Raw genomic sequence first — 70,720 nt, 5'->3', positions numbered from 1 at the left:
ATCATGCGTGGAGGTCGAATCCTATACCTACATGACGTGTTATATGCACCCGATATTCGTCGAAATTTGATTTCCGTGTTAGAACTTATTAAACTAGGTTTTAATTTAAACTTTTCCAATACTGGTGTCCATTTATTTTTGGACACAACATACTATGGTTGTGGTTATATTTCTGATGGTTTTATTGTACTTGACATTGCTCATAATTATAGTAATGTTTGTTTTTCCTTCATTACATCTTCCAATAATGATAATGTGAATGTATGGCATGCACGGCTTGGTCATATTGACCAACAACGAATGAATATACTAGCAATAGAAGGCTTGTTAGGATCCTTAACAAAAGTAGACTTGACTACTTGTGAACATTGCCTAGCTGGAAAAACAGCAAGAAAACCATTTGGAAAAGTGATAAGAGCTGAAGTTCTATTGCAACTAATTCATTCTGACATTTGTGGTCCAATGAATGTAAGGGCTAGACATGGGGCTGTTTATTTCATCACATTTATAGATGATTTCACTCGATATGGTTATGTTTTTTTTATTTCTAAAAAATCAGAAGCTTTAGAATGCTTTCAGAAGTTTAAAAACTTAGTTGAGAATCAATTAGATAAAAAGATAAAAGTTCTACGAACCGATCAAGGTCGTGAATATTTATCTGATCAGTTCAGAAATGTTTGTGATGAAATGGGAATAGAATGTCAATTAACTATTCCAAGAACTCCGCAACGAAATGGTGTTGCAGAACGAAGAAACAGAACCCTACTTGAGATGGTGAGGTCTATGATGGCACAAGCAAACTTGTCCATCACATTTTGGGGTGATGCCTTATTGACTACCACATACATCCTCAATCGAGTACCCTCCAAATCTATTACTATTACACCATATGAGTTATGGACAAATCGGAAACCCGATTTGAGTCTCCTAAAGCCATAGAGATGTGCTGCCTATGTTCATGATCCTTCCCATAAATATGGAAAATTAGGTCTTAGGGGTTAGAAATGTATCTTTATAAGATATTTAGAACATTCAAATGGATACGTCTTCATAGGAGAACAAGAAAGTGGTAGCATCACTGAGTTTGAATCACAAGATGTCACATTCTTAGAAACTAATTTTCCTAAGAAGGGCGAGATAGGTCAAGACTTGTTTCTATATGAAACGCATGACCAAGACAATTCTGTTGCCGAAAACCAGTTGGTTATACTAATCCCCAGTGGGAGCGATATGGAAGTTGATGAATCAGTTTCAGATCCTCCATCATTCCTCACTAACGATCCAATTATGATAGTTGGTCCAAGTGGGAGTAACACCAATCAATCTCCATCACGTCGATCAAACAGGAAACAAGTTCCACGTCGACGATTTGAGATTGAGGGGAAAATTTTTCTAGTTACTCCACAAGATGAAGAAGAGTCAAGGAATGTAAATGAAGCTCTCAATTGCCCTTCTAAGAAAAAATGGATGAAAGCAATGGAAGAAGAATTGGAGTCTATGAAATCAAATCAAGTATGGGAATTGGTTAATTTACCAAAAGGATGCAAAGCCATTGAGAACAAGTGGGTTCTCAAAATCAAGCGTAAAGCTGATGGCAATATTAAAAGATACAAAGCTCACTTAGTCGCGAAGGGGTATACACAACAAGAAGGAATACACTATGAAGAAACTTTTTCGCCTATTGTGCGGTTTACCTCAATCCGACTTATTCTAGCTATAGTAGCTAGCATGGATGTTGAATTGCATCAAATGGATGTAAAGACTGTTTTTCTCAATGGAGAATTACAAGAAGAAATCTATATGGAACAACCAATAGGTTTTATTAGAGAAGGTCAAGAACACAAAGTGTGTAGACTTTTAAAGTCAATTTATGGCCTCAAGTAGTCCTCAAGACAGTGGTATGTTTGATTTCATAATGCGATAATGTCGTATGATTTCGAAATGATAGATGAAGATCACTGTGTATATACAAAGAGATCTAATAACAAATTTGTTATATTATCATTATATGTTGATGATATATTTATAGCTGGAAATGATAAGGGATTTGTCAATGAAATCAAAGGATGGTTATCATCTTATTTTGAGATGAAAGATATGGGTGAAGCTGCATATATTCTTGGAGTCAAAATTTCAAGAGATCGCTCAAGAAAATTAGTATCTCTTTCACAAGAACCATACATTAAGAAAATTCTTGAACGATTTCATATGCATGATTGTAAACCCATAGACAACCCTATCGCGAAAGGTGAGACTTTGAGTCGTAAAATGTGTTCGAAGACTCCATAAGAAAAGGAACAAATGAAGAATGTTCCTTATACAAGTGCTGTTGGAAGTCTCATGTACGCCATGATGTGCACTAGAGCCAACATCTGTTATGCCGTTGGGTTGGTAAGCAGATATTAGTCCGACCCAGGATAGCACATTGGAAAGCAGTGAAGAGAATCTTAAGATATCTAAAAAGAACAGCTGATTACTCATTATGTTATCAAGGAAATGATTTACACTTGAGAGGCTATACCGATGCTGATTGGGGAGAAGATTTAGATGAAAGAAAATCTACTTCCGGATATGTTTTCTTACTAAATGGTGGGGCCATATCTTGGAGCAGTAAGAAATAATCATGCATAGCCTTATCTACAATGGAGGCCGAGTTTGTAGCATTTTCAATTGCAGTGCAAGAAGCTGTTTGGTTGAGACGGTTTATGAATCATCTGGGAATAATTAATATTGCTATTGAACCAGTAAGAGTAAACTGTGATAGTCAAGCAGCAATAACATACACTAAGGATCCTAAATATTATGGTCAAATGAAACACATAGATATCAAATATAATTTTTTGCGAGACTTGGTGGCACAAAAGGAGGTGAACATGAAGTACATATCTACGCATGACATGGTTGCGGATCCATTTACAAAGCCTATACCAAGAGATACTTTCAATAGACATGTTAGATCTCTAGGCTTACGTAGTTGTTTAATGTACTCATACTTTGAGATTTCCCAAAATTGTTCACATTTGTCTTATCAATATTAAATAACAATATTGTCAATGCTCAATTTCAATTATTATGGAACATACATGAAGGAGTATATATATGGCCTTCTCACATAGGCAATTGCCTCCATTACTTCGTAGGAATGGAGATGAGACGATTTTAAGCTTATTATCTAGGTGATAATAGAGAGCCAAGCTTAAAATGTTTAACGTCGCCTAAAAATAAAATTAAAATAATGTCATAATGAAATGTGACCATAAGTGATAAATGATCACTTTATCTGTCTAATTGCCAGATTAGAGTTCTGATGAATTAAAAGTATGTAAAGTGAACTCAAGTTAGACATTAGGTATGTCTGAACTAAAATCTGTACGACATTTACAAGAAAAGAGACATGCACTCCATGGGAAAGGAGGAAATGCTGTAGCATGTGATTCATATCACATGAGCAAAACATTGACCAACGGGATAATGAAAGTCAAAATCTCAACTTTAACATTGTGTGAGACCCTGAGATTTTAAGAATAAAATCTCATAGAATACCCTTATTACTCTATTCTGTTTCTTGAAAACCTCATTTAATGATTGCTATCTTAGAGTGTTACCAAAAGATTAAGATAAATTCAACCTGCTGGAACATTTCTAGAAAAGCAGGTTAAATAAAAGTTACAAGAATTGAGAGAAGAGGAAGATTACGATTTTGAATTATCACACTATAATCATGTGTACTCATTGGTCAATCAATTATGTTTTACTTTTATGTAAAGACATAACATAATTATGAATACAACTTATATTTATTACAAATGAGATTGTTAGAAAAAAATGTGATAAGTAATCTAGGGTATTGCATACAACATACAATCTAAGATTCACAATTCGAGAAGTTATATATTCCTAACAGATATATGACTAATGTGCTCTCGAAGTATGCATGGTCACACGACATATTTACTAAAGTATGAACCTTAAAGAAGCACAGAGAGAGATAGTCCCATTGTAACACCCACACGGAGGTATGTAGTTTAATTTATGTTTTTATAACCCTTGGTTGATTTTTGTTAAAGTTATTTTAAGAGAATATAAAGAAAATGCCTAAAACTTGCATTAAGGGTAAAATGGTCTTTTCACTCAAAATTAGTTGAAAAAGTGGGGAGTGAAAAGAGAGAGAATTTCATGTAAAATGCAATAAAAATGAGGGCATTATGGTAATTGACTAAGGGATATAGATGAAATTTTCAGGAAAGTGTAAGGGCAAAATGGGAAAATATGTTTATAAAATAAGATATTAAGGGTTTGAAACCCTTATTTCTCTCCTTCCACCGCTACTTTCCTTCTCCATTTTCTCTCAAATTTTCACTCAATTTTCCAAGGATTTTTTAGGGCTTTTGAGTAGATTTTAATAAGGTTTTGATCCTAGGCAACAAGAGGTAAAAATTCTTGCTCTATATATAAGATTTATTTGTGTAAAAGTTGAATTCTTGTTAAGTTTATGCTTAGGGTTAAGAGAAGGTTTGAATCCAACAAGAGTAGAGAGCTTTAGTGGAGACTACTCAAGTATAAGGTAAGTAAATTCCACTCAAACTCCAACTCAAGTTAAGGTTTAAGAAATCAATTGAGTAGAGATTTCTTTAAGTATGCATATGTTATGATTGTTGAGAAATTGAGACGAGATTGATGATTATTTATGCTTGTTGTTGGATATATTTGAGTATGAGAAGTGTTTTTGATTGTATGATGATGGGTTGAAATTGGAAGAGTTTAAGAAAATTTTTGGGAGTGTTTTGCCGTGTAGGGATTGTGATGATACATGAGAGTTTTCTCTCATTTTGGATGGTTTAAGAAACAAATAGAATTATAGTTAAAGTAGAGTTTGTATATGCATATTTATTGTTTGATGAAATGCCTAAGAAAAGCATGATTAGGAGTAGAAACCTTAATTTTATGCAACATTGCATAAATGCATGTCATGAGTGCATTTAAGTAAGAATTCTAAGTATAAGCCATCCATATGCATACATTTATATATGTGTAGTAACTTAAGAAAGATTTTAAGACTAAAACACTCTAAGAATAAAGAGAAAGAAAGAAAAAAAGCGCTAAAGAATTAAAGAAAGAAAAAGTGTTCAAGAAGAGAAAATAATAGGTCGTTGCGATGGGGAACCGTGAGTGCTAAGAAGAAGTTCTCACATACACGCCACCTTAATTGAGTGGCATAAGAAGAAGAAGAATTGTACAACCCGTAAGAGTGTATGTGGATGAGGGTTGTACCAAGAAGAATTCCTACATGCACACCACATTAATTGAGTCGCCTAAGAAGAAAGAAAGAATTTGTACGGTCCGCAAGAGTGCATGTAGATGGGGACTGTATTCACTCACACGGCCAAGGTTCCAAATCCATGCATCAACCGAGTCCGATCGGCAAAGAATAAGAAAAGAAAGAATAAGAACAAGAAAAGAAAGAATAAGAATAAGAAAGAATGAGAAAGCTTGAACAAGCAAAGAAAAGAAAAGAAAAACAAGAAAGAAAAGAGAAGCTTGAGCAAGCAAGACAAGAAAGAAAAGAAAATAATAGAAAGAATAGAATGAAAAGAAAAGAAAAGAAATAGAATAAGAAATAGAAAGAAGAAAGAAGAAAGAAAATGCCTTTTTATGCATTATTGCACATGCATTTCATTCATGCATATTACCATGTATTCCATCATGGTTAGAAAGAGTAGGAAGAAAGAAAGAACAGTAAGAATTAGAAACAGAGAAAGAACTCAGAACAAAAGAAAGAAGAAGAGAATTAAGTAAGGAAAGAACCAAAGAAGGAGGAGAGATAAGGAATTTACTTACTGAGCATTTTTGTGCTCACCCCGTTGTTTTTCCATGTTTTGTAGGAAACAGGTGAGCAGCGGTCGGAAGGAAGTCGACAAGCAGAGAGAATTGGCATTACTGTCCACTGTTGCTAAGTTTTTGTACTTGTTATTTTTGTATATGTGAAGAATTATATTTTATAAGTAAAGAAAAAAAAAAAAAAATTGGGCCCAACTATTTTTTATATGCTAAGTATGTATGTTTTTATTGTATATGTTCTAAAGTATATTAGTAGAAAGAAGTCATTACACCCATCATGTGTGAGTGGGAGATATTGGATAAGGGTGAGCACCCATGATAGATTAACCCAAACGGCGTTTGAAGTGGAAACTGCTAAAGGCAGTTTTCGCCTAAAAACGCCCATATATAAGTGAAGTTTTTCTTTTAGAAAATAATAATTCACTATCTCTCTCTGAAAATTGTTAAAGAAAAATACTCTACGGTGGTTTTCTCTCTAGATTCAATTTTTGCTTCAGAGTTAAGGAAAAGAAACATTTATGCTGTGAAATACATTGTAATTCGTTTATGTAAAATGTGATTGCAATGGGTGACTATTAACATGATCTTGGGATTAGTTTAGAATATTTTTTATTCTGAATTTTTTCCAACAACTAAGATGTAGGATTTTTAGGTTTTCATGTTTGTGTTTTTTTTTATTTTCAGTTTCAAGTTTTTGCAGGGAAATGAGTTGGGGATAAATTGAAATTTTAATATTCCAATTAGTTACAAATAGATTTGGAGTAGTTGATTTGAAGAGGGGTTTTGGTTTTGGTTTTGGGAGAATCCCTCATCAGATAACATGAAGAAATTAGAGATTAATTACTTGTCACAAGTCGACTTGGGCTATAATAAAATTTACCATTATTGTTATAGCTGAACTGTGTGTTCATGATCAATCAATCAATGATTTGTCTGTATTTTCAATCATCCTTGTCTTCTTCAACTCTCTCTTTAATTTCTTAAATAATTATCTCAAGTTTTCTTTGTCTTGATTAATTATTATTGTACTCTCTTTATTTTATGTGTAAATGATTTGTTTTCATTAAATTTTTCTACTATTGCTTATAATTACCAGGAAGAACGCTTGCTCTTTATCTTTTGGCTAGAGTGGCTCAGGTACATTTGACAGTTTATATCATATATCACCTGTTTCAAGTTTCGGGAATTCAGGTTTTAATGACTGTGTATTTGTTGTTATCAGTGTGCATATAATTCTGCTAAGTCGAAGAACAGGTTTCACTTGTGGGGTAGTCATTGGAGACATGGAGACTCCTTTTGCTCAATAACTAGGGAGAGGTACTGGAGCCGCTGTTAGGGAGAGGTATTGCTATGAATACTTAAGCGAAACTTGTTCTGGAGCTGTTGTAAGGGCGAGGTACTGTTGTAAATACTTTAAGTTTGAGTTTTTATTGTTTTTTATCCACGGGTTAAATGGGATAAATAGCAAATTTAATTGATTTTTCTTTGTTTTTGGAAACATTTGATAGGGTAATTCGAGCCTCCTTGGTGGAAGAGCAAAAGATTGTGAAAAAAGGTTTGGAAGATCCATAAAGCAAAGGAAAAGCAAAGGAAAAGCAAGTTTCAAAGAGCTAGAAAGTGGGATGGGGGAAAGCAGAACTTTTTGGATTTTAAGAAATGAATGAGAAACTGTCTTACAAGAACATCACCTGAAATGCTTCTACATTTTTTGTATTGAATTCCCTATTTTTATTGGGGTTGAATTGACAAAATTTCTTAAATATACAGTAAAACTTCTCTATAGTCATAATGGTGAGACTAACTAATTTTATTACTATAAGGAGGTTATAATTTAATAGAGATGTAGTTACAAAAATTATAGTTTTGATTTCTTATTTTTTAATTTATGTTTTAGTAATACAGTATTAGGATTTCGATTCATATTTTATTAGTATTAGGATTTCAATTCAACGTTTCAATTGCCTACTTTTGAAATGGATAGAAGACTGTGTCTTGGAACCAGCAAAGATAAGTGTTATTGATGGAACTATAAATGCAGTTGATGCATATGAAGTCATAGACAATTGCCAATGGTTTTAAGCATTGCAAAATTAGGACCTCCGATTTCGATGAATTGCAAGTTACAAAAGAAGTGGACGAGGAAAATAAAAGAGTCATTGCAAAATTGAGTGATCAGATTTGACAAGAAAATAAAAGTCATTACAAAATTGAGTGATCAGATTCGACAATTTCACTATACTAATAGAATAGATATTAATGTCTTTCTTAATAATCAAAATGAGCAACAAATAGTGTATGCTTTAATCAAAGAAGAAATCATTGCTACAATTAGNTCAAAAGTTGGCATACCAACTGTTCAAAGAAAGATCCCAATGAACTACCCCTACTTGTGCTTGCACACACGCCCAACCTGCTCGCCCAACACCAATGCGCAAGCACCCGAGCGTCGACCGTGTGCCTGGCTACAATTTGTTGGTCGTTGCTAGTTAGGGTTTCGTTGTTTAAGGGTGGTGGTCGACGATAGGTGAGTGTTTGGGGTGGGGGGGTGGAGTTGAACTGGAGGTTAATAGGAAGATGATAGTGGCATTAAAGCGGTTCAATGGTGCTGGAATTAGGCTAGATTCGTCGGAAAAGGGCTGGTGACGGCGCTGGCAATGGTGGTGAGTTGAGAGAGGGTGAATGAGATCTAGGATTTACAATTTACCTTTTAATCGTTATATTGAACAATTAAATGTTAATTTAAAGGTGAAAATCTAGAATTTATGAAACCAAGGGTGGGAACTTGCTATTTTGCTAATCCAATAAAGCTATGGACATCGAGGTTTTTGCATCGAAAATGTGTATCGGCCTACATGTCCCCCTGACTCACACCAGCAATTCAGACGCGAAATATTTTTCTAGTGAACGGTCGTCCATGAAATATGGACGGCCGTTCACTTACATAGACTCCCGTCCATATTATATGGACGGGGGTCCATTTACTACGGACGGGCATCCCCATTTAAAGGACGCCTGTCCATCAGTAAAATAGAATAAAATTTTTTTATAAAAATTAAGGACGGTCGTTCATAAGTTGTGGACTGCCGTCCCTTCATTTTGGACGGGTACCCGCAAATACGAGACGCTCATCCATTAAGTTCGGACGAGCGTCCGTAATGAATGGACGCCAGTCCAAACTTAATTTGGTTTAAAAAATAAAATAAAAAATTTGGACGCCCGTCCATAATTGTGGACGGGAGTTCCTTAAGTTTGGATGGGCGTCCGTAACCAAATGGACGCCGGTCCCTTATTGTGGTTTTAAAAAAACAAAATAAAAGAACTTGGAAGTGTAGAAGGACGTCTGTAACTAATGGACGCCCGTCCATTATGTATGGATGGCAGTCCACACTTAAGGGACGACCGTCCCTTATGTAAACAGCAAATGGACAAATCTTGACTACTTGATCCGACATCATTCTCTCAGGCAGAAAGGTGAGTAATTTATCTGTTTCTAAACTACAAATTTAAACAGATAATTTGCCATCCTGATTGCATGCATTTGGGATCATATTATTTCTTATGTTTCTAGTCGTGGATATCTAGATTCATTTGCTCTGTAGTTTCCATTTTTTCTGTTCATCTTAGATTCTCAAGTCGTCATCTAATGATGCTGTGGAACCTATTTTGCTGAATCTTTCTATGCGGCTTCGGAATCTGCAAGTGCGTTTATTTACATTCTATGGTCTTTTCTCAAAAACTTTTACATGATTTTCTGCATTCACATTGTTGTCATTGTATTATAATCTATATATTAATATGATCCCAGATGCATGCAATCAGGATGGCAAATTATCTATTTAAATTTGTAGTTTAGAAACAGAGAAATTACTCACCTTTCTGCCTGAGAGAATGATGTCGGATCAAGCAGTCAAGATTTGTCCATTTGCTATTTACATAAGGGACGGCCGTCCCTTAAGTGTGGACTGCCGTCCATACATAATGGACGGGCGTCCATTAGTTACATACGCACGTCCACACTTCCAAGTTCTTTTATTTTGTTTTTTTAAAACCATAATAAGGGACGGGCGTCCATTTGGTTACGGACGCCCGTCCACAATTTATGGACGAGCGTCCAAATTTTTTACTTTATTTTTTAAACCAAATTAAGTTTAGACGGGCGTCCATTCCTTACGAACGTCCGTCCAAACTTAATGGACTGGCGTCTCGTATTTGCGGGCGCCGGTCCAAAATGAAGAGACGGTCGTCCACAACCTATGAACGACTGTCCTTAATTTTTATAAGAAAATTTTATTCTATTTTATTGATGGACGGGCGTCCTTTAAATAGAGACACCCGTCCGTAGTAAATGGAACACCGTCCATATAATATAGATGGGAGTCCATGTAAGTGAACGGCCATCCATATTTGATGGACGGGTGTTCACTAGAAAAATATTTATTGTTTAATCACGCGTCTGAATTGTTGGTGTGAGTCAGGGGGACACGTAAGCCGATACACATTTTCGGTGCAAAAACCCCGATGTCCGTAGCTTTATTGTTTGCTAATCTTGGGTGGGAACATATCGTTTGCTCAATTTCCAAATTATATATATGCAAGACACAAAAGGTTTCATACATAATTTTAGCCCAAAGGCCGAGAAATATAGCTGCATCTAAATGCATATACTATAATAATTTATTACACAAAAACCTTTTCTTTTTTTTTCAGTTTTAGGGTCTTCCGTCAGCCCCATCAAACTTCTTCTCAAGAAATCTCTTTTTACAGTCATAGTAATAAATCACAAAAACCACCCACTTCATCACATTCCAAATACAATCCAAACAAACATGTGCAGCTATGACTTCAATCACATTCTTGCTTCCTCTATTTCGCCACCCAACAGAGATACATAATAATCTTAACCCAAAACTCCAACCCGAGAACATCAACTCCAATAGAGATCCACGCTTTCTACTGCTTCTACTTAGATATGCCGAGACCCCAAGCGCTACATCGCCGTGTTTATTCTCCTCCAGAATCGAAATCACCAGCCCCATATTCCATATCGCAGTCCACTCCATGTATTTTGTTATAAAAGCAATGAAGAGCAACCCGTATAAAATTTTGAAGAAAACAAATATTGATACGTAGAAGTTTATTGACAAAGTCAACAAGCCGATCAATGTAAGTGAAGTTAATAGAAGAGCGCAGATGGATGTAATCAATGGACCTTTGAAACTCACCTTCTTCATAGAATTGGTTATCAAATCCTTCAAATTCATTGGATCTTGATCTTCTAAGTAAATCACCGAGGCTGTAGAAACTGTGATGATGGTGTTGAGGAGGTCGACAAGATGAACGAATCCAACGAGTGAGAGAAATGAAATAAGATTTTTTGGTGAAATTTTTCCTATCAATTCTTGGATGTAAAAGGTTGAAGTGCCATAGCAGCTGAAAATATTGTAGCATCTAGAAGAATGGGACATGAATGTTAGAGCTTGAATCAAGTTGTGCTGGAAAATTATTTCGTGTAAAAGGAAGAAGCAGAAAAAAGGGAGGAGGGCATTGAAAACGATGATGAAGTTGAGATTTTTGAAAGGTAATTTGATGGCTTCTTTGATTATTCCAAAGTAAGTCTAGCTTTTCTCTCATCATAATTTGATTGTTGTTGTTGTTCTCCATTTTCATTCTGCTTTCTTTANTTTTATTTTTTGATAAATGAATAAATTTAATTTTTCTTATATTACAATTTTAATGTATTAAAATTGAATTAATATTTGAAATGTTAACAAAAAAAATTTAATTTAATTTAATTATTGATATTTGAAAAGAAGTTAACTAAAAACAATTACATTTATTCATTTATACATTGTTAATTATTAATTTGAAAAGTTAAATAAACATTTAAACTTAAACAAAAAAAAAAAAAAATCAAAAAGGGGTTTAACCCGGCCCGACCCGCAGCCTAACCGGACGGGTTAGGGTTGGCGGGCCGGGTTGGGCCAGCCAATCTCCCAAAATTGTCGGGCCTAACCCGGCCTGCCAATGTTGGTGGGCGGGTCAGGACCGACCCGCCAATTTGCGTAACCCGCCGCGGGCTGGGTCGAGCGGGTTACTTTTCCACCTTAAAGCACTGTAATTTTGCAATCTAGATTGTTATTTTAATAAATCAGTTGCTAACACTTATTTTTATTGGGTTTAAATTTACAAAATTTCTTAAATATAAATGCTAGTTTAGTTGCAGCAAATACAAGGACAAAATGAAAATTTTATAGCTTTCAAATTTTAAAAGTAAAATATTATTTTAATAAAAAAAATGGAAGGGTTGATAATTTAAGATAATTTAAATCCTTATACATAATTGAGGGTATATTGGTAATTTTAAATTTAAAAGGTGGGTATATAGGTAGTTTAATTTCTTGATAGGACATAAAATAATCGAAAAAATTTAAGTCAAATAGTAAATGGTATTTTTGTCTTTACAATGTATATATGTATACTTAATGAAGTTGGCCTGTGGGTGAAAAAGTGATATTTTAAAACTTTTCAGATGGAAAAGTGTCATTAAGACAAACCTTGGTGCAAAAAAGTCGTTCTCTCTTTAGAAAAATGATATCTTTTTGTTTATTTAACTTTATCATTGACATCATAGGGTTTGTTTGTTTTAGTATTTTGGATATAATTTTTGATATTTTTAGAGTTGGGTGAGAATGACGAGGTAAGATTTAAAAATTAACAAAAACACCCCTCTAGGTTTGCTAATTTCGAAACACCCTAATATATAAAAATTTTGTAAAATGACAAAAACACTGCCACCCACACTTGCCAGATTCCCATCACCACCCCCGGAATCTGGCATTACGACGCACGACCGGTCAGATCCAGCCGTTCGTATGCCAATATGACCTTTTCCGGCCAGATTTATATGGCCGTCGTTGACGACCAACTATAGTCAAATCTTTGGCCGTGGATCTGGTCTTTTCCGACCAAATTCACGATGGATCTGATCGAAAAATGATAGATTTGCACATTACCGACCATATCTAGCCAATAGTATACCATTATACCAGATTCCGACCACCTTTCGACGGTGGTGACTGGAATCTGATAAATGTGGATAAATGAAGATGTTATTGTTAATTTTTAAACTTTTTTTCTAAAGATGTTTAGTTAAATTAATAAACTTAAGGGATTTAAAATATAGTTGAAAAAAATATAATAGTATTTTGAGATGAAACAAATAGTTATTTTGAGAATAGGATATGAAATATTAAAACAAATGGACAGCTATTATGTTAAAAATTTAGTAAAAGATAATATTATCTCTTCATATGAAAACNGGTGCCCCACAAAAATTGATGGTTTGTCTCTTTCTTTTCTTGCTCTTCTTCTTGGCACTTTCTTTCCCCTGCTTTTGGTTGGAAAAATCTGTTCTTGCTCGGTCCAAGAAAACATAACTTCTTGACCCATCTTATCACTTCACCATTGCTGCAGTTTTGTTTCTTTGGTTTCTCTGAGTTGATAACAGTTTATTTTTATTTAAATGTGAGTGTTACAGTCCAACCAATCCAACTGTGTTGGGTTGCATTGCTAGGTCTGCTCTACTGAGGAAGGCAGCGTCTCCGACTAGATGGAAGTTTCCTGCTTTTGTGGTTTCCTTTGGCTCCATTGAAGTGCTTTTGGGGGAAAATGTTGTGCTGCAAATCACTGACAGGCTGCTTTCTATGTTAACCATGAAAAAGTGAATCTCTTAGGTTTATTATTCTGATAATTTTTAGAATAATCTTTTGAAAAAAATTAAATTGGGCGAGTATTACGATATAGGATTTGAAAATTAACAAAAATATCTCCTATATTTGTTTATTTACTAAACACCCCTATAATAAAATATTAAAAGTTAACAAAAACACCTCTAACTCACCCATTAAATACGGACAGCCGGCCACCACTGCCAAAGGGTGGCCGGAGTGTTTTTGCAATTTCTAAAAAAAATATTTTGGGGTGTTTAGTTAAATTAACAAATTTAAGAAGTTTAAAAGAAATTGAAAAATATAGAATAATATTTTGAAAATAATGACATTTTACTGTTTAACTTTTTTAGGAATTCCCAAAAACGAAACAAACGAATTTTTAAAAGTTATTTTTATTTGGATTTTTAAACGCAGACTTCTTGAATTTGTAGATCCTTTAATTAGCCTTTTTCTTTTGGTTGTAGAAATCTCATATTAGAAGCATATATCCACATGCTTCATTCAAATTTTGTTTTCATTTTATGTGAAATCATCTTTGGGAAGATAGGACACCAATATCAGATATGGAAAATGCACTCTTCCACTAATGTAATGCCAGGGTCTTTCAACTCATGGTAGGCTCGTCTCTCTGGCTATAAGGGAATGTTTGGAATGTTATATTAGTCCCTTGCTGCCAAGCGTCTCGCCTTGCTCAAGCAATAAAGAGATGAACTCGCCTGGGCTGATGAGACCGGTTGTAGAGAGATTTTTGAAGCCCTCAATCGTAGAAAGGAAAGGTAGGCAACCAAAGTTAGTCTGTCAGAGTCTTCAAAGTAGAGCGACAGTGGGCGTGGCTCAGGTTCTATGTTTAGGCAATGTACATCTTTGCAATGTACAATTGTAGTCGTTCACGTTTTCAAATGAAATGATTAAAAGAAGCTAGCTCATTCATCTCCGTATTAAGACGAACTATCCGGTGGTGGAGAACTCTTCGACCCGGTCAGTACCAAATGAGAGGCATTTAAGAGCATTCATTGTCAGTTTCAAGATGTTTAAGTTACCATCATACGTGGCTTTTTATTTTAAATTTTTTTTAATTTAAATTATGGAAGACCTTCTTTAGTAAATAGAATCCTGTTTATATTATATGAATGACAGTCTATTGTTATTTTCCCATAGACATCTATTTAAAATGAACGGTCATTTAATAATCATGGACGTTCGTCTATATTTGACGGACGGTTGTTCATTCACGAAATATTTGTTAATATGTTACGTGGTTGCAACTACTCAGGTGACACGTTGTTCAATGCAAAAAATTGGCGTAAAACTTCGGTGTTCACAACATTATTGTTATTATTTAACAAGACTTTTAATTGGTGCCGAGAGATCCTGATCTATAGGAGATTTTTTATTTATTATTATTTATCGGATCCTTTGTTTATGGACCCAAGGCTCAATTGGGCCGGATTTTTTATAAGCTAAAGCCCAATTTGAATTAGTTCATGAGTGATGTTATTTAAAGTACAATCTTTTTCTACATTCCAATAATATTTTCTAAAAAATCTGTATATATTTAAACTTTTAGTTACGGAAATGACCATTGAATCATTTAGTATACCCCAAATACTAAAAAAAAAAACTCTTTTTTTTTTCTTCTTAAAACTCTATTTCCTTAATTTTATTATAAACCATGTTTAGAATTTTAAATTATATTTTTAAGATTATGAATATTTTGAAGTGACGGAAGATGAATTTAATCAATGGAAAAAAATAATCATAAAAAAGGTGAGTGACATTAGTAAACAAAATAGATGATAGGGTTAACAAAAAGTTTGAAAGAGAAATATTAGTTGATGGTAATTTTGAGAAATAAATATTTTAAATATATATAATTATTGTTCTTATTGGGGTGTAGAGTGAAATTGAGTGAGGATTAAATAACACATCTCTAAAGTACATCGGTTTTTATCGATGAAGAAACTGGAAATGGGCCAAAAGAAGGCTGNGAATGTTAGACTTTTTACAATATGGTCCTACACTTCTCATATAATTACATTTTGGTCCTTGTTGATGTGGACTGATGTGGTCATACGGTTGTGTCTCTTGAGCAGTTGTCTTTGATGGAAAGACAACTGCATATAAGAAAGAGACTTTATATGTCCCCATTGATGCAGTTTTTATTTTTAGTTTCAAAACCATCACTCCAAAATTGCAGTCAGTGGAAGATCTCGTAATTTATAAAGGAGCAAGAAGAACAAACAACAATTGCTATGGCCGGAGGTTTGTCATTTACTTCCGAATATATTCCATGGAGATTTTATATTGAAATTGATTGTATTATCAATGAATATTAGAATATGAATGTGTTTTACACTGTTTACATAAGGGACCAACGTCCCTTAAGTGTGGACTACCGTCCATACATAATAGACGGGCGTTCATTAGTTACGGACGTCCATCCACACTTTCAAGTTCTTTTATTTTGGTTTTTTAAAACCACAATAAAGGACGGGCGTCTATTTAGTTACGGATGTCCATCCAAACTTAAGGGACGCCTGTCCACAATTCATGAATGGACGTCCAAATTTTTTATTTTATTTTTTAAACCAAATTAAGTTTAGACGGATATCCATTCCTTACGAACGCCCGTCCAAACTTAATAGACAGACATCCCGTATTTGCAGGCGCCCGTCCAAAATGAAAAGACAACCATCCACAACCTATGAACAACCGTCCTTAATTTTTATAAAAAAAATTTATTTTATTTTACTGATAGACGGACATCCTTTAAATGGGGATGTCCGTCCTTAGTAAATAGACCCCTGTCCATATAATATGGACATGAGTCCATGTAAATGAACGGTTGTCCATATTCGATAGACGGCCGTTCACTAGAAAAATATTTATTGTTTAATCACGCGTCTGAATTGTTGGTGTGAGTCAGGAAAACACGTAAACCGGTACACATTTTCGGTGCAAAAACCCCGATGTCTGTAGCTTTATTGAAAACGAAAAGCATCAAATTCTTTCAACCGACAAAAAAAAACACCGCTCTTACTAGCACATTTCAATAGCTAGACATAAACAAAAGCACCGAACTTCATAAAGTTCTTATTCACTCTAGGACACAAATTTAAGACCAAAGCCTGAAAGGCTACTAACATTTGTTTATAATGTGAATAAGTATCTGAATTATTCAAGAATTATTATAACATCACCCATATCAGAAGTGAAACTAAACATTGACACAGATACAACAGAATTTCCTAGACACAGGACAAGACTGTAACGCATGAAGTTGCAAATACCAAACCAAACCAAGATGCAACAAGCTCATGTGAATGCATGAGTGAGCAAGAGCATTCAGCTCTCGGAGCTATAAGAGGTCTCGCCTGCAGATAGATTTTCTTTTTGAAACCGCTCCCTCTCTTCATATGCCCATTCAAGACCAGGGCAGTAATGAAGTGGCGGATTGAATCTGCTATCATCAATGTTATCCGGCAAAAATGCTCCGTTCTCAATCAGGAATTTAACAGCTTCCCTCTTTCTTTCTTTGGCAGCAGTGTGAAGTGGGGTCCCTGGTTTTACATGTTCATAAAGCAATGGTTACCATTAGCAGTTGGGTAAGTAGCACATAATGAATAATTCTTTTTAAAGTGAGTTGCCAAAAAATTGTACTTATCAGTGACAAAAATACTTACAGCCACAAGCACCCTTGGTTCTAGCATCAATGTCAGCACCTCGCTCAAGCAATTCATCCATGACTTCAAGGTGGCCACCCTGGGCGGCAAGGTGAAGCGGAGTCACCCCTTTTGATTTGGGACCCCATGCTGACACATTCACATCCATTCCTTCATTGAGAAGTTGCTTCACCTGTTCCAGAGAATTTTTAAATCAACAACTGTTACCCAAGGTAAATTCCTGGCACAGAATGGATCAGCAGGAATAATATAATAGAAATCAAATAATATATTTCCTGAACCATATACCAACCTTATTTCAGTATAATAATAATATAAAAGTAAAAATAAAACACTAAAATACAAATGTTAAAGGAGACGACCAAAGACATATTTCAAAACAAAAGTAAAGAATTAAATTTTCAGAAGCATCTCAGGAGAAACTATACAATTAAAGAGCACCCAACTATGAGAGTTTGCAAAACCTGCATAATCCATAGTTTTGCGGCTATAATCAAACATCATATTGAAGGAAAGAAAGGCGAAACGAAAAAACATGGTAAAGATATTTAAATATTCGTAAGTTAGGTCCTTCAGGTTTTGTTGACAAGTCAAATTAATTCAAGCCGGGTCATCAGTTCATAATCTAGCAGTTCAACCCCATAAAGTTAGAAGGCAGCACAAACTTAAACTCTGTTTCATTTTACAGAGTACGTTCTCTCAATTGAGTTTCAAAAAAATCAATTAGTGTCTCTTCATGTAAGAATATAAAGGCAGCAAAAGAAAAGGCTTAAAAAGAGAGAGTAATAAATACGACCTAATTACGATTAAAAAAAAACATTCATCTATAATTAAAAGATTTTGCATTCAATACAAAGAAAATATTCCGAAGTTCTCTTAATCATTCTTCTTGTTTCCCTTCTCGTCTAACAGTTAATTCCAAGAAAATATGAAAGCCCAAAAAAGAAAAAGTTTGTCATTCAAACAAAATTTAAGGCTATAAAGAAAGAGAAGCAATAATAAAGCGTATATAAATCCTAAAAGAAAGAAACCTACCGCTTTGAGATCACCTTTACGAGCACTGATATGAAGGGGAGTCCAACCCCTATCATCCCTGTCCACCACAGACCTAAAGAAGCGCTTTTTAGACAACTTACGCTGAAAACAAAAAGGACCCAGTTGCTCTTGGGGCATGCTTTCAATCATCCTTTCCAAATTTCTTAATTAAACCAGAAACCAAACCCTGATAATCAATTATCGTTTTTGTTCGCAACAGCAAATTGATTGAAAAACAATAAACAAAGAAGCTGATTTACATGATAGGAAAAAACAAAAATTAGCGAGAAGAAGAGGAGTGATTGGCAATGCAATAAGGAGAGAACGGATTGAGACCAGGGCCCAAAACGCGAAGATTTTGACGCAGCACGACGGAGTTAATAACAGGTGAAGATGAAATAAACATAGTAATCGATTAAAAACCCTAAAAACACAGATTTATAAGAATATTTGGAGATTAAAGAAAAGAGCAATTAGACGAATCCGGGCTTGATTAGGAGAGATTTTGGAGGAAACATTAAAAGTTGAAAGCTTTTGCCCTAATCGCAACGAGAAAAAGGAATTTTAGTAGGAAAGAATTGAGAGAGAGAGAGGCCACGGAATGTTTTCAGTTTTCACACAAGATATTTTTGTTTGGGTGATGCCTGCTTTTAGGGGATTTGCTCTAACTCCGCTCAATAATATTGGGCTTTGTTGGGCCGGTCTAATTTTTTTGAGTTAATCATATTAATTTCCCTAAGATATGATAAAATAACAAAAATTCTTTTAAGGTTTCAGAAATAACGAAAATTCCCCTAACATTAAGTTCAACTGTTGGAGCCTTGGAGGTATTATAAAATAAACGATACAAAGACAATTTGGTAAATTTGATAATATTTACAAGTTTGTAATAGTATAAACTTGAGTAAACGACATATTCGCACTCGAGGTTAAGTAAAACCCCAAGTTAGTATCTCTGGTTGTATTTATTCCAAATTCTCAACCTTAAAGTGATGGAAAATTGTTTAATATAACAGTAAAAGGGTAAATTGGTCATTTTACAGGAGGCCTTGCACGTTAGCAGATCATTGCCTCTAACAGTGCTTCGACACACATTAGCATACGTCACCCCTAGCGTTTTTCGCCCTTTTTTGGTCATTCTTTTACTCAAAATCACCATTGTCACCACCATTTGAACCCTCATCCTCCCCTTTACAAAACCTTACCCTTCACAACCCCTCATCACTTGCTCATTGTCGGCCACAGTAGCTGCATCATGCGATTGTTTTTTGCCTCTTTTTTTACCATTTTGAGTGGCGACAATCCTACCTACCACCACCGTTGGACTCCTTAAATCCCCCCTACAAAATCCCTAACCTTCTCGACCATGACAAATCACTATTTATCGGTCACGATAGCTCAAAAAAAAAATGTGTTAAACACAAACCTCTCGCCCGACGAACGACGACTAAATGGTTGCTGGGGACATTGGGGTTTTGTAGAGTTGCAACTGTGGTGTCCAATCGGATTATTGTTGCCATAATCGACCAGAATCCAGCGAAGAACAACCAAACCCTAAACCTAACAGCACCCGCAATCGAAGGGGCCAGTAAGTCAAGAACCATAGGGGTTTTGGACCACCGGTTATAAGGAAGGTGATGGAGGTGACTAGGAGATTCAACGCCATCGAAAACAACCCATATCTAGCAAAAATTGAGAGAGTGCGCTTTTTTTTAGGGTGTTATTAAAGTAATTTAAAAATAAGATGGTTAATTTTTAATTCTACTAATTTGTGGGGTTAATAAGTAATTTATTAATTTATTTGTTAAGGGTATTATGGTAATAGCACCCTCTGTAACCTACAAATTTTTAACAGTGTTATTTTAAGAGTGAGAATCTAGAATAAATGCAATCAAATGTATCAACTTGAGATTTTGCCAAACTTCAGGTGGGAATATGTCGTTGACTCAATAAGCTTTAACGGTTTATTAACGGTTTTTCAAAGGGGAATTTTTGCTATTTTGGAAACCTTAGGAAGAGTTTTGTTACTTTATCTTTCCTCAGGGTTTAGAATTTAGTTTTTCTTCGAAAAATTGAGAAATAAAACCAAAATCAAATGAAAGTTTGCGTTCTTCCGCTCGTCTCCGGACTCCCGCTATTGCCGACGACAACAATGGACAATGAAGAAATATTACAGGAGTTAGATAGCGTTAATGTTGAGCTTCAACTTGTGCAAGGTGAGGTGTAAACGTATTTGAATTATGAAATTCAACATTTAATTTGAATTTTCTACCGGTACTAATTAACCTTACAGACCAGATAAAGCAGTTGCTTGATCGGCAAGAGAAGTTGCAAGACAGGCAATCGGAACTGAAGGCTGTATTGGAAGCATGCGAAGCGTCAGTGAGCCCTACGCAGTGTGGTGGTTCGGTTAGTGTGGAAGACTGGTCGGGGCCGTTTGAGTGGGACTCTCGAGCCGATGATGTTAGGCTCAATGTGTTTGGCATTTCCTCGTATCGTGCTAATCAGCGAGAGGTTATTTAGCTTTGGTTTGTTAATTACTTCATTTATTGTTATTGTTGTTTTATGCTTTCTTAATTGTCAGTAGAATGGAGTTCAACATTTTGATGGCTCTAAGTATGGATTGAGTATGCAAAAATAGATTCTTACTGGACTAGTTTTTCTGGCTCATCCGGAAATTAGTTTAACTAACATAGGCTGAAATAGGATCTAAATTGCTTCTGGATGTTGGTTTTTTCTGATTTGGAAAATTGCCAATAATTCATTTTTACTTTTGGTAACAGTTTTAATACTCTGTTCCTTACTAATGAGAATAAATTTAGTAATTAATTTTCAATCTTTACCAGATTGTAAATGCTGTCATGAGTGGGAGAGATGTTCTGGTGATTATGGCTGCGGGTGGTGGCAAGAGCCTTTGCTACCAACTTCCAGCTATCCTTCGTGACGGAATTGCACTTGTTGTCAGTCCATTGCTTTCTTTGATTCAGGATCAGGTGCTATTTGCTTATTTATTAACAAACAGTGTGTTCTGTGCAGACATTTCGCTTTATATGGCTTTTCTTACAATCATCAATGCTTTAGGTGATGTGCTTGGCTGCTTTAGGCATTCCAGCATACATGTTGACATCAACAACTACTAAAGAAAATGAGAAATTCATATACAAGGCCCTTGAAAAAGGTGAAGGAGAGCTAAAAATATTGTATGTCACTCCAGAAAAGATATCAAAAAGCAAGAGATTTATGTCGAAACTCGAAAAGTGCCATCGTGTTGGTTGTTTTTCTTTAATTGCTATCGATGTGAGTATATGATTCAATGTTTTAGACTTGATTTTGAATGCGTGCATATATATATACTTTTTTTCAATTTTTTTTTTTTTTTTTTTTTTTTTATATTTTGACCATAGGATTCTTGACAGACAATTATTAATAGTTTATTCTAGAAATTCTATAGAATCATTTCGATGCTTGCATACAGTATATATCATTGTGCTTGTTGTATGATAAATTTATTATGTGACACATATTGGTGCCAGATGTCAGCAATTTATAATATAATTCACTAGGCATGATACGATGCCAACAAACCTGATTTTGATTATTAGCCACACTAGGTATTCTTGATATCGACCTGTTGAAAGGTGATCTCATTTACTGAATTTCATCAATGGGAAGTGTTTGATTAGTTGGGCTACTTTGCAGGAAGCTCATTGTTGTAGTCAGTGGGGTCATGATTTTCGTCCTGACTACAAGAATCTTGGCATTCTTAAGACTCAATTCCCCAATGTTCCTATGGTGGCTTTGACTGTATGTTAATTTCTCCCTCTGTATATACCTATCTAAATTGATCATCTATTATTTGTGTACTAGCTGTAATGTTTTGGTTAATTTAATGAAGTTTAATTTCTAACCTATATTGCAGGCAACTGCTACCCAGAAAGTCCAATATGATCTAATGGAGATGTTGCACATTCCAAAATGTGTTAAATTTGTCAGCACGGTCAACAGACCGAATCTCTTTTATATGGTATAGTTATTGGTGATCTTTGTTCAACATGTGTAGTTTCCAACTTAACAATCTAGTTGCTAATGTGGTGATTCCATTTGGGATGGTATATTGCCAGGGGTGTAGATTTCTTTGTATAGGATCAATATAGCGTGTATTTGTTATTAGAGGGGCTGTTTTTGATGTTCCTGTCATCCTGTGGACCCTTGGTTTACTTTTATATCATCTTGTCTCTTTCAATGAATTTACTTCTGTTTCTTATCAAAAAAAAGAAAAAATTATGGTCTCTCATTGCAGGTACGAGAAAAATCATCAGTAGGAAAGGTGGTTATTGATGAAATTGCCGAATTCATACAAGAATCTTATCCAAAGAATGAGTCAGGAATAGTTTATTGCTTTTCTAGAAAAGAATGTGAACAGGTTCATATCTTTCAATTTCGTCTGTTTTTTGGTCCTTTTATTTCATTTCATTTGTTTCATCTTGATAGAGAGTTTTTTTATTGAATTAGTGATATTTCTTTAGTCATTTATTTGTTGGATTAGGAGGTGGCAGTTTCATGAAATTAGAATGATGTTAGAGTGTCTAACACTGTATTTGACTATACAAGTTGGACATGCAAATTAAATTCACCTTTTGAAATAGTTAAATGATAATAAGACAATTGTCAAAATCAAAGGATGATTGTGTATATAACTCTTTTAACCTGCCCTGACTTATTCTTGGTATTCAAGCACTCAAATAACAAGATGCTACATGCTAGGTCCTTTCAATCTATTTCACTACGGAACACTTAAAATGTTATAGTACAATGGATCATAACTCCTGAGTTGATTCCTGCTAAATTTGAGTCTCTCCCTTGGAATTGCCACCCTGTAAACACAATGAAATCATTTCCAAGACATCATCTGAAAACAACCTTAATACACATGACCTCCTATTTCCCAGGTGTTTTAGGTGCTCATTTTCTTTGAAGGTTGCTTTTTGATTGATGGGTTGAACTTTAATTTTCATTCTGAAACTTGAGATATCATTATTTGTTTTATTCTTAATATATATGTGTTTTAGTCTGTATTGGATGTATTAGGAAGTAGTATCTAGCATCTAGGCGGAGCAAATTTTTATTTCTAGCTCATTGTCAAGAGTTGTAGGTTGCTCAGGAGTTACGTGAGAGAGGAATTTCAGCTGATTATTATCATGCAGACATGGATGTGAATGTTCGTGAAAAAGTTCATATGAGGTACAAATATGTATTAAATTAATTTTTGGCTAAGAATGTGATGGAACCCAGCACTTTTCCAGTCCCCTTTTCACAACTCACACGCAACACACAGCTCAAATACAAGAATAGGAACTACCTAGATGTAACATTCAACAATATATCAGCATCCATTCAACACAACAGTTCAAAATAATGGAAAATGGTATATTAATCGTAAAAGAGGTTTTAAGAATAACAATGAGTCTGTTTGAGCATGAATAAAACAATAAAATAGTAACACCAGCTGGTCTTCGAGGGCCAGCACCTCCCACACCCAATTCATGCACAAAACAATTGATATCCTCTCTCTCTGGTACCACTGCCCTTTTATTCTGACATTCTGATTCTAACAACTCTAACAGCTAATCCAGACACCCGTCCTTGGGTAATTTACCCCTTTTGCCCCTGTTTCCTGTTGCCTGACTTGCGTGAGTACCAGTGGCTATTTTGGGTCCATCATTACCCTCCACAAGGAGTGCCACCTTGTCCTCAAGGTGGAAGGAAGGAAATTGGTGGCAGATGGTTGTATAAGGCTCCCAGGTGTTATCACAAGTCGGGAGACCCTTCCACTTGATCAGAACCTCATAGTCCCTATTTAACAACCTTTGTTTTCGCAAAACTTGCTCGGGCTCGACTTGGAGTACCATATCTCCATCAAGAATGGGAGGGAGTGGAAGTGAGGTGGTTTGGTGACAGGTAACCTTTTTCAGTTGGGAAACATAGAACACGTTGTGGATGCGGGCGGTGGGGGGAAGTTGCAAACAGTATGCCACAGGACCAACCTTTTCGGTCACTTCATAAGGTCCATAGAATCGGGGGCTGAGTTTTTCATTGGACCTTCGAGCCAGGGATTTAAGACGATAAGGTTGAAGTCATAAGTAAACGAAATCACCTGGTCGGAATTGAACATCTCTTCTCTTACCATCCGCATAGGCCTTCATCGCGCCTTGAGCTTGGGATAAATTGAGTTTTAATTTATCCAAAATGTGATTCCATTCAATCATTTGCTCATCAACTTCCGCCACCACAGATGCATGTTCGGAATATCTAAGGAGGACTGGTGGATCTCTGCCGCACAGTGCTAAAAAAGGAGACATACCTGAGGACCGATTGAAGGTTGTATTGAACTAGTATTCTGCCCAATTTAACCACTTAGGCCACTGTTTTGGTTGTTGTCTCGCAAAGCAATGGAGGTAGGTCTCAACACAATGGTTAACCACTTTCGTTTGGCCATCTGACTGAGGGTGATACGCTGTGCTCATGTGTAGCTTCGTACCTGATTGTTTAAACATTTCTCCCCAAAAAATGCTCATGAAGAGTCTATCTCGATCTGAGACGATTGTTCGTGGGAACCCATGTAGTTTAACAATGTTCTGGATGAAGAGGTCAGCTACCTATTGTGCAGTGTAAGAATGTTGGAGAGGTATGAAGTGGCTATACTTGGTTAACCAATCAACCACCGCTAGTATGGTATCTACCCGTTGTGCTTTTGTAGACCTACTATAAAATCCATAGAAAGGTCCTCCCAAACTTGGGTTGGTATCGGTAATGGTTGCAACAGTCTGGCGGGTTGGAGGTTGTCATATTTATTTTGTTGGCATGTAACACAGTTGCGAACAAATGTCATAATGTCACTCTTCATACCTTCCCAATAAACAACCTGAGACTACCGCTTGTAGGTTCTGAAAATCCCCGAATGTCCGCCCATGGGGGATGAGTGAAATTCCTGAAGGAGGAGTTGAACTTGCGAACTGGCGCGAGGCAATACTAGTTGGTCATCATAGAAAAGCTGTTGTCCCACTAAATGAAAATGTGGATGGCTTTTGGGATCCGTAATCAAGTCTCTGCAGATTTTGTTGAGCTTAGGATCTTGCTGAATAGCCCCTTCCCATTCCTTACAGTTGCCAAAGTAACAAGTGGAGAGAGAATTGCATTCCACTCCATTAGTTCGTCTGGATAAGGCATCTGCGGCTCGATTTTCTGACCTCGGTTTATATTGTATCTCATAGTCCAGCCCCAATAGTTTGATTATCCATTTTTGTTGCTCTTCCTCGTGTAGTCTTTGGTCATTTAAGTAACAGAGGCTGCGCTGGTCCATTTGGATGATGAAATGTCTACCCGAAAGGTAGTGCTTCCACTTCTGGACTGCGAAAACAATTGCCATAAGTTCCCGCTCATAAACGGACTTGGCTTGGGACCTTAGTGATAGGCCTTGGCTGATGAAGGCTAGTGGTCGGCCGTTTTGCATCAGAACTGCTCCTAAACCTAACCCTGAAGCATCTGTTTCAACAACAAAAGTTTTAGTAAAATCAGGCATAGCAAGAATCGGTACCGTAGTCATTACCCTTTTTAAATCATTGAATGCAGTCTGTGAGGATTCAGTCCAATAGAAAGAATTTTTGCAAAGTAGCGCGGTGAGAGGTTTTGCTAGTGTGCCGTATCCTTTAACAAACTTCCAGTAATACCCAGTCAATCCGAGAAATCCCCTTAAGGCTTTAATGTCCTTAGGTGTTGGCCATGCCAAAATACATTCAACCTTCGTTGGGTCAACCGCCACCCCCTCTGAGGAAATTATGTGGCCCAAATATTCCAACCGTGATTGGGCGAATGTGCACTTTTTCCGGTTTACTACCAACTGATGCTGTTTTAAGGTTTGAAAAGTGAGACTTAAGTGACCTTCGTGGGCTGTGATAATAGGACTATAGACCAAGATGTCGTCGAAGAAAACCAGTAGGAATTGCCGCAGGTACGGCTTGAAAATATCATTCATGAGAGCTTGAAAGGTAGAAGGGGCGTTGGATAATCCGAAGGGCATTACCAGAAACTCGTAGTGGCCCTCATGGGTGCGGAAAGCGGTCTTGTAGGTGTCTTCTTCTTTGACCCGAATTTGATGGTAACCCGATTTAAGATCCAACTTAGTGAACACCGAAGCTCCTCCCAACTCATCGAATAACTCGTCAATCGTCGGTATTGGAAATTTGTCGGGCATTGTAATCTTGTTCAAGGCCCTGTAATCCACACAAAATCGCCAGCCACCATCCTTTTTCTTCACCAGTAACACAGGACTCGAGAACAGACTTTTGCTTGCCTTGATAATCCTGGAAACCAACATGTCTCGGACAATACTCTCAATCTCATTCTTTAAATAGTAGGGGTACCTGTAGGGCTTGATATTAGGAGGTTGGCTCCCCTTTGTCAGTCTGATGGCATGGTCATGTATCCTGATCGGTGGTAGCCCAGGTGGAGGTTCAAACAATTCTTGATGCTGCTGTAATAAACTCTTAATCAACTCCGAAGGGCTTGGTTCTTGTGTTAACTATATCTGCATATGCCCGAACTCAATGTAGTATCCTGATCCTTCGGTCTGTAATGTTTTCAGCATCCCCTTAAGTGACACCATAGTTCTGCACAAAGCTGGGTCTCCCCTAAGTGTGACCGTGTTGCCCGAACAATGAAACTTCATTACCAACTTCTTCCAATCTGTGGTTGTTTCTCCCAATGTTTCTAGCCAAGCTATACCCAAAATGACATCGGTACTGCTTATCTCAAATGGGAAAAAATTATGTATTATGTCAACACCCTGCAAGCTCAGACACACCCCTTTACACTCTCCTTGGCACCTGACGTTATAGCCATCACCAACCCTCACTCCGAATGTTTTAGTTGCTGTTACCGGAATCTGAAGCTCTTCCACCAAGCCCTTGTTTATGAAGTTATGCGATGCCTCGCTGTCAATTAAAATTATAACCTTCTTACGTCTAATTTCTCCACTCAACTTCATCGTTTTAGGCCTATTAATTCCAACCATTGAACTGATTGATAACTCAGCTTCTTTGAGAACTTCCTCTTCTACCATTTCTTCTTCATTAGCTATCTCCTCCTCATTTTCCTCCTCATCCACTAGTAAAACATGGAACTGCTTCTCTCCACATTTATGCCCTGGGGAATACCTTGCATCACACTGGTAGCACAAGCCACGTTCTCTCTTCCTCTGTATCTCGGCTTCAGTCAACTTTTTGAACAGAAAATCTCGCCGGAATGGGTTGGTCCTGCTGTTGTTTGAAGTTGTTGACCCTGAATTGCTGTAAGTCTCAGATGGAAATCTTCTGTTGAGGGTTGTAGTTGGGGAGTAGGCGTGGGTTTGGTTGACAGCTTTGGGTAAAGGTTGAACGGTATTTGAATTTGAACTGGAGGCTTTTTCATCCATTTTAAGTGAATTGGGATTGGGCTTGGGTATGGTAGAGTTGGGTTTGGGCCCATAAGTGAAGTGGTTATACCTTCCATTTCGGGCCAGGCCTGCTTGGGCTTCTTCTAAGGCCCAGTTGCTTTCTTCCACACGTTGGGCCAACCAAGTGGCCTGGGTCAGGGAATCGGGTGGGGTCAGGAGACCCGGTTGTTGTAGCTTGATCTCGGCCAGAATCTCTGGTTTCAACCCGTTGAGGAACGCCGCCGTCAGGACCTCCTCCTTCTCGCCCTAAGTCAGTGCCGCCACCTCTTCGAATCTTCGGCAAAAGTCCATCACGGTACCCTCCTAACGCAACGACATCAACATCTCCAGTGGGCTGACCTTCTGCGTTCCGCTAAACCGCTACAGCAACGCCACCTTGAAAGCTGGCCAGGTCATCGCCGCCATCCGAGATTCCGTCCACTGGTACCAGTGGAGTGCTTCCCCTTCCATGCAAAGTGCCGTCGACGAAACCCTATGCTCATCGTGGATCTGGTTGATCACGAAATATCGCTCTACCCGGAAGATCCACCCGTAAGGGTCTTCACTGTAAAAGAGAGGGAGTTCCAGTTTCCGGCCACCCCAGTCGCGGCGGTTCGACCCTTCCCTGCCTTGGTTCGATCCTTGGCCCCCATGATTCTCCCCGGAGCCTCCCTGTCCTCCGAAATGTTCCTGTTCAGTACGTCCTCCCCTGTCTGGGTTGATTTCTTCAGACGCGTTTCTCCGTCGTTCTTCCTCTTCTTCATCCTTTCTTCTCATCCAATTTTGCCTGTCCATCAGAATCTCTCTCATCGAATTCACTGTTTCCGTCACCTTGGCTACATCCCTCTGAACTACTGTTAAGTCCTTCTCTACACCTTCAATTCTGTTCTCCATTCGAGTGCCAACCATGACCCATCACCTTCAGCTCTGATACCAGTTTGATGGAACCCAGCACTTTTCCAGTCCCCTTTTCACAACTCACACGCAACACACAGCTCAAATACAAGAATAAGAACTACCCAAATGTAACATTCAACAATATATCAGCATCCATTCAACACAACAGTTCAAAATAATGGAAAATGGTATATTAATCGTAAAAGAGGTTTTAAGAATAACAATGAGTCTGTTTGAGCATGAATAAAACAATAAAACAGTAACACCAACTGATCTTCGAGGGCCAGCACCTCCCACACTCAATTCATGCACAAAACAATTGATATCCTCTCTCTCTGGTACCACTGCCCTTTTATTCTGACATTCTGATTCTAACAACTCTAACAGCTAATCCAGACACCTGTCCTTGGGTAATTTACCCCTTTTGCCCCTGTTTCCTGTTGCCTGACTTGCGTGAGTACCAGCTGGCTATTTTGGGTCCATCAGAATGTTTTTCATATCGATGTTTTACGTACTTAGTGTATATTTAAAAAAGAAAGGTGCTATCAGCTGCATGTTATTGCCCTCTTACTAAAACTACTTAGTTAGAAGACATTAGACTACAGCAAAAATATGCTTGCTATACAAACAACAAATACAAGTTTCTTTATTGAACCCGTCTGAAGCCATAAAACAATGAGCAGTACACAGTTTCTATCATGGCTTTAGTATTTTATAGTCTCATGTATATATTTTATTTATTGACTAATTTATACATTTCTTATTAAATTTTATGAAAGGTGGAGCAAAAATAAGTTGCAAGTGATTGTTGGTACGGTACGTAAGTTGTGATTATCAGTTTTTATTGGTACCAATATTTGCTTTATGGTTCTAATACTTTTGCTTACATGCCAGGTGGCATTTGGTATGGGGATCAACAAACCAGATGGTTAGTATTGTGAATTCAATTTGTGCAGTTGTCACTAACTGTGAATCAGAAGCTGTGTGGATTCAAGCCATAAGTCTTGGGTTTTTCAACCTTTAGTGGATGAGAACATTAAGGCATTATATGAAAATGGAGTAGTCCATCGTATAACATCATTTGTATGTGCAAACATAATCAGTGTGTGCACACTAATATCTTTATTTGCTAAAATGAACTCAATGAAGACTAAAACAGAGATAAACTATGGCATTTTTCAATTGGGTATTACTTATATGTTTTTATTTATTGTTAAACTGGATCTTCTTGCAAGGAATGTTTAGGGTTGATTTGGTTCAATCGGTTGTATTGCAGTTCTGTATAAGAAATAATCTGCATATTGGGTAAACCTATACCTCAATTACGTGAGCTATCATTCTTTTTCTTTCCAGAGGTTCTTTTTACAGAAACATCTGTGATTAGTCTTTTAATTGTGTGATTGTGAACATTTTACTAGATATGAATTGTTAACTAATATTCATCTGGATGTGGATTGTTATTTCAGCCGGAAAGTGTGATTTTGATTGTTATCTTTTTTTAAATAATTCTTCTCTTAATTTTGGCATTATCTCTCCTTTTTGTTTTGTCCATGAGAGTACAATCTTCTTATGACTATGAGTGCTTGTGCTCAAGGGAAATTTCTTTTCTATCTCTCCTTTTTGTTTTGTCCAAGAGAACAATCTTCTTATGACTATGAGTGCTTGTGCTCAAGGGAAGTTTCTTTTCTACCCATTCGCCTTTCCCACTGCCTCAAACCGTAATCTATTAACTTGCTTTCTGAGCTATTTATTTCTAGATCTATTCACAGATACGCCCAACACATATTGTTTTCTTATTGCTCATGCATATTCCTCTGTACTATGTCACTCTCCTTTTTTCAATGTTATAAAAAAGTCTTGCATATCAAATGTATACTTTTATACATGTTCTTATATTTAATATAAGTAGTTGCTTGTAGTCAGGTTTGTCATCCATCACAGTCTGAGTAAATCAGTGGAAACATATTATCAGGTTCTTAATCTTTCCCCAGTAAGCAATTTCTTTTTTTTCTTTTTTCTTATTTATTCTTCTTTCTGTAACTGATTTTGCTGCAGGAAAGTGGTCGTGCTGGACGAGATGGACTTCCTTCTGAGTGCCTACTCTTTTTTAGGCCTGCTGACGTTCCTAGGCAGGTACTATATAGTTTGGCATTCCAAACATATGTTATATTTTCTCAATTCTTCCCATATTTGTAAATTGTGACACTTCTTTGGGCAGAGTTCAATGGTCTTCTATGAGAATTCTGGATTGCAGAATCTCTATGACATTGTACGGTATTGTCAGGTACAACCGTTTTTACCTTTTTAATTTTTTATTTTGCTATGGTATTGCTATCAACCAATGAGGAGAGCATGAGCTATTGTTCATCATTTTTGAATGTTAGACCTGGAAATATTTCATGTCTAGAAATTAATTAATTTGTATTCTTGTACCAGTCCAAAAAGCAATGTCGACGAAGTACTTTTTTTCGGCATTTTGCTGAGCCATTACGGGACTGCAATGGTATTATTTTTTTTCATTAAAATTCTGGTGACTTGTTCCATTTTTTTGATACTTATTTTGAATAATATAATGTTAACTTTGTGTTTTATTAGGGATGTGTGACAACTGTGCATTCTCAAGTGAGGTTAAAGAAGTGGATGTATCTCGTATGTTTCCTTGTCTATTGTGTTATACAGATATATGTTTTCTGGTTTTATTTAAAAGTTGAGTGTGGTTTCTACCTATGGTTTTAAACTTCCTACTTTGCCCCTGAAGTATATCTTAACTTTCTGCCTTAGTGACTGGGTACTTCTTTGGAACTCCATTTCTGTCCTGAGAAATAATATCTCTTATGTCATGTTTGTCCTTGAGAGATAAAATCTCTTATGGCATGTTTACTACGCAGGATAGTACACTACAAATCCAGGGTACTGTATTAAATGCTCCAAGGCAGGTGTTTGACACACTTCAAACTTGAGGCTGGATTTGGTAAAATGATCAAATATTACAACAGGAAGTGCACTAAATAGTGCCATGGGGTAGGGTGGGTCAATTTAGTACATGGTTGTGAGTTACCTTAAAGGATTAAGTTCTGCCGCTTATCTCTATCAACTTAAATTTACAGTAGTTGGTTAGTGTCCTTTCTCAGCAAGTAGTATTAAAGCGAGTTAATGGGTTTGAGTCCCAGACTCCCAGATTGGTGTTAGGGGGAGATCGTGAGCTTATGGAGGCCATAAAGCACTCTGCAACTCAATGCACTTCTTGAAGAATTGAGTAACTAACTATAGGGAGGGTTAACTACCTAAGCTTGTCTGTGATATATGGATGGCATTGCCAGGTATCTCATATATGCCTGCTGCCAAATGTGGGACTCGGTGCTACCCTTAAAGGATTAAATTGTCTTTCTCCCTGATAGCAATTTGTATTAAAATTGGTTAGCACCATTTCCCTACGAGGTGGCCCTTGTTTCTCTCACCATGTCATACACCATGGAGAAACAATTTTGTTCATAGTCAATGAGCTGCTTCTAGCCAAAATAATTTCCAACTCTTAATAATTAGTTGTCTAAAAATTTTTAAATCTGTTGTATGCCCTATGCTTTCAGCTGAAACTTTCTTGTTGTTACAGGCTTACTCCATTTCTTTTTGTTATTATAAAATTGATATCTAACTAGCATGTTAGAAGGCAAATGTAGAATTGCTTTATCTATGCATAATATGCCTACTTTTTGCAGGTCATGCAAAATTTATGGTTTCTTTGCTGCAAGACATGAAAGAGAATGATCAGAGATTGACATTGTTGCAACTAGTGGACAAAATGAAAACTAAGCACAAGGAACTAGGTAGGTTTTATGCTTGTTTTTGTGCCCGAGATGAATGATGAGAATTTTCATGTTTATGAACAACAGAAAGACATGAGATAGGCTATTTTTAATTAATTTTCTGGGTTGGCAAATGGGGTGTTGCATTGAAGCTATAGAGGGCCTCTAGGCTAATTTTTTGGTTGTTAGGAGTTGTAAGATAAACTTTTATGGGTCTTCCACAGTATCCTTAATTGTTTCTTAAATTTGTGTAATAATAGTATTTTTTGTTCATATAAATACTTTTATGTCCAGCTTTATTTTAATCATGTAAGCACTTCTTGGAGTTGATGCATCACCATTTATGTTATTTGAATTTAACTTTGGTTATGACACTTTTCTTTCTTTCCTTCATTTTTCCCTTCCTTTCCCTGACGTGTGATAGCAGGTTCTGACCTGAAGAAAGAGGAAATGGAACAGCTTGTGTTAAAGCTTATTGTAGATCGTGTTTTGGTAAGAATCAGACCCTTCAGACCTGGAATCTTTTCATATGAGCTTGCTTGTGCTCGCTTACTTGTCTGGGTTAAAAAACTGTAGGAACATCTTTTATTTTGTTATGTTCATTAAAATCGAAGGTGCGACACCAGAATTGTGTGAATGTTTCATTTCAAACTTTTAAAGACATAAGCTCAAATAATTATTTTTAAAGATACTTTCCCTTTCTCATGTCATGCTTGATAAAGAGAACAGTATTCAGTATGTTTATGGTATTATAATTTCAGTTTGTAATGGAAATCTGTTCTTTTCGTAGAATGAAGAATTTCAGCATACGGCTTATTCTACGAATGCTTATGTAACAGTAGGACCACTGGCAAAACAAGTGTTGCTAGGTATTATGCTTTTATTCCAATGAAGATGCCAGGTTATACACCTTGAACATGAGATTTCTAGAATTAGATTATATACGGCTGTCTAACGCTTTGATATATTCTCATATTCCTTGTTATAGACTGCTTTCTTCAATCGGTGTGTTCGTGATGATTTGGATGCTCAATATAAAGTTAACTCAAGACACAAGAATTAGAAAACTCAAGTTCTTTAGGAATATTGATCTTAGGTTATTTGTCTTTTATGTCTAGGTCATTTCTGCTCATTCCTTTTCAACATTGTTGAATTATTATCACATTCATCATGGAAGATTCCATAGCTAAATTTTTCATTTGTTAGAAAAATTGTTGTTTATACTGATTGACCACTATTAGGAGCGAGTTAGTGTGCTAATAAAGTGGTCTGTTACCTGCCTTTGTTGAGTACAAAAAGTGATCCTCAAGATGAAATGAAAGGGCCTTCATGTAAATCGATTGTGTTTTAAGAACTTGAACAGAACTAGACATTCCCTTCCTGATTAACATAAAGTTGTCTTTGCTAATATTGTTCATTAGATAAGAATATTTATAATCGTATCCAGACGTAAATATTCACGTGCTATATTTTACAAGTCTTTTATGATTGACAACTAATTAACAGGAAAGAAGATCATTAAACTTGAGATTTCTGGCGGACAGAAGAATACAAATGGAGGAAAGAAATCAACCAAACGCAGTTTCAGCTCATCTGCTTTGGAGCTTAAGCTTGATGAGCTAAGAAAGGAACTTTCTGCTGCTGATGGAGGAATACTTCCTCATTCTGTCTTGTCTAGTCAAATGATCAGAATTATAAGTGCTCAGAGACCCAATTCGATGGAAGAGGCAAGTTTCAACCATGCCAATTGTCCCTTTGAAGATGCATCATTTTGAAGTACCAAACCCTTTTATGATGCATGTTTAAACCACTAGGACTTGTTTGTTCGCTATCACCTTTACTAGTAAATATGAACTGCTGGATTTTGTGGCTTTCTCAAATCCGAAGACCTATATGTCTTTAGTGATTAGTTCACTCGTGGTGAGGTGTAAATTGTGCGCTCCTCATATACACATGCATGCATATATGCATATGCTTACACGTAAACATATTCGCACAGGCGCATGCTGAGAGAAAGAGGATCTTTCTATTTAGTTACTTTCACTTCAGAAGATGTTGAAAACTTCTACAAAATTCTCAATTTAGAGATCTATATTATAAACAAAATCTTAACTATGCATCATCTAATGTATCTTGCAGCTGGATAAGATAATAGGAAAGTTGAAGACAGATAAGTATGGGACGAGAATTCTTGAAGAAATCAATAAGTGCGCCAACGCCGAACAGCCTGATGCCTCTGCTTCGAAAGAAGGACAAACAAGTGAAACTAGAGCTAAGAAGCGCCTGAAGACTGAAAAGGCTCTTGTCGTCGTTGAGAGTAGCGATGATGAAGAAGTGTGAAAGACTCGGAAAAGTTTTGTGAAATTCCTGAAGGTACCGCTACGAACAATCATCAATGCCGGCAGAAACATCTGAATGTAAATATATGTTGTGATTTTAAGTTATTTTTAGTGTAACTTCCAGCTTTTAAAATACTTTCATTTGGCATAGTTGGCATAGATTATGTTCTGTTACAGCCAGAAAAATATGTACCTAATTGTGACAACCGGAGGAGTTTTTTCTTCTCATTTTCTTTTACTGGTTGGATCAAAATAGCCCCCTTTCGTTAATTTTCTGAAATAGGAACATTATATTATGCGTCTTCACTGTTTTTCTATTCCATCTTTATGATTAATAATTTAATGTCATTGCACAATTTTTTTTTTTTTTTTTTTATCATTCATTGATTATTTATTAATCTATTTCAGAACATATAAAAATTTGAACTAGTATTGATATACTTGTATGCAAAGCGGTTCATGATAAAAAAAAAAAAAGAAAGAAATTAAAACATAAACAGAGAGATTCAAATAATTAATCTTCCTGGAGGAGCAATTTTATAATTAGAGTTGTTAGGTGAGTATTTTTTATGCAAAAAATTTTATTGCTTTTTGACCGGATTACCAATAAATAGTCAACTATCAGTGTCTGACCAAAGGTTGGGGTGTTTCAATAGTTTCGGAAACTATAGGGGGTGAAAAGGACTTATTCTTAAGTGAACAAATAGAAGAAGAAAACCCTTTCGAAAATGAATTGCTGGGCGATAACGTGACAACCATTAAATCGTGTTCTGAGGTTTTGGTGAAATTGTAGTAAAACAGCGAAGAGGATTAGACAGATAGAGGGAAATTCGAAAGCTGTGTATCTTCTTTTTCTCTCAATGAGTTCCAACGCCACTAAAGTTTCGTTCTCCGTTCAATCAAAATCAAACCGGAAACAGTCGAAAACCGTCCATCGTCAACATGAAGATCAAGATGAAGTCCAACCCACCAAACACTTCGTCACCGAATTCGATCCAAACAAAACCCTAACCAACGCCAAGCCAAAACCCAGTCTCATAATCCCGCCCAAATCCAATGAACCGCGTCTGCACAAGAAGATGGAGAACATCGACCTCCCCAACGAAGCCTCCGATCAACTTCAATTGGAGCTCCATAGCACCACTGAAGGTGCTGAGGGTGCCGATCAGATTACGTACGGTCTTAATTTGAGGAAGAGTGTCGGCGGCAATAAGGATGAGGAAAAAGCGGCTGAGTCTGTGTCCGCGTTTGAGCCTGTAGAGAGGGTGAAATCGAAGGATGTGAAGTTTGATTTGGAGGGATTGCCGGAGGACGAGGGATTTGAGCAGTATGAAGATATGCCGGTTGAGGATTTTGGTGCTTCGTTGCTTGGTGGATTGGGTTGGTATGAGGGTAGAGGGCTTGGTAAAAACCCTAAGGGAAATGTTCAAATTAAGCAAATTGAGAAGAAGAGTTTTGTTTCTGACGATGCTATTGCTGGTTTAAGGAGTAGTAAGGACAAGAGGAAAGAAGAGAGACGTATTGACTCAAATGGAGGCGATAGAAAGGATAAACCGGTCAAACATCGAAGTCAGGAGAGTGAAGATAGAGATAGAGTGAATAGAAATGGGAACCAAAAGCAGAGTAGAGAGAGTGAAAAGAGAGGCAGTATTAATAATGGGAGTGAAAGAAGTAGTAGAGAAAGTAAAAGGAGAGGCAGTAGTAATGATGGGAGCAAGAAAAGAAGTAGAGAGAGTGTGAAGAGAGACATTGGTGGTGATGAAGAGAGGGTTTCTTGGCTTAGGCGTCATATTAGAGTAAAGATAATAAGCAAAGAGTTTAAAAAGGGAAGATTGTATTTGAAAAAGGGAGAGGTGGTCGATGTGGCGGGGACTAGATGTAATGTATTGATGGATGACAGTAGAGAATTGATAAAAGGTGTTGATCAGGATCTTCTTGAGACTGCATTGCCGAGGAATAAAGGCGGGGTTCTTGTTTTGTATGGAAAACATAAAGGTGTCTATGGGAGTTTAGTCGATAAGGATATGGATACAAATACAGGCATTGTTTTTTATGCGGATACTGAAGAGTATTTGAATGTTAATCTAGAGCAGATTGCAGAGTATACTAGAAGTCCAAGCAGTATTGACTATTGATTCTCTTGCTTCAACCAGATGCAAGACCTGTTTGATGGGCTTGCCCTCTGATCAATAGGTATTTCAAGCTGTACCTCCTGTTAACACATACGGTGATATATATTTCTTTCGTGCTAGGAATATTGTTGAAACATTTAATCTCATTTTAAATGAATTTTTTGTTGTATTTTAATATGGTACTTGTCACTGTTATCTGTCTATTTGAGTATTTGTTCTGTGGGAAGAGCTTTGCTTGGTAATTTCTTTGTTTTGTTTATGAGTTCTTTGTTTTATCAGCTAATGGCGTTTATTCTTAGAGGATATTTGCTGGAAATTATTAAATTACTGATACAATAGTAATGCTGACTATATGATGCAACACTGAAATGAAATGAATTTTTGGAATTTTTGTGAATATGTAAACAAATCTTCTGCACATTCATGATCACGCTCTATATTCTGTGTTCAATATCTTTTACAATCACAGAATTCTTATGGTTAGATAGATGTCAGGAGATCATTGGATGCATGAAATTCTTTACATGATTTTTTTTCTTTTTTTGTCATCTCTGACAACCTATGTATTGTCAATCTATATTTGGATAATTTTATTAAAGTACAAAAAACTCTTTTGGCTCCTTTAGTTTGAACCTCTGCAAATTATGGTATTCAATGCATATTATATAATGTAAGGTCAGTGTAACTGGAGATCAACTCGATGTTTGCTTTTTATTGGCATAGGAATATTTTGAATCTTCTGCCATTTTAGCAGTGTGAAGGTGATTGATTTGACATTACAGTAATTGGGTCAAGTATATTGCACCATTAGCTATTTTGTCTTTTATGTGTGGGAAAATGATGTTAGAAATTGAGATGTGTATCATGGAGTGTATCCTTGAATAAGAATCATTATTTGTTTAGTTTAATTGCATTGAATTAATCATAAATGGCATTCATAATTTCCCAAAAACTTTTGGAATTCAGCAGAGGATGATGGATAAATCCATTTGAAAAGGTTAGTAAGTCTAGTGTTAGAATTATATTGTAAGTTTGAATTTCTTGCTTCAATGGTTTCTCCTGCAAGAATTTAACTCTTGTGATTGGAATCAAAGAAGAAGCTCAAATGTTTGTGTTTCACCATGTTGGTGTTTATAGTGTAAGAGGCAAGGGAAGAGTATTGATTGTCTATTTGTTGTCCCTTGATCTTGAAGTGCTATGCTTTGTTCGTAGCTAAAGTGAGTTTGGATGTTCAGTTCTCTACCAATTCCTTTCTCATTGAATAGCGTTGTTGGTTGTGGAAAAGAATGAATATTTGTTTGTATTTTGGGTTATTTGGTTGGAAAGGAATATTCGAAAAAGAGTGATAACTTATCGGATAGATTTAATTTTCAGTTTTCATTTGGGCTTTCTACCAAATGAATTCTGAGGAATTGCTTCGTTTGTCCAGATTATGATGCTGTTGTATATTTTTTCATCTTTTGTTTTTTGATAAGAAGAAGATATTTGTTGGTTGGAATAATAACTTTAGCCTATTTAATGATAATAATAAGGTTGTGAGAGATTGAAATTTGATTGTTAGTGTTGACATGGTTATAACCCTAGTTTTAGTTTTTCTGTTGATGTTGAAAATGTAATTTAACCACTCAGAAAGTAACGTAGTGGTCAGGTAATTGGCAGGTCTTTTAGGTTATAGAGCTGTTAAAAAGATTACATCAATTGCTTTTCGATCAAATCTTTCGAAAGCGTACATATGATGTATGATTTTGTTTTGATAATTATACAGAGTCTACATATTTATGAAACTCAATTCATTACAAAAGCACGTTGATGTCAAAAAGACAATGCTTAAAGTTAGGTATTTCACCACCGTCAACATGTGCAAATGTGCCCACACCCTATTTTCCAAAATGATGTCTTGATAAATTTAGTAGATCTTTTCAGAAGGAATGGATCGGTGATTTGGTTGGTTTTTTTACGGTGAATTTGAATTAGAAATTTATGACCAAATCTTCAATTTAGTTTCTCAACAATCGAAAGGGAGAATGAATTGTCCCACCCAAGGTTTAGTAAAACGATACTTTTTCACCCGTCAAGTTTTAAAATGACACTTGCTCACCCTCTGTTATGTTCTATTAGTGTTTGCCGTTAGTATTTGACTTAAAAGACAAAAATATCCTTAATATTTAACTTAATAATTTTTTTATTATTTATATCATGTCAACAATTCAATTACCAATATATCCACTGTTAATATAAAATTACTGCAATGTCCTCAACTTATAAGAGAATGTAAATTATCAATTTGTCCTTCTAATTTTTTTTTATTAAAAATAATGTTTTAAATGAAGTTACCACTGGATTTTTTAAAATTTAGAACCCTTAAAATTGGCATTAATATTTAAATATTTGAATTTTGTTAATTTAAACATTACTAATATCTGAAAAATAAGAATCCAGATTGTAAATTAATAGAGAATTATAAGAAATTTGTCAATTGAAACCAAATAAAAATAGGGAATTCAATACAGGCATAACAGATTTCCACAAGCTTTCTGCCAAACAACAAATGGTATTGTAGAATTAATAGAGAAGCAAAAGTATAAAACTAAATAGTCACAAATTATAGAAATTATGAAGAGGACGCTTTGCCTTATCAAATCAGGTGTTTAAATTTTATAATTATTTCTGGCGTTGATTACGTTACACCCAACCTTGTCAACATAGTAAATATTTTTTCTCCTTCTAAGAAGTAAGAATTGCTTCCAAAAGCTGTCCTGGAAATAATTTATGCTGTCAAAACCGTAAATTCATGGGATACTTCAATCATCTTACCTTCATGATGTTTCCATCTTTCTAACATGAGCTCTACATTTGAAATCATCGTTGGAATCAATACCCTACTTAGAAAAATATACCATTCTATAATATTTTAGTTACTTTCAAGGAATTTGCATAGAAAGTGTGGTTGACCATGTCTTTTAAATAAGGACAATTCATTGAGCAAAACAAGGTGCACAACCAAAACAACAAAGAGCAAACATCAACATCAGATTTATTAAGAAGGATGAAACAAAATAAAAGCTTTAACCACCACGAGAAGTAACCTCCACAAAGGGTCATTGCAAATCTAACTCATTTCCTCCAATAATGGGGATTCTACAATCACAATTACATTGACAACAAATTAACAAATTATCAATAGATGCCAGCAACATGCCAAAACATTTTAAATCAAAACTAAAGAAAAAAAAAAAAAAAAACCTACAATAAGAAAGTTGAAATTAATATCTTGATCTCTCATGTTGGGCATTAGAAGAAAGAATAAACATATGAAATCTTGGTGATATATGGTTCTCTCAATGGTCAACAACAAAAAACTTACATCAGTCAGCAAGCCAACTGATATTTATACATTATTATTATTCAAGGAGCAAGTACTAATTCTTCTTAATTTTGGGTACAGTTATAGCTCAGCATGTTGGTCCTTGAAAACTAAAGCAATTCAAGAGCCAACCTTCTAATTATTCATCCCTAAAGCAGCTACATCGTTTTCACTTTATCAATCTGCAAGTTTGTTATAGTGAAGGATATGAGATGAAATTCAACAGGACTTCCTTTAAATTAGAGTGTAATCTGACTTTGCCAAATTGATGTTTTACAAAAAATTTCATTTTTGTAATTCCATTATGTAATGGTACAACAGGTCATAAAGAGCACATGTTTAAAAGAAGACAAGAACAAAACAAAAAACACAACTTTTCTTAACCTAAAAAAAAAAAAAAAAACGACAGAAAAAAATTACCCAAGTTGTTGTCGTCGTCAGTATTTTTCTCTCACTCACCGCTTTCTCACCTTTTTTTTCCTCAGTCGTCATCAGTCACCAACCTTGAGTCCCTAATCGCTTCAGTATCACAGAACACGAAGAACCCACAACTGGCTTTTTGTTAGTCGTCATCCCTAAGTCGCCAATTGCCGGTCGCCGAAATTTTCCTGCATTCAAACCACTGCCATTATCAATCAACAACACAGGAACTATCTCAGCTCGACAAGACACCAAAATAGAAAGCCGTTGCCTTTGCTACGTCCTTGTCGTCAATAGTTCGACCAAAGATGGAAAAGAAGCCAATGTGGTGTATCCTTATTGGGGATGATGAAGAGATGTGGTGATCGCACGACAAAAAACCCTAGGTCACCAATAACTTCAGATCTAGAGAGCAGGAAGAGTTACGAGAGAATAAGCAGAAAAGGCAACCAACTCTTCGTTCTCCCCTCTTTTTTGTTTTTTCAAAGTCAAACTTCAGTGGAACGTGGCAACCATTCAGCAACACTCACCATGATTTCAAATTTTTAATTTTTAATTTTTGTGGCTTATGTAAATTGACACTATTGTCCTTTTTTAGAAGGAAAAACATTAACAGAACATGACAGAAGGTGGTAAAGTGTCATTTTGAAACTTAATGGGTGAAAAAGTGTCGTTTTGGTCGTTCTCCCCAAACAAAACAATGAAGTAAGAAAAGAATACACCGGTTCAATTTCAGGATTCATTTTGAGTTTGACCAAAGTTGACCGATAAAATATTTTATCCTATATTTTTTTATTCTTCTGAATTATGCAATAGCATATATTTGATTCTCCTCAACTTTATTCTTACGCAATTTATTTCTCATCACTACTTTTCTTTCTTCAAGTATTATTATATATTTTGGTGGCCACTTCTGCCCATTATCGGCCAGCTAATAACAATAAAGGCTACATGTACAATATCAATACACTCCAACTCAGCCTCTCTGTTTATTTAAACAACCTACCACTCAAACTAGAGCCATTGGCGTTACGTTCTGAGTTTAACCTCATCACACATAGAACACAAGCCATCCCAACACCAACTTCCCAATGGGTTTGAAGGTCTGATTACTCTCTTTGCATGCCTTTAATAAACGTCAAATTTCTATTCTGTTTTGTTAGATCTGTTTTGTTTTAGAAATAGCCGAACTGAATTCCCCTTTTTTTATTTTATTAGTGTGCGTTTTGTTCGTAGTTATAAATTGTTTGATTCGTTTCTGGTTAAACGTGATCTGGGTTCTTAAGATTAGTTGGCTCTTTCCTGTTAACTATACTCTATTGGGATTTTTGGCTCGAAAGTTATCAGGAACACGATTCATTTAGTTGTTTTCTTTTGAGCAGCAATGTCTCGAGTCTTTAATAATTGGTCATGTCATGTGGCGTATTGAAGTTTCAGAAATTAGAATACTCTATAATCTAGATTTTGTCAATTGTTTCTGGGTTTCTTTTGTTTGATTTGATTTTCGAATTCTTTTTATCTGTATCTTTTAAATGTGTGTCCTAACCGTTTGAGGATAATGTATAGGTCAAGCTTTGTTCAAATTTGGAGTTTAGGTCTCTCGCCTTTACTCACTAAGTAGAGATCTTACATTTTTCCCCAGTTTAGCTTTCATAAGTTTGCAGATTCTGTGTAGTGTATTTGATTTGTTTTTTTTGGCCTTTTCACAAAATATTTTATTGTTAAGTTGGTGGAATCAAGCCGTGAATCTGTTTGGGGCTTTGTAGGAAGAGTTTGAGGAGTATGCTGAGAAAGCTAAGACCCTGCCGGAGAATACCACAAACGAAAACAAGCTTATTCTCTATGGACTTTACAAGCAAGCCACTGTTGGACCAGTGAACACCAGTAATTACCCTACTGCCGTATACACATTTAAGCGATTACAATCTATGAAAATATTCTTCACTCTTCCTTGTTCTTAATTGAATCCGATTTGCAGGCCGGCCTGGAATGTTCAAGCCGAGGGACAGAGCGAAGTGGGATGCATGGAAGGCTGTTGAAGGTAGTTTGATACTTTGATTTTATAGTTTTTAGACAATAGGTTTTGTTTTCCAAAATGATTAGGTTGGAGGAATTTGCATGTGACTTTTGTTGTTGCAACTACTTAAGTGATTCTTTTTTTTGGCAGCAAAATCCAAGGATGAAGCCATGAGTGATTACATTACCAAAGTAAAGCAGTTGCTGGAGGAAGCTGGTGCTTCTGCTTGACATTTCTGTGTGTTCTTGGCTCCTGAATCTTGTGTTTTAGAAGTTGAAAATAATAAGTCAGGAAAACTATTAGTTGTTTCGGAACTACATCTAAATTATGTACTTCAGTTAATTCCCAAGGAAATATGATTATGGTGGCCTTGTTATTGAATCCATGACTGCTGGAGTCTTAGCTCTTAATATCTATATAGCTGATTTTCTGCAACTCTTGTTTAATTGGGATGGTTTTGGTACATCCATTGAATCATGACACCTGTTTTTTAATTAAAAGAAAAACACTTTGCTTACTCACGACTTGTACTAACCTTTTTACTACCTTTCTTAAAATTTTACATGGTACCAGTACTATACGTATAGTACCAGTACTATGCGTTATATTTACAAAGATAGTAAGATGGTTAGTAAGATGGTGAGTAAGTATAGTACTTTTCTAATTAAAATCGTCATTGATCTGATCTTAACACTAATAGTAGGTAATATTACTTTTGGTTTCTTTATCCAGATCTAGTTTCATACAACAACAAATAAAATAACATCTTTTGCATTACGCATTTTGGAGCATAAAATACATCTTCAACATTACTAAAATCATTTTCTATTTATATTCTCAAAATCTCCATGGAAACTCACCAAACCTCTGGTATTTTCACACTTTCTTGTCGTTTTCATTTTAACTTTTCTTCCACCCAACCACCTAATCTTCGATATTTTTGAAGGCTGACGTGGGTTTGATTCTTAATTATTATATAAATTTTAAATCTAAATAATACATACATTCAAAGATTAAAATTAGTATCCTCTTCTTACCCTTAAAGGAGGTGTTTCAATAAACTTATAGTTAAGATGTATTTGTTTGTTCATGTAGAAGCTTAGAAAACGAGGGAATTCTGATCTATTTACAACTTCTGCATCTTATTTTTATTATAAGTGTAATAAAACATAGAGAGTGATTGGTTCCACCAGTGGCATTTATGAGCAAATGCCTACCATGAACATCAATCAATTCACAGTTGGGGAGTCCAACAACTTCCTGAACCTAATTAATCGGGAAATAATGGGCTCTCAATTGCTTACGTTGACAGTGACACCTCTAAAATATCAAAAGCAGTTATTAATAACATGTTACTGTCGAATTCTACTCTTCAATCTTGCAAAAGATGAATTTAGAAGCAAATGGATGAACCCAGTTTCCTGCTACTAAATGAAGTCTGATCTTTCTGATTTGAAGATATCAAACCAAATCTTGCCTGTATTGATTCAAGATTCTTGCAAAGATTTTATATAACACTTTACTATGTTTCCCATATTACTCCGATTTCAATACATGTATTGCAAATGAGCTGTTTTTATGTGATAACTTGATAGATCGGTCTACAGTCGACACCATAATAAATGAAGAATGATTTCATCTTAATATTAGACATCTTACTTAATATTTCTGGTTTTAGATCAGCCTATATACCACAAGAGGAAATGATTTTTGTTGTTAGATCAAGATTTGGTAATACCATTGTTGTGATTCTATTGAACAAAAGGATATCTAGAAATGTAGCATTCCCTTACACGAGAAGCGCCATCTCTGGCAAGAATGCCTTCAAGATCTCCGATAATTCTGGCCAACCATATCTCCAAATTTCTCTGGACTTCTTTCAAATTGTTTCTAATGCAGTCCAAGGACCGTCTTGTGGTTAACTTGGGTTGGCTGCCTAGATCGTCATCATAGTATGATTTCCCAATCTCAGTTTGTAAGGCAGTAAGCTTCTGGGCAGTTTCAGATGCACGCTGCTGAAGTCGAAATGCTTCAAGCAAAAATTCTGTTTGCCTTTGTGATCGAAACTCTGGACTGACAGTGGATTCGCAAGGATCACTAGCCTGCTGCAAAATGCCAGGGTGTAAATAGACTTGAGCAACATACATCATTAAGTCTCTAATCACCAAGATCAACATAAACAGATGAATATAAGACATTCGGATTTTGTAGGAGTGTGTGTGCGAGAGGGAGAAAGAATTGTTCCAAGCTCAAACTATGCAGCAACCTAGCCTATTTTGGAGGTAACTCTTCCATATCATGCTCAACCAAAGCAACATGTTTTCTATGGTTGCAGTTAAAGTTGAAGGAGAATGCTCACAATTGCCCTTTAAATATAATCAGAGGCAGAAAAATCTTACCATTCTTCTGCAAAGATCATCTATCTTCCCAGCAAGAGTTTGATATCTCTTAGCCTGCTTTCTCATTGTTGACGGCACCTTTGTTAGATCATTTTTTCCAATCTTTTCCATATTCAGTAGTTCCTCTTCAAGTAACTTTAGTTTAGAGGAAACTCCTGTTGATTCACCATCTACCTTCCATGGCGACTCCCTTCTGAAAGGAAACAAAAGTAGCTTTTTTTTTGGGTTAATGCAGTTTTGCAAGAATTTTTACATAGACAATAATTAGTTTCTACTGTTAAATTTACCTGGCTACAAAATGCTTCATATGGTACAGTGATTCAAGGGATTCATACTGTACATCCTGCAAGTACAATGATTTGAAATCAAAACAGTGAAAACACCTTCACTACAAATCAATTGACTGCCAATAGGCCCAATACAGTCCAGGTCAAAATAAAAATATCAATGAAATATTTGTCAATTCAAATCATTTTCTATACCTCAAATTCATCTAAATTGTTTTACTCATGATAGGAGTTGATTATTTTCCCGTGTTAAAAGAAAAGCAACACAGAAAATAAAATGCTGACAGATGCTGCAAAGTTTAAAGGCGAAAGGCCCCTTCATCATCTTAAAGAAAATAAGTTCAAGCAGCAGCAACTCAATAGTCTATTTACACATCCTTACAGATACGATGTCTAGACAAACAGGGTCTTTGGTAAAAAATAAAAAGGGGAATAATGGGAGAAAGAAACATTTCTATAATGATACTTTAAAACAGCCAACGGCTGCCTATATAGTAAAGAAAACACAGCAGTTTCAATTCAGTAACATTCTGACTATATTCACTACGTCAACTAAATGATGTAGTCCATCCCTTATGTTCACAGAACAACTTGCTTGAGCAGGGGACGACAATGGGCCAGTATTTTACCATGAGTGCAATATTATACAGGTTATTGTATACTTGTTTACCTAGTTAATGTTTAAATTTGAACATATACATATTAAAGATTTTGTTCTGGTTGTTACAGATAATGACACACTGTGGTCCAACCCCATCAACAATACTATCAAATTGAGCAATTATAAGCAGAACCCTCGTCACGAAACCACAGATAAGGGTGGTCCAGTCGATGCTGAACTTAAATTATGAGAAGCAAGAAACTGGCGCAAAAATCTAGCTGGCACCAAATTAACTAATTCAATATATGATCATATTTTCTCGTTACTAAGTAAGGACAAACCGCAAATTTCTAGAAATACAATGGATGAGATAAATGGGAAATTGTTCTGTGCATTCTACCACAAAAATTATTAACCAGAGACTCAAAACATCCATCAATCATCTCAGTTGAATCATTTCAATTCAAATTAAGCTTCCTTGTGACTCATTTTTGTCAAGAACATGCACGAAATTAGGCTATATTCTCTCATTTTCTTGAAACCAAACACACAATTAAAATTTAGAATTGAACATTAACCTATTGATTTTGAGCATGAATTATGAAAATACCAGAAGTAAAAATTAAATTTTAAAATTTTTTCTTGGCTGGAACACCATCAAACTATAAACCATAACAAAAACTATGACTGAAACAGAGCTCTAACCTGCCAGAGACTAGCTTTCTCAGCCCAAAACTTAGAAGCAGAAGCCAAAAACTCAGAGGTGAATCCAAAATTACCATTCTGACCATCATCCCCACCGTAAAAGTCCCTACTCCCACACCCACCAAATTGATCCTCTTCTTCTTCAAACTCGCACCCTCCTCTTCTAGACATAAACCCAATCATCTCCTCAAGTTCCTCTACTCTCCTCTTCGATTCCGCCTTCTCCCTCTCCATTTCCTCAATCTTCGATCTCAAATTCGCCATCTCCTCATTCGCGGCGTCGATCTGTTGCAGCAGCCGCCTCTCCTCCGCCTGCCACGTGTTCCTGTGGGTAGCAAAGATCTCCACCACCCTCGCATTCGCCTTCGAGTCCTCCTTCCTCCGCGACTTCATCTGCCTCAACTGCTCGTCCGCCGTCACCAGCCGCGTCGAAAGCTCCCTCACTTGAGATTCCAAAGTGGGTATCAGCAAGAGAGATTTCTGCGGAAATAAAGCTAAGAATAAAGAGAAACTTAAGCCGAGGTATGAAGAGAGAAGTTTCTTCGTTTCATGGTCTTCTTCTTCCAGCTCGAGCTCTTGAGCAGCCATTCACTAAAAAAAAAAAAAAAATTGGAATTATTTTTTAATTTGATTTGTGGGTTTGATTCGGATTTAGGGAAGTGGGTTTGTTTTAGTTTGTTTTCGGTTTGGTTGGAAGATTGTCGTGTTGCTTTAAAGGAGACGGACAACTGACAGAGTGTTGTTGCAGACTTTATATCTCAAAAGCTTCTTCACTTTTTTACCTGTTACTTGTTAAACTGGTTTCGCCAACCCCAAGGGGGAAGGGAATATTTCGAACCCTTGTGTTTCGGATAACTACATTTTGGCCCCTTTTTCCACTTAAATATTTAATTTCCATGGTTTAAGATTTACAATATTTCGAATTTTAGAGCATGTTTACAGAAAAGAAAATTATTTAAATGGGATAATTTTAGAGTTTTAATTTATATAAAATAGAGTATTCAAGAAATTTCATGAAAATTATTTAAGGTAATTCAGTATCTCTTAACATGACTAGATTAGTAAAGGTAAACGATTAGAAAATTGTTTGAAAAACTAAGTAAAAAATCTTAGTGTAACCCTATATAACTAAGTTTTTTATACAACTTTTCAATATTATGTCAACTACTTTTAAAATATGAAAAAGGCTATGTTTTTCTGATTATACCTTGAGTTTGAATATTATTTTTAAGCTAGAAACTAAATAGGTTTAGAATAATATTTATTTGTTTTCACAATGGTAACACTTATGTCAAGACCTATAACCCTTGCTCTAAAAAATAACTTAAGAAATCTTTGATATGATTTAGTTTAAGGATGATATGTGATATCTAATTTAGTGTCAATAATTTCAGTTACATTTTTGATCAATTTCAAATTTAATTAATTTTGTATACACATACACACACACGTGTTATATTATGTATATGAACTAACATAAAAAGTTATAGCTACAACATAGATTAAATACAAAACTTGTTTTTTCTTTTTATGGCAATAGATAGATTTAGGATTCTACAAAGAGCTTTCAAATTTGGATGTTTCTATTCTGTCTAATTTTCATTTTGTTAATTACATGAAAATAAGGGTGTTTTTGTTTGTTTAAAAAATAACTGAGTATATGATAAATATCCCAAAACATAGAGGGTATTAAAAATTATTCTAAAAAATTGTTGGGTTTCGACTTTCGAGATTTTTTTTTTTTTTTTTTTTGGGGGTAAGTTTCTATCAGCAGTGTGCTCTTTTTAAATAAAATTTTATATTCATATAAAAAGGTTCTTTAATTCTTTCTCTATTGTTAAAATACTTTTTATTGAATTTCTTTTGATTTCACATAAATAAGTAAAAGACTATATTATATAAAGAAATTGTAAGGAAATTGACATAAAACCTAATCAGAAGAAGTCACATATCAAAATCAAATTATTTCATGTACTTAATTTATTTAATGATAAGTTGTATGAATTTATGGAGGCGTGCAGATTAGAGTTAATTATGGTGAGAAGTCAAGAGAATAATAATTATCCAAGTAATTATACGATGTACCATAAATAACAGAACTAATGATTTAAATAATTATTTGGATGTTAATTATTATATTATTCTTAAATTTGAATCATAACTTACCTAGCCTAGATAACAAAATAAATGATAAAAAGGGTAATTTAGTAAATACACGCCATCTCGTAATAATACTAACTTATGATAAATAGGTTTTTGTTATTTCAAAAATCTAAAATTTTGTAAAATTTTAGAGGACTATGTATTTTAACTCTTGTTGTTATAGAAACACCATTTTTGAATTATATTTATATTTGTGTTATTAAATTTTGCATGATAAAAATATAGATTATAATGTATGTTTAATTATATGTTAATATGATATATTTTATTTTGACATATTAAAGTTAATAATGAAAAAAATAAGTGATTCAGGTAAATAAATTAAAAACTATAAAATATAATTTAAATTTAAGAATTAATTTTATATCACAAATTAAATGAATTATTATTTCTCGAAATCGAGTGGATGAGAATTGAGAGGTGCAGTGCAGTACAATTATTGTAGAAAAAGAGAATTCAAAGCTTTCCGGTAAAATGATTACTCTTCTTTTTTTAACTCTAGTGCTTCTCCACTGAGGAGAAAATGACACGTTCCCACACAAGGTTTAACGAAATAACAAGTAACATCGGCTTTTTTACGTTGATTTCCAATGGTTTTCACTCCAAAATTGACATAAATTTTCACTCTTACCCTGTTTGTTTGTTTAGCCCCCTTGCCTTATTGATCGATTTTCTAGCCAATTTTTGCATTTTGTAGACAGTCGCATGCGTCACCATGTTAGGCCCGATTTGGCTGGTCGTTGGCCCTTCACCACTAGCATCCCCATCCTCCATAGGCCAAAACCCCAATGATTTCATATCCATTACTCCCATTGTTTGCCAACCATTGCAAAACATCAGTCTCTTTGTTCTAAGTCGATTTTGGTTGATTCCGATGAAGAGAATTATCTCCATCACTACCATTTAAAACCATGGGCCTTCACACTATAAAACCACTCTTACCCCAACACCTATTACTTTACCGATTGTTGAAATTTTGTTGAAAAGGTGCAATAATTGCGTGAAACCCTAAGGGGTCTTGCAACTGTGTTAGAACCCAACAATTATTAATAGTGTTATTTTAATGGTGAGAATCTGAAATTTATGAAACCAAGGGTAGGAACTTAGAATTTTGCTAACACATTGGGTGAGAACATGCCGTTTGCTCTTTCAAGAAACACTACAATACACACATACAATCACCCACTAATCAAACTCTTATACATCTTAAACCATGAGATTATACAATAAATCTAACCATTTAAGTTCCAAAGTTAATTCGATTGTCCTTATTAATAATCATCTTTCGATTAATCTAACCTTCTTTATCTTTCGGAATCAATAATATTTATTTGTTGTCTATCGATTGTATCACTCGATTTGATATTAAACTTTGATTTAACCTAACCTAATGGAGAAATCCTTGGGTTTCCGAGCATTGATTCTTACCTATGTGTGTTAGTAAAGCTGACATTCTCATTTTTGCTTCATCCACCGTCTCTTGTTGAGTTCTCATACCAATACATTTTTTACATTCCGCAGCTTTGGCAAATCGATTAGTCTTGTTCGTGTGGGGGGCATATTAGACATTAAAGTTAACAAAAGAAATAAAATGGTTGCGATTTTGGGATACCAATTGGCCTTGTAAGCCCAGAATGTAGTCAGATGGGACTGGGCCAATTCAAATGGACAAATACCTCCTAATGGGCCTGAGCGCGGTTACTTTTGGGCCCAAAAATTGAACACAAAAAACCAAACTTAACATTCGACGGCAACAGCAAAATCATGTCTGATGTCTCTTCTCTTCCGATTGGTTCTAAAATTGAAAGTTCAAAATGAAAGGTCAAGTGCAAGTGGCGGTGGCACCTTCAAATCCAACTCCTTCGGACATCACAATACACAACTTGTCCTCTGTCAGGTTTCGCCTTTTATCAATCAAACCCAACACAAAATTCAATATATAGATTTTTTTAACATCTCTTTCAATGCTGAAATAAGTTTAGAATTTGAACTGAATTTTTTTCTTTTATTCTTAACAAAAGAAATAAACCCAGATAAATAATCGTGCTCCTCTGCCTCTAAGCTGTACAATGTTTAAATTTTGAATTTCGTTTTCAGTTGAAGAATTATTCAAGTTGTGCATTTTCCTTTTCTCCAGGTTTTAGCTCATTGTTGTGAACCCAGACGCAGTTTGTGATTGAATTGACAGATATGTCCCTCCTTAGTAGATTCTTTTACAGAAGACCTCCTGATGGATTGCTTGAATTTGTTGACAGAGTATATGGTTAGTGTTTGTTTCTATTGAGTTGAGTGGATTTTTGATTTGGGTAGTGTATAATTTTGTTAGAGTTTGTTATAATATGTGGATTGTTGTTTTATTGCAGTTTTTGATTCGTGTTTTTCCACCGAAGTTCTACCCGTTGGAATGTACCAAATATATCTGCATGAAATTTTAACTGAGTTGCATGAAGAGTTTCCTGATTCGTCGTTTCTTGCGTTTAATTTTCGTGAGGGTGAGAAGAGGAGTCAGTTTTCTGAAATACTATGTGAATATGATGTTACTGTCATGGACTATCCGCGACAGTATGAGGGTTGCCCTCTCCTTCCGTTGTCTTTGATTCAACATTTCCTTAGAGTTTGTGAGAGTTGGCTTATGATGGGGAATAATCAGAATATTATTCTTCTGCATTGTGAGAGAGGGGGTTGGCCGCTATTGGCATTTCTTTTGGCTAGTTTTTTGATTTTCAGAAAGTTGCATAGTGGAGAGCGTAGGACTCTTGAAATTGTTCATCGAGAGGCTCCTAAAGGTTTCTTGCAGCTTTTGTCTCCTTTAAATCCGTTTCCATCGCAGCTTCGTTATCTTCAGTATGTAGCTAGAAGAAATATTACTCCAGAATGGCCACCTCCAGAGCGAGCACTTTCTTTGGATTGTGTTATTCTTCGAGCCATTCCCAATTTCGATGTGCAAAATGGATGCAGGCCACTTATTCGTATTTTTGGTCGAAATCTCCACAGTAGGGGTGGTCTTTCAACCCAAATGCTCTTCTCCATGGGCAAGAAGAAGAAGAGCCTTCGTCATTACCGCCAGGTGTGAGGTTTGCTGTTGTACTTGTATTTTTCTCCTTTATTTGCTTACTGGTGCTGACATAGTGACATGAATGTTATCTTGCTGCAGGCTGACTGTGATGTGATTAAAATAGACATACAGTGTTTGGTGCAAGGAGATGTTGTATTGGAGTTTGTCCATTTGGACTTGGATCCAGAAAGGGAAGTTATGATGTTTCGTATAATGTTTAACACTGCATTTATCCGATCCAACATATTGATGCTGAACTCTGAAAACTTGGACATTCTTTGGAATTCAAAGGAGCGGTATCCAAAAGGTTTTCGTGCAGAGGTGAATATATTTTTAAGCTTCCCTATGTATCTTGGATAGATGGGAGAAGGAAAAGGCTAATGACAAATTTTCTACCAAAAAAAAAAAAAAAAAAAAAAGGGAATATTATGTCATTATGGAAGTTTCTTCTCTTTTCACTCATCTTTCCCAAGATTAAGATGGAGCCTAAAAATTTTCAGCTAGATTTTAGGATTTTGGTTCTTTTGTTTGTTTTTTTGCTCTTTTTTTCCCTCTATCCTTTCATCTAACAAAAATAACTTTTTAATTTCAGGTTTTGTTTGGGGAAGTTGAGAGCATATCCCCTCCAAAGGCTCCAACTACAATTTTAAATGGAGAGGAGAAAGGTGGATTACCCATTGAAGCTTTCTCTAGGGTTCAAGAACTTTTCAGTGAGGTTGAGTGGGTTGATAACAGTGATGATGCTGCCCTGTGGCTACTTAAACAACTATCTGTCTTAAGTGATGCAAAAGAACTTTCAAGGCTGCAAAATAGAGGAAGTTCATATACGTCACCAGTGGATTCTGAAGAAGAAAGCACTGCATCTTGCGTGGCTGAGGCTGATAGTTTGGATGAAGCATTTGATGTTTTTCTTAAGCCCTCATCAGATGCAGAGAAATTACTGCCATCAAATACTGCTGATTTAGTTACCTTATCTTCTGAAAATGGTGGTGCACACGATGTTATTGTTACTTCAGAACCTCTAGGTCAAGTGTCTGCTGAAACTGTTTTGCCTTCACTTCATCCACAATCAGTAGTTCCTACTGAAGGAACTTTACCTTATTCCCCTCCATCAGTATCCCCACCTCCTCCTGTTCCCTACATACCGGCCCCACCACCTCTGCCACCTTTAATATCTGAAGGAATTCCCTTGTCAATGTCTGCAGCGCCACCGCCTCCGCCGCCGCCGCCGCCGCCGCCACCACCACCACCACCACCACCACCACTACCCCCACCTTACTCGAATGATGTTGGTAGATTCCCACCAAATGTGCCGTCACCACCTCCTCTACCTGTGCTTTCTAATAGAGATTCTATGCCACATTTACCTCCAACTAACAAAAAAGGTCCTCCACCACCTATTTTATCTAGTAAAGATTCTTTGACAATGCCTTCAACAACTAGTGAAGGACTAGCACCTCCACCTCCACCACCACCTCCTTTTAATTCTTCTAAAGCCCTCCCACCAACCCCACCACCACCACCACCTCCTCCTCCTTATAATTCTTCTAAAGCCCTCCCACCACCCCCACCCCCACCACCACCACCACCTCTTCTTTTTAATTCTTCCAAAGCCGTCCCATCAACCCCACCACCTCCTCCCAATTCTTCTACTGCTGTCCCACCAGCATTGCCACCTACCCCACTTACATTTATATCTAGTCAACCATCTTTGCCACCACCGCCTCCACCTCCGCCTCCACCTCCACCTCCACCTCCACCTCCACCTCCGTCCTTGGGCAATGCTAGTAACACACCACTGCCTCCACCAACCCCTGTACGACCTCCACCTCCACCTCCACCACCACCACCGCTTCTAACATTAAAGTCTACTTCTAGTTCTATACCTTCGACACCACCTCCACCACCACCCCCTACAATAGGTCGTAAGCCTGGCAATGCCCCTAGGCCACCTCCACCTCCACCTCCTTTAGGACCTACAAAGTCAGGTTCAATCCCACCATCTCCACCACCAGCACCCAAACTTCCTACTGCTCCTCCTCCTCCACCACCAACTCCTGGCATGATGCCAAGTCCTCCTGCACCACTTGGACCAAAAAACTCTACAGTGCCACCTCCACCGCCTCCATCTATTGGAAAGGGAAAAGTGACTTCAGGGCCAACAAGTCTTGGCAGAGGTCGGTTAGCCAGTGGAGGTGGTATTGCCCCTAAGAAAACTTCATTAAAGCCCTTACATTGGGTGAAAGTTACTCGAGCAATGCAAGGGAGTTTATGGGCTGATTCTCAGAAACAGGATAATCAGTCAAGGTGCGTTAAAGCTGGTATATTTATCATACATCACCTCTTTGATGAATTCTATTAGATGCTAAAAAGAACATGTTTCTGTTGTCACCTGATAATCTTGAAAATTCTGGGTAGGGCCCCTGAAATAGATATAACAGAACTCGAAAGTCTATTCTCAGCGGCTTCAGATCCAAGTGGCGCTAACAAAGCTGGAGGTCGACGTGGTTCTAACATCAATAAACCTGAGAAAGTGCAATTGGTAATGCTATCTTTTTTCTTTCTTCTTTTCTTTTCTTTTATAATTTCTTTTGAAAATAAGGTATAACTTGATCCCTGCCTCCATAATTTTCATTACTAATACTAGATTATATAATCAAATGATATCTGTTTATCCTACTTCTTAAGGGGGGGAAAAAAAAAAAAAAAAACAAAAAAACAGTAGTATTAAAAGAACAATTTTTGGAAGACCATTGTCTACCTGAAAATATGGATGAAATAAAAAAGTAGTATACATGAGAAAATGGCTGGGAAGTAAAATTATGCATCATAAAATTAAAGTCAGATATGCTATAGCCAATTATTGCCCACCAGCTTTTTTAAATGCTTTGTTCTCATTCAAGCAAATATCTCAAATTTTATAAACTGCTTAGAGAGGATTTAGATTTTAGGCTCTCCAGAAAGCCTGTTTTGCATTATGTTTGTCCTTGTGTAAATTTGATGCTACCATGAGAATTAAAAAATATACTACAATCATATATTTGTGTGTATATTTTTCTTTTTACCATCTTGACCTAAACAAAGCTGAAAATCATTTGCTGAAACATTAATTTTGACCTTGGAATCCTATTAATATCGGAGGATGAAAATTGTAATTAGGAAATTGAATGAATTTCTGATGATGTGTTACCTTCCAGGTGAGCCTGGTTATCGAGAAATGGCATCACTTGCATTGAATTAAGTGTTGCCAGTTTCATTTATTTCTAGATATTAATCATCAGGTTTGTAAGCTCTTGGTCCCATGAATTAAAAAGAGCAACTGCTGGTAGAGTCTCAACTTTAGGAATCACTGAGAATTATGCATATAATTTTGAATTTTTTTATTCTTACTATGGGCATTTGGATTAAGTTTGTCTTTTTTTCTATGTCTGACAGGTTGACCTGCGTAGAGCATATAATTGTGAAATAATGTTGACGAAAATAAAAATTCCTCTGCCAGATATGATTGTAAGTTCACCTCTCTCCATGCTACATGTCATAATATTTTTTCACTGACCCAAGGGGATATCAATCTTCATTGAATCCAAAATTCATAGTCCTTATGTAAAAGAGTTTGCTCGTCAAAAAAGCTCATTGATCTCTTCATTTTATGTGGTACTATTGATATCATGTTTTGATTATGTTTCTTAATGTTTTTGTTTCGATCATGTACTAATTATGCTTTAGCTATCTGATTGATTTGAAAATGATCTTAGTATTATATTCTTTAACCAAGGAATTTAAAGGTATTGCTGCATCTGTGTTATTAGAAATCAGAATGCTGTAGTGAACTTAGAAAAGTATTGCAAATTACCACTACTTCTGCAAACTCGGAGATGTCCCTTTATACTTTTTTTTTTCAAAGTTTTATAGTATCCCAAAGTGCTACAAGATAGCACTGATATTCTCTCCAGTTTCTAGATTTTACTGGTTTCAGTTCAGGTTTTCTGTCACTTGTCTTTCTTGAAAGAGAACGTCAGGGATGGCCAGTTGTGATGTCTGATATCTCAGAAATTTATATTCTAAAGATTTATATTTTGCAATCTCGCTTGTTCTTGTTGTGCAAGTTGATTTAATACCATTTTGTTGCTTTGGCATGGTTTGAGGTGTGGCTTTGGTACACCATACAACAGAGGTTTCTAATTCAAGAGCTGGGGTGGGCTATAGTACATAAGAGGTTTCTGATCCCTCTGAGGCAATTAAGTCTTGCTTCTTATGTACATAAGTAGCTGTAGCTATTTGTATTTAGACTGTCGAAGATGGTGCATTAATTCAAATGAATATAAGTTATACTACAACAACCAACATGTTGCATACTGGTTGGAATGGTTCGTAATTGTTTGGGGATGTGGAAGTGATGAATGTATGGAGTGCTGATGTTGGGGATACCTTTTGGTGTTGATCATTTTACTGGTTAGGGATGTTGATCTCCTCTGGAGTTATTAGTAACAGTGTGATGTGAGAGGTTTTGGAGGTTGGAGCTATTTCTTTAAGGCTTTGCTAGTACTGTATCTTTGATTTCTTATTTCTAGTCCTATGTAATTGTTCACTTAGGAGCTAGGGAGTGTGTTGCCTTGCCTTGTTTCTTTGTGATTCTCTTTAGTAATATACAAAAACACGATATTGATGTTGATTTTTACTATTCTATTACTTTCTTTTCCATTTTGTGACAATTATCAGGCTTCATATTTTTGTGGTATTTATCTGGTAAGCAATGATATTCATGAGCTAAAGATCAATATTTGGTAGAAGTGGTTGAGAATTCCCTGTTATTAGTTTGGGGACTAAATTAGTGGTTGCCTATATTTTTTTTGTGCAATAAAACAGACTGTATTCTTTGAACCTAAAATTAATTTTGCTTTCTCTCTCTCTCTCTCTCTCTCTCTGTGTCTCTCTAAAAAAAATATTTTGTCTTCCCTCTCATATATGATTTTTGAACATTTTACTCTTGAAATTGATGTTCCTTGATTTGTCTTGTTTGCGTTTCCAGAGTGCAGTTCTAGCTTTGGATTCTTCTGCTCTAGATATTGATCAGGTTGAGAACCTAATCAAATTCTGTCCCACTAAGGAAGAAATGGAAATGCTGAAGGTAATCCTATATGTTCATGTAGATCCTTTTACAGAGTAAGTAATATGTTTCTGTTTTTATATCTTACATGTTATTGTTTCTATTTTCAGAATTATTCAGGTAACAAGGAAATGCTTGGAAAGTGTGAACAGGTTTGTTCAGAGGCCTTATGTCTTAAAAATAGTTTCACCCATCAAATTTACATATGATCTTCGAGTATGAGAGAGAGAGATGTTAATAGGTGTTTATTTATGTATCAGTAGGAGCAAAAGCTCGCAAAAGTGTCATTTTTTTTTTTTTGTTATATGGATGGATCTTAGTTCTTAGATCAGACGTTGGCTATTAAGACCCCAGATGGGTTGGCAGGTTCACAAATGGTCAATTCAGTAAGGGCTACCTTGACTGGTTTGTGGATTTTTCTGTTTGACTTGATTGGCCTGTTGGGAACATTTAGTAAGGATTTGAAGGTTTACTCTGATTGATGTGTGGATTGGTTCTCCAGTTGTCTGGTTGACTTGATTAGGCTGGTCCAGTTTTTAAAACATAACTTATGCAATTATTTTGAATATATGCAGGTTCTTTTATTTGATTCTAATATACTTTTCATCACATAATGTTTCAGTTCTTCATGGAGTTGATGAAGGTTCCGCGGGTAGAAGCCAAGTTACGAGTTTTTTCCTTTAAAATAACTTTTTGTAGTCAGGTATACTTCCAGGCAGTTTGTATATTTAATCCTGCATACTATTGTTATTGACGGTATTTGGTGCTTAATTTCATGATTTTGTAAAGGTTGAGGATTTAAGACGAAACCTGAATACTATTAATGGTGCTTCCAGAGAGGTAACATCAAAATTATTGTTTTTGTAATATTTTGGATATAAAAATTATTTGCGTCCTAACTGTCTTGCTCATATTTTCAGGTAAAAGAATCAGCAAAATTGCGTCAGATAATGCAGACTATCCTCACATTGGGAAATGCTTTGAATCAAGGCACTGCACGGGGTACAACTTTGTTGGTTAAAATTTAATCTTTGATAGTCTTGTTCAATTTGCTTCTGATGGCTGTTTGATTAAATTATTATCATTGGCTTATTTTGTATTTGTATTGCAGGATCGGCTGTAGGGTTCAAATTGGACAGCCTTCTCAAATTATCTGATACTCGTGCTAGAAACAACAAAATGACTCTAATGCATTATTTGTGCAAGGTAGAATATCTAAACATAATGTTTCAAGTTTTTACCTGGATCATGAGCAGGTATTATGAAATAGTTATTGAGTTCTTTTCTCCTTGACTGCTGGGAGGCAAAATCTGCATCAGTTAATTGATACTTATGAGGAAAATCCAATCTAATGCTTGTGTCATAATTCATCAAAAGCATTGCTAAAATCCATAATGGTGATTTTGTATTGCATTTATGAATTTCCCATTTGGCATTTTTGATGTAAGAATGGGTATTTTGTGATATCTTATTATCCTTTTGTCTTCATTAGCTTCTTGCTGAGAAAATGCCAGAGTTGCTGGATTTTGACAAGGATCTTGTTCATTTGGAAGCTGCATCGAAGGTATAATTAGTTCTACTTTCTTATTAGGATTAACTTGTTAATACCCTTGCCCCTCTGATTCAATAGAGTGCTTGTTCTTGTTTTCATTAACTTTACCTTCACATCAAATGTCTAGATTCAATTGAAAACTCTGGCTGAAGAAATGCAAGCTGTAAGTAAGGGTCTTGAAAAGGTAGAGCAAGAATTGTCAGCTTCAGAAAACGATGGTGGCATTTCTGTGGGCTTTCAGAAGGTGAGAATAATAATGATAGCTGTTCACTTGATGAAAATATCTTATGTAGAAAAAGTAAATAAGTAAATAGTTAAAATAAAATAAAATCAAAGAAGTTTCTGTACCCTTAACATTTTGGCTTGTGTAGATTGATTCAAGCAACCTGCTAACAATCTCTCTTGCAATATTTTTAGATATTTGCTTCAGTTAATTCATAATTTGGTGATTCTTTTGGGAAAGATTCTTGCTTTAGTTCCAGTTATAGAAGCACTAAGAAGGACACTATTACTCTAAGGAAATTTTATTGGTTAATCCATTGAACTTTATACTGGATATCAATGGTATTGTTACTGGTGGCCATATACTTTCTTTATATAAACGTTACTGGTAGATTCTGCATGGTCCATGTATTCTCATGTAAGTGGCATAGAGTCCTACATAGATGGGTTTTAAAAATCCTAAGATTCGAAGTTAACCCGATCATAATCAAAATGCAAATATCTTAAAAATATAATCTATAGAAAATTGAGAATCAAACAGTCTCAGAAGTAGTTTGAATTCCTAAAGCATAATCTCAAAAATCCACTAATGTAAGTAGAACTGGAAGAACGTGGCAGTTAGGAACTGAGCAAAACTAATAGAAACATAAATAGAAACCACTAGCAAGTGTGCTTAATGAAACATCATCAAAACTGAACTTAAGTTGCTATTTCAAATAATTTGTGTTCAATCATAGCCTAATTTATTTTACCTTGATGACTAATTCTTCAAATTGTTTGCAATTATGCAACAGGGTTTTGTGTGAATAATGTGATCACAATTGTGGTTATTGTGGCTAAGGTTCTCCACTGTTACACAACTTTTTGTATGTTGTTTTTTTTTTTTTTTTTTGGGGGGGAGGGGAAAGAAAAGGTTGCCACACGGTTTAACATGGTTAAAATATTTTGCTTCTTATCTCACACTATCTTCTTTCACTAATGGTTGATAATAACTTGCATGGTTCTACAGATCTTGTTTCATTATTTTGGATAAGCATCATAGATCTGAGGTGTGTTGTTAAGTAGTTACACTATGTGGAGAGTTTCTTGTTTCATCTAAGAGCGGAGTCCTGTACCAAATTCTACGTTGAACTTGTTTCCTTTGATATGAGCTTTTGATGAAAATAATAATGATGTTCAGTAGCATGCCAAAATCATTTGGCAAACTTGTGCTATGTGACGTGCTTTTTAGTAAGCGTTAACATATGAACTTCCTGCTTTTCAGGTGTTGAAAAATTTTCTTGATACTGCTGAAGCTGATGTAAGGGCACTTATATTCTTATATTCTGAAGTGGTGAGTCTCTAAGATTTCAGCTCTTCATAAAATTTAGTAATGTGCATTTTAGCACTAGTTTTTGTCTTACGAATGGATTCTGTTTCAGGGGAGAAATGCAGATTCATTGTCCCAGTACTTTGGGGAGGATCCGGCTCGGTGTCCTTTTGAGCAAGGTTTGATACTTTATTTTTAACATTTGTGTTCAGTACAGTACGTAATAATTCTGCAATTGCTTGGGTCTTGTTTTCCTTTTTCTAAATAGATGAACTCAAGGCAAATTATTCAGTATTTTCAGTCTATATTGCTCTGAGTTCGCAACTTGAGGCTAAAAATGATTACGATCCAATTACTTGTTTTTATCAATTGGTGATACTTTATTGTTTATGATTGCAGTGACACAGATCTTGGTTGTTTTCGTTAAGATGTTCAAAAAGTCACGGGAGGAGAATGAAAAGCAGGCTGACGCTGAAAAAAAGAAACTGGAGAAGGAAGCCATGAAAGAAAAGGCAGCGGCTAATTTATCTGCAAAGAAAGATGGCGTCGATACTGATAAGTCAAGACATAATATTCAAATTCAGAAATAGACTCCCTAATACACCTGAATGAATGCGAGCACATATTCTAAGCAATATGCAAGAGTGGCATTAAGGATTCAGAACACATATTCTTAGCAATATGCAAGAGTGGCATTAAGGATTCAGAACACATATTCTTAGCAATATGCAAGAGTGGCATTAAGGATTCAAAAACAGGATGCTGAACTTGCTTGTGGCATTGTGCGGCTTTTTCCCACTGTCAGTTTTGTAGCTAAGAACCAGGCAAGTTTCACTTCTTTCTTGCAGTCAACCTCCGAAGAGAGTCGAAATCTTCCATGAATGCTCAAAATGTTAAGATGGGGTCTTTCCAGAATATTATATTTTGAGTTGTAAATGGTATACATAAAAGACAAATCCCACTCTGTATTATTACAGTGGAGAAGTAAAAATTTTCAGGAATTCAAAGTCTTCACAATTTATTGTTGAATGGGCTACCTATATTGGCAATTCGGTTCATTCTAACCAATCAATTGGCTACATATATTTAAGATGATTTTATATATTTATTTCTCTTAATTATCGGTTTATGGTATTTATTTTGTTTGTTAAATTTAACAATAACTTAAGTTGGATTTGGCATTCTCAATTAGAGAGACAGAATAGAGATGAAATTAGAGCTGAATGTGTTGAGGTTTGAGTCTTAATTATGGAATTTATAGTTTTATTATATGTATTTAAAAATTCCTACATACTATTATAGTACCAATTTCTTATATAATAAATATGATTTCCAAAAGTAACATAAGTGAGATCTCTCAATGTAAATATTGAAGATTTTATATTAAACTAGATGGCACGTCCGCGCGTTGCACGGGTTTATTTATTATATTGTTTTTATTTTATTAGAATTTTTATATGTTAAGAAATTGTAAACGATTATTGTTTCACAAAAAAATATCAAATGTTGATTATAATAGAACATTTTGTTATTGTTTTTTTTTTTTTTTAATCGGGTTTTATATTTAAAGATTGCTGAGAATCGTTATATGATTGCCATTTAAGATGTCGTTAATTGGTCCTCGTGTTTGCTGCTTATTGGTGTTGATAAAATAGGGATGATTCACATGCATTCAATTAATGTATGCAGTAGAGATCTTTCACATTTCTCTTTTAATTTGATAAAATGCGAGTGATGGAAGATTGAAATGGCCAGTTTGTAATTAAGTAGGAATTGAATTAATTGAATTTAATACATAGAAGTTGAAAGTCCTGTAACTTATGAAAGTGGTTTTGACACAAATAAATTAATTAATTGAAGAACGAAATAATACTGGAACATTTTAGTGATAGAAATATATTCCATTTTCAAAGCAAAAGAAGAGTTGCAACACTTTTCTTACAACAATTTGGTACATAATAATATAATTGAAATTACAATTTTGCCCTTCTTAAAATTAATAGTTCCTACATGGAATATAACCATTGCTTTGAGGTCCAACAGTTAATCTTACACCATTTTAAAAGGCTGCCCAGCACCATGAAATGAGCAAAAATAAAATAAAATAAAACTTGTCATTCTTCATCATCCAACACAAACTCTATTCGCCACAAACACAAACTATTACTAGCTACAGAGTCCACAACAAAAACATGTATAACCTATCTAAGAATGTAAGTTTGCAACTTTTTGATAATAAAATATGCTTCATTGATAAACACTTTGTAATATAATATTGTTTATAAGACACAGAAAAACAAAATAAATGTTATATATATATTCATACTGTGTCTACGCCAAAAAAGAAGTGTTCATTAAATTATTCAGAATGTCAGCCCCATCAATGCTCACTGTGACCATCACTGCCAAAGGTTGGCTGCATAATAAAGGAATCAAAACTGAATCAATTTACATTCAGAAATAAATCAGTAATAATATGAAATTTCATAAACAAACAATGGTTTAAAGTAAGCTGATAAGAGTGTAATTTATATATTTTTATTCCTTCCATATTATGTTTTTCGTTATGTTTTATGCCTAGTTGAGTTGATTAGAGTTTATTTTGTAGGTTTGGCATATTTAGATAGACTTTATGAAATAATTGAGAAAAGATTAGGAAATTCCAGATTTTTTGTTATTCTGACTAGTGCTGCGTTTTTCAGGTTTTTCAAGGAGTTAGATTTCTCAATTGCAAAAGTGTTCTTCAGAAAAAGTAAAGTAGACAAATCAAGCTTTCCAGGAAGGTATTATGGCCGAGAATACGAGTTCGTTTGGGCCATCATTAGTTGTTGCAAAACCAGTCCTAGAATCCTACTCGTAGAAGGATTCCTGGTTGAATATTGAGTCTTCGAATGGGCCTAACTGGAGCTTCAGAAATCGAAATCAGGTGATTCAAAAGCCCAGATTCATCTACACATCCAGGACTACAACTTTTATGAAGTGACCGAGCCCAGAAAAGTTCCTTTTCATTGTGAGAATCCTGGTGCAAGCTGGAGACGAATTCTATTTTCAATATTTGATAAGATTTTGACAATTTTGGAAGTCTATCTTTTAGCAAAGATCTAGGAAAGTAATTTCCGTGATTCCTGGGGTAGAATTAAGGAAAACACATGTTATTTATGGATGAGTTGTTAGGTTAAAAAGGGGGAAGAGAGACGGCAGTGGAGTTTTGTTTTACCCTTTTTTTACTTTCTAGGTCGAAAAATGTGTGGCTGATCTTTCTTCGTCAGTTCGAGGGGATTTTGAAGCCTAAATTCATGTCATTGGTGTAACTTGACTTCAGTAACATTGTTCTTAATCTTATTTTTATTGGAATTGTTTATATTATTTTGTTTTAATTGTTTATGATTCTTGTTTGAGTGATTTAGTTTTGGCCTGCTAAATTGTTTAATCGGAATTTTACCTGTTAGAATTAGGAATTGTAATACGTAATCGTCCTTTTTCTATTCAATGAGTAACATATGATGATAGATTATTATGGACAAGTTTTCATTCTGTCATCTTGAATAACATAACCTAAGTTAAATAATTTGAGCTTACGAGATTGTTGCTTAGATTGATCTATTTTCCTAATTCTTAAGGCTGCCATTGAATTAAACTTAGAGAGCTTATTCTAGGTTGTTCAAGGGTTGGGATCTACTTGGAGAGCTTATTTCAGTAGTGACAATTAAGGGAAAATTTGGGTAACAGAGCTTGTTGTTTCCTAGGGTCAGTAGTTCCATAATAACGAGATAGAATAGTGTTACGGTTAGTTCATGTCCAATGCATATTCAGGTGGATCTTGAATCGAGAACTGATTGCTTTTAACCTGATATTTTCTACCATTAGAGATTTCTTTGTTGTATTTAGTTTGCCTTGACTACAACCCCCTTTCATTACTGTTGTCATGTTTATTGTTTAGGGTTTTATTTTATTTCTCGGTTGTTTTCATTGTTTTAGAATATAGAAATTAATCGAATCATTCCCTGTGGGATCGACCCTTGCTTACCCTATATACAATTCAGTAGTTAGGTTAGGAATGTTATTAATTTGATGCATTCGACACGCTACCATAAGCACCTGTGAGTGGGGCAATGGCTGGCTACACTTGGAATGACCACTTCCGGTTGCTCAACAGGTGGTGTATAGGTTGTTGTTGTAGGTGGAACAACTCTTAATCAAGCACAAAGAGAAAGATGGGAACTGTAGTTCCAAGCTCCATGAATATATCAAAAACTGATAATGAAATAGGCATAATTGATTCCCCAAAGAGCTTGATGCTGGAGCTTAGTTCGTCCTCAAGTCAAGAGGTTAGTCAAATTAGCCAAATATGAATATGAATATCCAAGAATTTGTCAAACATCCGCATATGTTTTAATCCAAACTTAAGTTCTATGCAAAAGTTCACTAAAAACTTAAAAATTTCTATTTGAAAAACTCTTTCTGCAAGAAGTTTGAGTTTATACTTAAAGAAAATAATGGGTTACTAAATTTAGCCTGGTTGCATAAAAACACCAAGAAAAAAAAATTTCAACTACATTTAGACATTAAGAAAACTTAAAGAGTAAGTGCTTTTAAGATTACACTAAGTTGGCACATAAATCATCAAATTTTTACTCTGTAAAAGAAAAGATTACCTTTCGAATATGGTCTCTGCTTTCCATCATGTTAGCTGCTAGGTTTGAGAACTAATCAAGTTCATTTATGATAAAAATAAAAAATAAAAAATAAAAATTAGAAGGATGTTACTCATTTATCCCATCACACACACATGCACATGCACACACATAAACACGTACTATATATGCATTAAATGTGACAAATAAGAGAAAGTTCTGCAATTCTTGGAAGCTAATACATTGTGCAGTATCTAAAACATATCATATCCAATTTGATGGAGATCTATGGACAAAACCATACCATTATGCTGTGTACCATAATCAATCTATAACATCACATGGAAAATATATGTAATGTATGAAAGAAGTAATACCAGACATTGACAGAGTTAGAATGCCATCACCAATAACCATGCTGGTTCCCAAAAGCACTACCAGTAGCAATAGAAGTTACTCACTCCTCAATTGATCTTACGTTTCATCTAGTTTTCTAGCACAACTCTTGTGTTATACAAAGGGCTGCAATCTCACAATACAAACATCATAAGTTCACGCCTTAGTCTAACATATCATAAGAAAATAATGAGAAGGAAACAAAAAAGAAATGAAACCTATTAGAATCATTCACAATGGCTTTAAAAACAACCTTATCAACCTACAGGAAACCCCAATTCAATTAAATCACAAAAACAATCAAACACCGCCATCAAATTTCCAATAAACATTTGAATTCTTCACACAAACATACCCGCCTAGCAAGGCCAAGGCTAACACGATCAAGAATCTTGAAATTAGACATCTTGAACCTCGTAACATGCTTTGACTCTTCTTCCTCCACATAAACAACCTCAGATTCAACTCGAGAAACAACCTTCCTCGAAGATGAACACTAAACTCCAAAACTTCTCCTTTGAAACATCACACATGACTTTGACTTCCCACAAATTGCCTACTAATCTGCCTTGTTGACAAATTCCCACTTAAACTCCATCTCTCAACACCCTCCAAACCCGGGCTGGAACCAATCCCACATATTGCCATATAGCCAATCTGCAAAAAGACAATTTTGGATCATTCTGAGAACAAAAACAACTGTAGACATTTAGTTCTCATGTCATTTTAAGGAACATATAAAAAAAATCAATATTTAAATCTAAGTCATTGAATTATACAAAGAAATGAATCATTCAACACATATAGAATAAGTTTAAGTTCAATGGTTGAGAAACTTATTCACTACTTAATTAAAAAACTTTTAAAATTTAAATCTAGCCCATTAAGTTATACAATGAAATGGAATCCTTAAGAAATGGATTAAAGGGTGTAAAATAGTAATGTAGAATTATGCGTTAACTGTAGAATAAACAGTATTTATATTAGCTTTTGGTATCATCATTCAGTGGGAACAATATATTGTGAATCTTTTATCGATTTTATTGATAATAGAACTGTTTATATATATAGTTCTATTTTTTTCCTTGAGGAATACCAAGTTCCTTTTCTTTGGCAAGAATCAGGGATTCATGTTTCTGTAAATCGAATATTACATGTATGGTTGAGCCTGTTATTTCTAACAAAGCATTCATTATATCTTTGTTTATCACTCTGGCAGTGTTGAGTTTGTCCAGCGTGATTTTAAGGTTTTGTAGAATACCTTCCAGTTAAGGCGAACCATCTGACGTTGCTGCTTAACCTGCTAAAAATAAAAAAAATGGACATGTGAAAGTAGATATGTAGAAGGAATATAAGAGTAATCAGTTGATGTTATTTACCGCATGCCTCTATTTGTTTAGATTTTGGATTGACAATAGTTGGTCTTTTGCCTTCCATTTGTTAATGGTATCTGTGTGAAATGAAAGAAATATTTGAAGGTGTATGGATTGTTGAATTCTCTACTCTTATATAGCTTTAGATGTCATTAAGTAATATTATATGATAATTAATGATTACAACAATTGTTCATGTTATGTTCAATGTAATTGGATTATTGCTAATTAATATGACTTTTGATATTTTTCAGTAAGTGTTTGCATGTTATTGGTTATAGTTATTTTGATTTAAATGCTTTATTGTTATTGGATGAGTTTAAAATTTTCAGATTTATATTAAATGTTAAATGATAATATGTTTTATAAAAAACATTTTTCGTTAATATGTTTGATATTTTTGTTTAATTGAATGTGAAGGGGTAAAGATATAATAATATTAAAAATAATTAATTGAATGTGAAGGGGTACAAAAATATTAATATTAATTAATAATAATAATTAATATGCATGAATGAACGTTGAATATTAATGGATTAATAAAGTGTATTATTGAATTTCATGAATGCGAAAAGATATGTTGTATCTTTATCAAATTAAAAGAGGAATGTGAAAGATCTCAAATTAAAAGAGGAATGTGAAAGATTTGTATTGGATACATTAATTGAATGCATGTGAATAATTTCTATTATAGCAATCTCTTAATATTCATCATTAGTAATTTATCAAATTAAAAGAGGAATGTGAAAGATCTCAAATTAAAAGAGGAATATGAAAGATTTGTATTGAATATATTAATTGAATGCATGTGAATAATCCCTATTATAGCAAGCCCAATAAACAGCAAACACGTGGACCAATTAACGACATCCTACATGGCGATCAAATATCAATCATACGTGGCATCAGAAGAAGCAGTCTGCTTCAGCATTATATAAATATATAAATTGTCTAAAAGTCCCATGTAAATGACTAATGTCATGATAATATTTCCATTAAAATATACACACACAACTTGTTAAAAGTAGAAAAAACCTATCCTCAAACATCATAAAGATTTAGGAATTTTTGGATGATGAGCCTGAGATGAAGCAGTCCGTAACTATGAACTCTGGCTGGAAGATGATTCGGTGAAGAAAATTATCTGCTCACAAATACTTGGAGAGTTCTTGGAGAACGGCCCCTCAAGTATCTGAACTACTTAACCCATAATTGGCCTCTCAGTTTCATCATCTTGGATGCACCATCCAGTCACGTTACAAATTCTTGATACCTTCTCCACATCAGCCTTGGATCTAATAGGCTACGGACATCACCCCCTTCCGCAATTACGCTTGCAGCCCAAGTTGGGAAGAATTTCATCTTTCCATTTTCTAAATGCTCTGAGTTTCTTTTTCCTGATACAATTTCAAGAAGCATCATCCCATAACTATAAACATCTGCTTTGGCTATTATGGCCACTCCTGAGCAAGATAATCTCTCGTTCCTCTCATGGTTGTTAGGACTCGGCTGAATTCTCTTCCCATCAACTTTGCCAGCCCAAAATCTGCCATTTTTGGACAAAATTCAGCATCTAATATAATGTTCTCTGGCTTTATGTTACAGTGAATGATGCAATCTCTGCATTTTTCATGGAGATAAGTTAAGCCTTTGGCTATCCCCAGTGCAATTTCATATCTTCTATTCCAGCCCAGAACTTCTGAAGTCTTTTCAGGGAAGAGATTAATAACCATTTGGCATGAAATCATAGACCAACAACCTTTTAGTACCTTCAGAACATAATCCAATAAGTAGAACTAGATTGACATGTTGGATATTACCTATTGTGCTGAGCTCAAGCTTTCAAGCTTCTTCATTGCTATGACACTTGAATTGGGTAAAACCCCTTTGAAAATAGAACCAAAACCTCCACCACCCAATTTTTTTGAGAAATTCTCTGTCGCATTTTGCAAATCTTTGTATGCAAATGCCATTAATGAACCCTCAACTGCTTTGGTTATTTTGATTGTTTTCTTTCTCCTCCTCAAATATAGAAACACAACAAGGCCTAAGAGAACTAAAAGTGCCACTAAGTCCACAACAACACCAATAACTGTTCCCCTTTTGGGACTTGAAAACTCCGAAGCAACAAGCTCCATCTAAGGCGCCTTGCTGCACACCCAACCAATTTCCAAATCAAATTGAGCACTGATTATCTTCATACGCATAAGTAGTGCAAGAGCAATTATTCAAGCAGGTTGTTTTACGCTCGTCTACATTCCGTACTGCCATAGATTGTCGATTTTTGGGCAATGTTGTTAGTTTAGTTGGGAAGATGATCAGACTAAAAGGAGAGAGATTGCAATGGAAAGAGACAGCAAGAATTGGGAGTTTTTCTCACTTCATTTTCATTCATTGAACAAAGACAATTATACAAGAAAGTTTCACTGTTTTACCTACTGCATTACATTAAAAAAATATTACAATTGAATTTTCAACAAAAAACATATACCAAATCAAGTCTTAATCTCAACAAAACATGTCATAAAAAACTTAACTTGATTGGCCTAAAATTTGCTCCACAACCACTATAGCCTAACAAAACAAAAACAGAAACTTTGGCTCCAAAATGCAACTTAAACCTTTAGCCGGATTTAGTCCCATTTCCAGCAGGTTATCACCAACTTCATCACTCCTCTTTGATAAACTTGTTGGAAACACCAAGTCTAAGTCTCAAACTCTCAAACTTGGTTTTAGGTAGACCCTTGGTCATAATATCCGCAATTTGTTCCTCACCCCTGCAGTGGACTAATTTCACTTCAGCATTACTTTCTGCTTCTCCCACAGCATGAAATTTAATTTTAATGTGTTTTGTTCTGCTGTGTAAGATTGGATTCTTTTCCATTGCAATAGCTAACTGATTGTCACAAAATATCACAATTGGTTCTTCTTGAATTTGCCTCAAATCCTGCATAATCTTTCTCAGCCATATAGCATGGTTTATTGCGGTAGCAGCAGAAATGTATTCTGCCTCTGCCGTGGACTGAGCTGTGGTGTCTTGCTTCTTGGAATACCAGCATATGGCTCCTGAATTTAGGAATAAAACATAACCTGATGTACTCCTTATATCATCAATGCATCTAGCCCAATCACTATCTGAGTATCCAATAAGTTGTAGGTTTTTAGTCTTCTTGAGCCATATTCCAAGTTCAGCACTCCCTTTGACATACCTTAGCACCCTCTTGGTTGCCTTGAGATGGATTTCACTCGGGCTGGTCATGAATCTAGAAAGAACACTGGTTGCAAACATCAAATCTGGTCTGGTGGCAGTCAAGTACAGTAAGCAACCAATCATTCTTCTATACATTTTCTCATCAACCTTCTTAGCCCCATCATCCTTGCTCAGCTTCAAATTTTTAACCAGTGGAGTGTCCACTAGTTTGCAACTGCCCATGTTAAACTTATGCAGAATTTCATTGGCAAACCTCCTTTGATTAACAAATATGCCATGGTGACTTTGGTGGATCTCCATTCCAAGAAAATAGGACATTTCCCCAAGGTCAGTCATCTCAAATTCATTGTGCATGGCCATTTTAAACTCCTTAAGTTGGGTTAAGCTGCTTCGCATGATGAGTAAGTCATCAACATACAATAACACTATGGTGAATTCACTTTCCAGCCTTCTCACATACAGTGTAGGTTCATTAGCACTCCTTGCATATCCCAAGCTGATCAAATACTCATTAATTCTACTATACCAGACTCTAGGGGCCTGTTTCAGGCTATATAGTGCCTTTCTCAGCAAATACACCTTATGCTCCTGCCTCCACTTCATATCCCTCTGGTTGCTCCACATAGATTTCCTCATTGAGCCAACCATTTAGGAAGGCAAATTTGACATCTAATTGATAGATTCTCCACTCAAATTGGGATGCTAAGGCAAGGAGAAACCTAATTGTATCATGCCTAGCCACGGGTGCAAATGAATCTGAAAAATCCACTCCAAATTGTTGAGCAAACCCCTTAACAACTAATCTTGCTTTATGTTTGTACACTGATCCATCAGGCCTTAACTTCTTTTTATAAATCCATTTTACTTGGATTACTCTTCTAGTTATTGGTCTGTCAACCAATTCCCATGTTCCATTCTTTTCAATCATTTTTATCTCCTCCTCCATTGCATTCCTCTAGACCTCTAACTTAGCAGCCTC

The 70,720-nt window shown here is 35.5% G+C and overlaps 6 protein-coding genes across 10 annotated transcripts; 4 read left to right on the top strand and 2 right to left on the bottom strand.

Annotated features, from left to right (window-relative positions):
- Positions 1-16,524: 16,524 nt before the first annotated feature.
- Positions 16,525-18,937, bottom strand: LOC116125134 (phytochrome-interacting ankyrin-repeat protein 2-like). The gene is made up of 3 exons (XM_031410850.1): positions 18,287-18,937; positions 17,252-17,423; positions 16,525-17,128 (listed from the first exon to the last, which is right to left on the bottom strand). Exons 1-3 carry the CDS (start codon positions 18,434-18,436, stop codon positions 16,914-16,916), a joined length of 537 nt encoding a protein of 178 aa, XP_031266710.1. The 5' UTR covers positions 18,437-18,937; the 3' UTR covers positions 16,525-16,913.
- A 1,423-nt stretch (positions 18,938-20,360) lies between these two features.
- Positions 20,361-35,105, top strand: LOC116125163 (mediator of RNA polymerase II transcription subunit 34). 3 transcript variants are annotated; one of them, XM_031410891.1, is made up of 20 exons: positions 20,361-20,502; positions 20,585-20,800; positions 21,133-21,279; positions 21,368-21,583; positions 21,986-22,090; positions 22,206-22,310; positions 22,587-22,709; positions 23,439-23,527; positions 29,432-29,468; positions 29,547-29,580; positions 30,572-30,624; positions 30,708-30,785; positions 30,871-30,936; positions 31,089-31,155; positions 31,248-31,301; positions 32,369-32,476; positions 32,880-32,947; positions 33,246-33,324; positions 33,962-34,182; positions 34,595-35,105. In XM_031410891.1, the coding sequence occupies exons 1-20, from the start codon at positions 20,479-20,481 to the stop codon at positions 34,793-34,795; spliced, it is 2,091 nt and encodes a 696-aa protein (XP_031266751.1). In that variant the 5' UTR covers positions 20,361-20,478; the 3' UTR covers positions 34,796-35,105. The 3 variants fall into 3 exon arrangements, with proteins under 3 accessions (XP_031266751.1, XP_031266750.1, XP_031266749.1); XM_031410890.1 differs by having other exon boundaries at positions 20,372-20,502; positions 20,580-20,800; positions 32,883-32,947; XM_031410889.1 differs by having other exon boundaries at positions 20,372-20,502; positions 20,580-20,800.
- A 399-nt stretch (positions 35,106-35,504) lies between these two features.
- LOC116125190 (protein MOS2-like) lies at positions 35,505-37,304 on the top strand. The gene has a single exon (XM_031410930.1). It carries the CDS (start codon positions 35,655-35,657, stop codon positions 36,927-36,929), a length of 1,275 nt encoding a protein of 424 aa, XP_031266790.1. The 5' UTR covers positions 35,505-35,654; the 3' UTR covers positions 36,930-37,304.
- Positions 37,305-41,656: 4,352 nt separating this feature from the next.
- On the top strand, positions 41,657-43,112 carry LOC116125167 (acyl-CoA-binding protein). The gene is made up of 4 exons (XM_031410896.1): positions 41,657-41,813; positions 42,477-42,594; positions 42,689-42,751; positions 42,878-43,112. The coding sequence occupies exons 1-4, from the start codon at positions 41,802-41,804 to the stop codon at positions 42,955-42,957; spliced, it is 273 nt and encodes a 90-aa protein (XP_031266756.1). The 5' UTR covers positions 41,657-41,801; the 3' UTR covers positions 42,958-43,112.
- A 1,123-nt stretch (positions 43,113-44,235) lies between these two features.
- On the bottom strand, positions 44,236-47,451 carry LOC116125156. 3 transcript variants are annotated; one of them, XM_031410880.1, is made up of 4 exons: positions 46,720-47,451; positions 45,414-45,469; positions 45,127-45,319; positions 44,236-44,829 (listed from the first exon to the last, which is right to left on the bottom strand). In XM_031410880.1, the coding sequence occupies exons 1-4, from the start codon at positions 47,305-47,307 to the stop codon at positions 44,479-44,481; spliced, it is 1,188 nt and encodes a 395-aa protein (XP_031266740.1). In that variant the 5' UTR covers positions 47,308-47,451; the 3' UTR covers positions 44,236-44,478. The 3 variants fall into 3 exon arrangements, with proteins under 3 accessions (XP_031266740.1, XP_031266741.1, XP_031266739.1); XM_031410881.1 differs by having other exon boundaries at positions 44,238-44,832; positions 45,127-45,316; XM_031410879.1 differs by having other exon boundaries at positions 44,240-44,832; positions 46,720-47,450.
- A 3,208-nt stretch (positions 47,452-50,659) lies between these two features.
- Positions 50,660-61,156, top strand: LOC116125128 (formin-like protein 14). The gene is made up of 19 exons (XM_031410842.1): positions 50,660-50,779; positions 51,020-51,145; positions 51,246-51,949; positions 52,037-52,258; positions 52,530-53,346; positions 53,491-54,244; positions 54,356-54,479; positions 55,373-55,444; positions 56,967-57,065; positions 57,155-57,196; positions 57,667-57,747; positions 57,834-57,884; positions 57,965-58,046; positions 58,156-58,250; positions 58,537-58,608; positions 58,724-58,840; positions 60,083-60,151; positions 60,240-60,306; positions 60,527-61,156. The coding sequence occupies exons 2-19, from the start codon at positions 51,073-51,075 to the stop codon at positions 60,715-60,717; spliced, it is 3,732 nt and encodes a 1,243-aa protein (XP_031266702.1). The 5' UTR covers positions 50,660-50,779; positions 51,020-51,072; the 3' UTR covers positions 60,718-61,156.
- The last annotated feature ends 9,564 nt before the right edge of the window (positions 61,157-70,720 follow it).

This window comes from Pistacia vera, unplaced genomic scaffold (genome assembly GCF_008641045.1).
Source record: "Pistacia vera cultivar Batoury unplaced genomic scaffold, PisVer_v2 Contig160, whole genome shotgun sequence".
Taxonomy (NCBI): Eukaryota; Viridiplantae; Streptophyta; class Magnoliopsida; order Sapindales; family Anacardiaceae; genus Pistacia; species Pistacia vera.
The sequence above is the reverse complement of the archived record's forward strand: the minus strand, read 5'-3'. Positions and strand labels throughout refer to the sequence as shown.

Excerpts from the sequence above, each read along its gene's own strand:
- LOC116125128 (XM_031410842.1), top strand. The coding sequence starts at position 51,073 with ATGTCCCTCCTTAGTAGATTCTTTTACAGAAGACCTCCTGATGGATTG. Across the intron at positions 51,950-52,036 it reads GCCTTCGTCATTACCGCCAG|GCTGACTGTGATGTGATTAA; the intron begins GTGTGAGGTTTG and ends ATCTTGCTGCAG. Across the intron at positions 52,259-52,529 it reads CAAAAGGTTTTCGTGCAGAG|GTTTTGTTTGGGGAAGTTGA; the intron begins GTGAATATATTT and ends TTTTAATTTCAG.
- LOC116125190 (XM_031410930.1), top strand. The coding sequence starts at position 35,655 with ATGAGTTCCAACGCCACTAAAGTTTCGTTCTCCGTTCAATCAAAATCA.
- LOC116125134 (XM_031410850.1), bottom strand. The coding sequence starts at position 18,436 with ATGATTGAAAGCATGCCCCAAGAGCAACTGGGTCCTTTTTGTTTTCAG. Across the intron at positions 17,424-18,286 it reads GTAAAGGTGATCTCAAAGCG|GTGAAGCAACTTCTCAATGA; the intron begins GTAGGTTTCTTT and ends TCTCTGGAACAG. Across the intron at positions 17,129-17,251 it reads AACCAAGGGTGCTTGTGGCT|GGACCCCACTTCACACTGCT; the intron begins GTAAGTATTTTT and ends ATGTAAAACCAG.
- LOC116125163 (XM_031410889.1), top strand. The coding sequence starts at position 20,382 with ATGAAAGTTTGCGTTCTTCCGCTCGTCTCCGGACTCCCGCTATTGCCG. Across the intron at positions 30,786-30,870 it reads CTGCTGACGTTCCTAGGCAG|AGTTCAATGGTCTTCTATGA; the intron begins GTACTATATAGT and ends TTCTTTGGGCAG. Across the intron at positions 34,183-34,594 it reads GACCCAATTCGATGGAAGAG|CTGGATAAGATAATAGGAAA; the intron begins GCAAGTTTCAAC and ends TGTATCTTGCAG.
- LOC116125167 (XM_031410896.1), top strand. Across the intron at positions 42,595-42,688 it reads TGTTGGACCAGTGAACACCA|GCCGGCCTGGAATGTTCAAG; the intron begins GTAATTACCCTA and ends TCCGATTTGCAG. Across the intron at positions 42,752-42,877 it reads TGCATGGAAGGCTGTTGAAG|CAAAATCCAAGGATGAAGCC; the intron begins GTAGTTTGATAC and ends TTTTTTTGGCAG.
- LOC116125156 (XM_031410879.1), bottom strand. The coding sequence starts at position 47,307 with ATGGCTGCTCAAGAGCTCGAGCTGGAAGAAGAAGACCATGAAACGAAG. Across the intron at positions 45,470-46,719 it reads AGAAAGCTAGTCTCTGGCAG|GATGTACAGTATGAATCCCT; the intron begins GTTAGAGCTCTG and ends TTGTACTTGCAG. Across the intron at positions 45,320-45,413 it reads ATGAAGCATTTTGTAGCCAG|AAGGGAGTCGCCATGGAAGG; the intron begins GTAAATTTAACA and ends GTTTCCTTTCAG.